This window comes from Humulus lupulus, chromosome X (genome assembly GCF_963169125.1).
Source record: "Humulus lupulus chromosome X, drHumLupu1.1, whole genome shotgun sequence".
Classification (NCBI taxonomy): domain Eukaryota; kingdom Viridiplantae; phylum Streptophyta; class Magnoliopsida; order Rosales; family Cannabaceae; genus Humulus; species Humulus lupulus.
The window spans coordinates 172,851,506-172,923,594 of NC_084802.1; positions in this window are offsets into that span (position 1 = coordinate 172,851,506).

The window sequence follows — 72,089 nt, forward strand, 5'->3', positions numbered from 1 at the left end:
CTTGCAAAAGCATTAACATTAGAGTTCTGCTCGTGGGGTATCTGTTCAACAGTACTGTACTCAAATTCAGACAGCTCTCCCTTCACCTTAGCTAGGTAGGCCTCCATCTTGGTACCTCAAGCTTGATATTCTCCCAACACCTGATTAATCACGATCATAGAATCGCTATAGCATTGGATGACCTTCGCTTTGAGCTCCCTTGCCACTCTCAGCCCAGCTAGTAAGGCCTCATATTCGGCTTCATTGTTGGATGCTTCGAATCTGAACCTCAGAGTTGTATGGAATCGAGGCCCTTCTGGGGAGATTACTATGATCCCAGCTCCTGATCCGATCTCGTTCGATGATCCATCTACGAATATTTTCCACAGCTCCTGCACCAGTTCCTTCAAAACCTCCTCTTGAAATCTGGTGCATTCAGCCCCAAAATCAGCAAGGGCCTGACTTTTGATTGAGGTCTGTGGCACGTATAGAATCTCGAACTAGCTATGTTCAATAGCCCATTTTAACAGACATCCCGATGTTTCAGGTTTTTGTAAACCCGCCTTAAAGGTTGGTTGGCCATGACGTTGATTGAATGGGACTGAAATATGGCCGGAGCTTCCTGGAAGCCAATATCAGATAGAATTCCAGCTTCTCTATCAGCGGGTATCATGATTCAGCTCCGAGAAGTCTCTTGCTTATATAATATACTAGTTTTTGAGCACGGTCTTCTTCTCGGACTAACACAACACTGACTGCATTTTATGTCACAACCAAATAAAGGAACAAAGGTTCTCCAGACATAGGCTTAGATAACATTGGGGGCTCGGCCATGTGCCTTTTTAGGTCGAGTAATGCCTATTCACACTCCTCACTCCATTCAAATTTCTTGTTTTCTCTGAGCAAGTTGTAAAATGGTAGGCACTTGTCAATAGATTTTGAAAAAAAAAACGATTCAAAGCTGCCACCTTTCCAGTCAGGCTTTGAACTTTTTTACATGACCTGGGTGAGGGCATTTCTACCAACAACCTGATTTTCTTGGGATCTGCCTCTATTCCCCTCGTGTTGACTATGAAACCAAGAAATTTTCCTAATGCTACTCTGAACATGCACTTCTGCGGATTCAGCTTCATGTCATACCTCCTTAAGATTTCAAAGCATTCTTTCAGACCGGATACATGGTATTGGCAGTCTTGGATTTGAAAAGCATATCATCGACATACACTTCCATATTTCTCCCGATCTGATTAGTGAACATTTTGTTGACTAATCGTTGATATGTAGCTTCGGCATTCTTTAGCCCGAAGGGCATGACTTTATAACAATATACGTTATTTGGGGTCATGAAGCCTGTATGTTCCTGGTCCGCAGGATTCATCGCGATCTGGTTATATCCAGAATACGCATCCATGAAGGACATAAGCTCGTGACCTGCCGTGGCATCTACCAACTGATCAATCCTTTGCAGTGGAAAGCAATCCTTGGGACAAGCTTTGTTCAGGTCGGAGAAGTTGATGCAGATCCTCCATTTCCCGTTTGGCTTTGGGACCAGCATGGGATTGGCAACCCAGATCGGGTATTTTGCTTCATGAATAAACCTACACTTTAACAGTCGAGCTACTTCTTCCTCAAGAGCTTTAGCTCAGACTATTCCCAAGTATCTCCGTTTTTTGGGATTTTACAGGTATGTTCTTGTCCAAATTTAGAGTGTGCATGATTACACTCGGGCTTATTCCCACCATGTCTTCATTTGACCAGGCGAAAACGCCCAATTTCTCTTGTAAGAAATTGATCAGCTTCTTCTACCTTTTATCATCAAGATTTTTTCCAATCTTAACGACTCTTGAAGCTTCTCAATAGCTTAGAGCTCTGACCTGTCTTCGCCCATTCGTGGGTCAATGTCATCACATGGGGCGACGTCGCTATCCTCTGCTTCTTGAGGTTCTTCCGTCCCACAAGTAACTTCCACTTCTTGGGACTCCTCACCTCCGTCATTTATGACCATAGCTTGCTACTCGAGTTGTGATTTTCCCTTTATAGAAATACTATAACATTCTTTGGTAGCGAGCTGATCACCTCTGTCGGTGCATATTCCCACAGCCGAGGGGAATTTTATTGCTAGGTGGCTGATAGAGGTTATGGCTTCAAATGCCATCAACGCATGTCAGCCCAAAATTGCATTGTATGCGGCTGGACAGTCGATTACCACGAACTCAAGTAACTTGGAGACAATTCGTGAGCCTTCTCCCAATGTTACCACTAATTCGATCATTCCGATGGTTGTTGACCCTTCGCCAGAAAATCCATACAAAGTCATTGAGGTCGCCTTCAATTCTGTGACAGACAACCCCATTTTTACCAAGGAGGGTCTAAAAGGTAAATTCACAGAACGCCCGTTATCTACTAGTGTCCTCCGTATCTCCAGCTGGCAAGCTGAATGGATATGACCAAGGGATCATTATGTAAGAATTGGAAGTGGCTAGCATCATCTACTGTAAAAATGATTGGTTGTTTTTCCAATTGTTGTTGTTTCGATAACCGCTGTTCCGGGATGAACTCCACTGTGTTATGGGATTTCAGTTCGTTAATGTATCTCTTCTGGGCCCCTCTGCTCGTGCCTGCTAGATAAGGTCCTCCCGAAATGGTAGCGATATCTCCTCCTATTATCGGAGGAGGGTCGTCCTGATTTGGTTGAGCTCCGGTTTGATTTACTGGAGCTTCAGGAGCTGACAAAGGGTTTGGTCTAGCGGGATGATTAGGGACCACCCGATTTCAGGCGTACTGGGCCAAAGGACTCGCTCTAATGAGAGTTTCGATCTCATCCTTCATCTGTCGATAGTCATCAGTGTTATGACCAATATCATTATGAAACCAGAAGAACATTGAAGGATCTCTCTTCGCTCATTGATTTTTCAACGATTCTGGCTTTTTCCATGGAAGGTGAGTAGAATTTTCCAGAAAGATGCGCTCCCTAGTATCCGTGAGGTCGGTATAAGTGACGTAAACATGCCTAAATTTCTCCCTAGATTTATTTTTCTTTGTTCTGCTCTTATCGCCCTCACCATTTCCCTTCCTTTTGTTACTCCCCCCTTGGTTATTCTGGGTAACGGTTTGAGCCGTGGCTGCAATGTTCGTTACCGCTCCAACGGGCTAGACAGGGATCTTGCTGGTTTCTGCGACGGAAGCTCGCGCCTCTTCCAGGTTTATCCATCTTTGATCGCATGCCATGAATTTTTCCACACTATCAACTCCTTTTCTCTGTAATTCTTTCCACAAGTCGCCCCCAACAAGGATTCCCATCCTCATTTCCATTAGCTTGGAGCTGTCATCGGCATCCCTAACTCGTGCAACGACATTGGAAAATCTACTTAGATATGCCTTCAACATTTCGCCAGGTTGCTGGTTTACATTGGCTAATGAATCAGCCTTAACCCGAGCTGTCTGGGAAGCTCGGAATGCTTTTTTGAAGTCAGAAGAAAACTTCTTCCACGAACTTATAGAATGCCTCTTGTATTGCTTAAACCACTGCCTGGCTGGCCCAATCAGAATTGAAGGGAAAAAAATGCACCTTAGGTCGAGCTTGACATTTTTGACCATAATCATGGTGTTAAACATCCTGAGGTGGTCTGATAGATCTCCATCTCCATCATAATTTGACAAGTGTGGCATTTTGAAGCCTATCGGATACGTGGCCGCCGCAATATTTGGAGCAAAAGGCTTGAGCTCATCCTCTGAGTCGCAATCGTCTTTATCTTTTCCAGATAAAAGCCTCTTCATTTGCTCTTCCATCAGAGCTAGCCTCTCAAGGGTTTTGTCTCTGGTCCCTAGGTTATCTGGGGGCTGTTCAACACCTCCCATCCTATCGTACACGTTTGATGGGTTATTGTCCCTCCAAGCTCGAGTTTGGTTTGGTGGGGCATTCCCATTATCACGTGCTATGGAAGGACCTCCCTCTTGTCAAGTATAACTAACATCTTCAATCCGAGTTGGATTCCTTCTCTGCGAATTCAGACGATCACACAAATCAAGTTGTGAATCGTATTGAGGACTTTGTGCTGAACTCAGCTTATTTCTCAGATCAACCTCAGACCTACCACTTCGACGACTTTCAGTCCAGTAACTTCCATTTGCGAAGCTTACAACTCGTGGTTGAGGCCGAGGATCTGGATTTTCAACACGCGTCCGTGGGACGTAGGTATGGGCAGACGGGGGAGGGTTTCTCCTACTGTCTCCATAAGCTGGAATGTCCCGCGTAGGACGATGTGGTGTTGGATGTCTAATAGGTGACGGGGTATGCTTTATTGGTGAGGCAATTCTTGTCCCATCGGCCCTTATTGGTCAGGAAATCCTTGTCCCATGAGCCTGCCTTTATTTTGCCCCATTATTTCTAGCTCTCTGCGCCTAACGATCCGATCGTGATGTAGGAGGGTTTATTGGAAAATTTTATCTCTGTGAGCCTATCCCAGCCCCTCCTCGTGGGTTGCCATGGGAATTCCTAGGCGCTTGTGAAGGAGGCACCGAACTTGGGGTTGCAGTTCTAACCGATCGACTGATATGCTTATGACCCCTATGAGGGCCACTGGGATGAGCTTTCTAGCGGTCTTGCCCTGTAGGCACAGAACTTGGGGTAGCAGTTCTGACTGCTCAACTTGGTTTGGATTGGTTATTCTTGTGGGACTTGTGAGCCCCACTTTGCCTCTTTTCGACATTAACGTCGGTTGCGATAGGGGGTAAGCGAGCCAAAACCTCCTCAATTTTCATGTTTGCCTTAGCGATATGGCTTCTTAACTGCATATTTTCCATCTCAATGGCAGTTAAGTAGTCTGGGTATGGATTTGGGGGCAATGACGTCGAACTCCCAGTGTCGCCATGACCAGCCGATTGTTTTCCCAGACGTTGCTGGACTTCAGGGCGATGTTCGTTCGAAACATCGGTATGATGGGACTCCTGCCCACCAGGTTGTTCTATCTCATTGTCGTGCATTGAGCGAGTGAGCACCATGATGAGATTCAACTGGGATTTTGATGAAGCACTAATTTCCCTCTCAATGAAAGCACCAAACTATTGACGCAGTTTTTCGCCAACGGTGTATTAATAAATTATAAGGTAGATTAGTGCTTAGAAATAACCCGTAATGAAAAATGAAATGAATTCACAAGAACACAAAAATCTTTTACGTGGTTCAGTGGTTAAAATCCACCTAGTCCACGAGTCTATATTATTGTTGTTCACTCTCTATTTTGGCAGGGTTTCAGTATTACAGAATCATCGTGCTTTTTCCTGTCCAATATCCCCAATATTTATAGAGAAATTCCACAGACAAGCTTGGGTAACCGCGTGAGTCAATCATGCATATACATATTTATTACATTCAATATAAACAATTCCCATTTATTTTGGGATATGAATTGATAATAGAATAAACAGGTGCCTATTATCTCAGACAATAAATTTGGTAGCCTGGTCATAAATAACTGCATAGTGGGATTCTGAGTCTCCAGGGATCCTTGAGTATGCAATATAACAGGATCACCACGAGCTGGATATACCCTCCAAGCTCGTGCTTCGACAACTGTTTGAATATTCTGAGTTTGTATGACCACTGTGCAAGTCGAGTTGCTTACGTGGATAATAAATAGACATCTTCCTTAGTTATTTTTCCATTTATTTATTTGCCAGATGTACCCGAGTTGAGTGAAAGAACTCGTGCTGAAATCAGGGTACAACAGTATTAAAACCCAAAGTTTGATTGTTTTAAAGTTGTTTAAAATGATTAAAAGGTTATTTAATTCATAATGGATAATTAAAATGGTAATGGCCCAAAGGCTAAAAGAGAAGGTCCAAGATCAAAGGAGTTGCTCTTCATTAGGCCTTAGTTTAATTATTTTTGTGTATTTTTTTTGTAACTTCTAGAAATACCCAAAGCACCCAACCCACATTTATTTATTTGCTTGAACATGATTAAATTTTTTAATACTTTATCATGCCATACATATTACCCACAAAGTACATATTAAACATGCATTTTTTTAGAAACATGCTTAGGATTGATTATATGTTTTTATTTGATAACTCATATAATTAATTTAGTCCTAATTAGTTAAGATTAAAAAGAATTTAAAGTTGTGTATTTTCTAATTTAATCAAATAGTTTTATTAAATTAAATAGTATTCTATTTAAAAAGGCAAAATAAAATTAATATAGGGCACAATTATTTATTTTGCATAATTGGATTAGTATTTATTAGAATATCATTTGGTAAAATTAATTTAATTAGTTTTACAACCAAATTGCAAAATATTGATTTTGAGAAAAACATATTTCTTAAATAGTGAGTGGGAGAGGGAATTATGACAATAAGTCCCATTGTCTCCATTATTGGTTGAACACCGAGAGGCATAGGAAGGGCCTCGTGTCGCCTCCGTTTGCGGCCTCCCTAAGGAAAGACTTTCGAATATGTTTATTTTATCTCAAGGTTGAATTCTCATAAGAGAATAAGATCAGTGATGTATTTCAATTTTGACTGACCCTAAAGCACACTCTTGAGTTAAGTCATTAATCAAAAAACAATGGGTTACAATTGTAACATCCCGTGTTTGGAACACCGTTAGTAGCTGATTGGAGCCGATGAAGAATTTTGTGAAATATTATTTTGATAAATAATATTATGTGAAATTATGTTATTTCATGAATTTTATAGTCGTTGTGCTAATTTGATAAAGAGTTTAGGCCTATACAAAGAAAATTGGTCTTGGATCGAGGGGCAAACCCTAATGACGGAAAAATCTTGGATAAGGTAAAATGAGGAATACTATGGCATAAAAATATTTGGTAACTAGGACTGTATAGTCGAGCCAGTAAATTTAAGAAAAATTGATTGAGGATTTAATTCCAATCTACGGGGTTTAAGAATGGAAATTCTTGTCCGAGCCTCTAAGGGAATTTCGGTCAATTTGAGTAAATTACCAAAATTATGTGTTATGTGACAAAATTTATTTTTGGTCACATTTATTTTATTTTAGCTTGAAGATATTTAAAACTATAGGGTAAATTTTTGGTTAAGTTTGGAGAGTGAAATTACCAAAGAGCCCTTGAGTGCATTAGAAGTGAGTTAAAAGGGGCAAGAGCATTTTAGTCATTTCCAAAGGAGGAGAGAGGGTGTGATGGGCAGCTAAGCTATGCCCTAGTGTACTCAAGTGTATATGACACCTATCCTAGGAAGAGTAAGAGACTACCTCACGCATTGGCTAACCCTCCAATCATTCCTCTTACACACCCAATCATTGTTTTTCTATTTCCTTCTTTTTCCTCAAGAAAACAAAAAGGAAACTCTCTTCATTTCCCTCCCCAAAACTGAGAGGTCTCTCTCTTCCCTCTCCATTGCTGCCATTTTCTATCCAAGGAGCAAGAGCACTCACTCTCCATTGAAGGAAGGAAGAAAACTCAAGAGCACATTAGGCAAGTGTAAGTTTCGAACCTAGTACATCCTTTTCCTTCTATTTTTCTTTCAAACCCGAAACCCTAAGGGGTTTTACTATGAATGCATGTGATTCTAATGGCCAAGCATGACATGGATCTTGTATTCTAGGGTTCAAGAGTGGTGGTTCTAGGAGGATCTCAAGATTTGAAGCTTGTTGGTGATTAGTGAGAACAAAGGTAAGAATTTTAGAGTTTTGGTAATTTTCCACTCATCTCCATCTTCTACCCTAACATTATTTAATAAAAATCTGCATGTGCAACCTTGGAGCTCGGTTTGAGTGTATAGAGCACAAGGAGGAAGTTTCAAAGGCTAAGGGAACCTTATCTCCAAGCTAGAACCATCAAAGGTAGATTTTTGGTTGGTTTTTGAGTTGTTTTTGGTTATTGATGTTAGATCTGGTTGTATAGGTTGTTTTCTTGGTTTTTGAAGTTTATTTTATGTTTTAAGGTTAGATTGGTTGATTTTTTGATTTGCATGCATGCATGTGGCTAGGATTTTGCTAGTTGTGTTTATTTTTGCTAGAATGTGTAGAAATACATGCTGCCAAGTTTTCGTGGTCTGACTTCCAACGGGTTATATCGTACCCTACTATCTCTTTTTGTGGAAATAATTTTTATGGTTTCATAGTTCTAGTTGAGTAATTGAGTTTAGGCTTTGGAAAATAAAATAAAAAGGTGTTTTCAAACCTAAGTTATGAACTTTTTGGCATCTTGATGAAATCTGAAAAATTTATGGACAGCATGCACTGCCTAGATTGTTTTGAACATTGAACATTTTTCACTGAGCCAAAAGCCTTAAAATTTGGTAAAATATTAGTTTAAATGTGTATAAGTGTCACATAAATGTTTTAGTGGAAAATGAAAAATAATTAAAGAGTATGGTTTTTCAAAGTTTTCCCTAATAATCTAAAAATGAAATTTTTGAGCAATAAATACTACCAAGATTGTCTTACATTTTTTAATGGGTTCTCCTATCCTAAAAATTATGAAATTTTAAGATAAACTAAATTAGATATGATTAAAGATCTTGGTAAAAGTTTAAGAAAATAAGGGCTACGGTAAAAGAGAAATAATTTTTCAAAGAACCCTAAAAATCTGATAAAAACTCTTGGGCAGCAGGCAATGCCAAGATTTCTTTAAATGGTTTAATAGATTTTTCCTTCCCAAAAATTATAAAACTTTGTGAGAAAATTAATAAGATAGGTATTAAGGCCCTGATAAAATTTTAGATTATAATAGGACACGGTTTAAGAGTAGTAATTTTTCTAAGTTACCTAAAAATAGGGAAAAATAGTAATTTCGAACCTTAACAAAAAACGAGTTTTGGGAGGTTAGTCTCCTAACCGAAGTTGAATTTTTGACGTGAGCTTTCGCCTAGTTCCCGTCATTAGGATGCATAATACTTAAACAAGATTTTAAAGGGTTGTGGTTAGACAACCTAACATTGAATATGAGCTTAAAAGAGGGATTTTTATCACATTAAAATGAATAGTGAAAAAGTTAGGTTCGAAATTGGATATGAAGTTGTTTTAAACAATAGCAAAAGTTTTGGATATCTAACAATTCCCAAATCAGTTTAAGGTTATTGAGAATTATTTTTTACCATTTTCTAAACACGAGGTCCAATTGCCCTTTCTTTTTGAAAATAACGTAATAGAGATCCTAAGTTATGGATTAAAGATGGTAAAAATGAGAGTTAGGTTTTGTAAAACTGTAAATCGAAAAGTATTATCGTTAACAGATCATAAAATGTAAAAGGTCGAAACATGATATTTTTGGGTAAAGAATGGAAAACGGTAAACTCCGTACTTGAGTAGAAAGTGGGTGGTTTTCTAAGATTAAGAGTCATTTAAAACTCCTTTTATAAGTAACCAAAATATGCGTAATACGATTGAGAGAGTCTTCTAGATATAGAATATTAAAATGCACAGCATGGAGAGCATGTTGCGGTAAGGACGATTTTTCTCAGGAAACCGTAAATTGATTTAAAGCGGAATCTGGTTTTATACACTGTAAAGTTTATAAGAGAAATGTCAGTATAAAGTCTCTAAGAGAACTTTATTGAATGTAGCTATCATAGTATATTAGCTATATGAGTATGCCATAGTTTAATCTGAGTACACTGTATTAATTACAGTAATCGCAAAAAGGGAAAACGAATAGTGGTGTTAAAGATCTAGCTAGGAGCTAAGGACTCCAAGTAAGTTAGCCTTTCTCTTTCTTGGCTACAACATGAATATACTAGTGTGCGCTTGTAGTAGTAGATTACACTAGTTTTGTTTTGGTAGTTAAGACCAGGGTACGCTTAATGCCTACCTTTGCAATGCTTATGCATTCTGCAGCTTAATGGTAAATGAGTTCGGGTTGGATCCAGAACCTTATTATAATATTGTCCGGGTTGGAGCCAGGACATTGTGAAATTATAGTCCGGCTTGGAGAAAGGACATGGTGAAATTTATAGTCCGCGTTGGACCCAAGACATGGTGAAATTATAGCCCGGGTTGGAGCCAGGACATGGTGAGATTATAGTCTGAGTTAGAGCAAGGACATGGTGAAATTATAGTCTGGGTTGGAGCCTGGACATGGTGAGATTATAGTCCAGATTGGAGCCAGGACATGGTAAAACTTTTGTCCGGGTTGGAGCTAAGACATGGTAAAATTTTAGTTCGGGTTGGAGCCAGGACATGGTATGATAAAGTCCGAGTTGGAGCCAGGATATGGTGAAATTATAGTCCAGGTTGGAGCCATGACGTTAAGAGTGAATCCGGGTTGGAGCCAAGATCCTTTGTGTTTGTTTGAATTGATTAAATTGTATAATTATATATCTTGAATGTTCTGGGATTTTCTAAGTGCAGGTTGATATAATATGTATGAACATTGGTTGTTGGGTGCAACTAATGTGCTTGATTTCTATATGGATATTATTAAGAATTGTATGATAGGGTAGGAATTTTATCCAATACCCTAGTGATCATTAGTGATATCTACCTTAGGGCAACCCATTATTGGGTTTAGTATATTTGTGTGCAAGGCTATTCTTACTAAGCGTTTTGTCTTACCTAGTTGTTTCATGTTGTAGGTAAGTACAAAAGCAAAGTTGAGCAGTGAGCACTGGAATCTGCTTGTGGATATGTACATGTGGCCTGACCTGAGGAGGTTTTTTATGGAACACCATTTTGAAAAGAAACGTTGGGAGCGTGTTATTTCTTTTATTGCATTTATTTTTCTTTAACTTTGAAAAAGAGAAGTTGTAATTCCGTTTGGTAAAACTAAAAGTGTGCGCACATGATCTTTTTAAAAGTTTTTTTTTTTGTATATGGATTTTTAGTACAATGAATTAAAGTAAAAATTTAGATTTCCGCATGTTTTGGTCTTGTATGTTTGAGGGTCGTTACAACACTCCGAAGATGTATGTAGGATTTCGAGCACAACTAGTATATCTTGACCAAACTAATGATAATTCATAAGTCAAAAGAGAAAAACGAGTTTTTAAGTTTTCACTTATGGAGTTGAGATCTTGTCTCAAGATTAATTTGTGATTAGTCTGACCTACCCCAATGCTGCTCCATTAATTTTCAAATTAATCTATCGTGGACTAGTAACTATTTTTTCTATTATTTTATGTGTTGCATTCATGCATCATGTTTACTATTCCAAATATAAACTGATATTTATTATATGCATTAATTCATTATATTTTATATATTTAATTTTCAGCAATATGCCCAATCCAAACCCTGTAACTGCTTTACTTGCTAATGAGAACTTGACTGGTGATAACTACATGAAATGGAAATCGAACATGAACATTTTTTTGATATGTGAGAACCACATGTTTGTCCTAAATGAGGAATGTCTTGAGGTTCCTGCGGCCAAAACTACTAGAGAAAAGTATGATAATTAGATCTTATGTAACAATAAGGCCTAATCTTATATGCTTGCTAGTATGAGCGATGTGCTCAGAAAGAAGTTTGAAACTGTTTAAACAACTTATGAGATTTGGGAATCTCTACAAGGCATGTTTGGCCAACAATCTGATAAGTGCAGACATGATGCTACTAGAAGCTTCATGAATATGAAAATGAAGAAAAATGTTTCTATCAGAGAACATGTCCTAGACATGATCAACATAATGCACGATGCAGAAATCCATGGTGCAACCATTGATGAGAGAACTCAAGTAAGTGTGATACTTGAATCTCTCACATCAGCTTTTGTGACATTCACTACCAACTATGTTATGTACAAGTTAGAGTACAACATTGCTCAACTGTTGAATGAGTTGAAAACTTTTGAGTCTCTAAACAAAAGTTCCACTAAGGTTGAGGAGGCAAATGTTGCTGAAACCAAGCCTGCCACTTCAAATGGTAATTCAAAGAAAAGTAAGGGTGGCCAAGGAAAGGACAAGAAAAAGGACAAATAACCAGAGAAGACCAACAAGTCTTCCAAGAAGAATAATTTTGCGAAGAACTCCAAAAAAAGGCACCAAAAGGACCATGCTTTCATTGTGGATTTGATGTTCATTAGAAAAGGAATTGTCCTAAGTAACTGGCTGAACTGAAAGACAAAAACAAGGGTAAATTTGATTTGCTTGTTTTAGAATCTGGTTTAGTGGAAGGTGATTTTTCATCTTGGATAGTTGATTCTGGAGCCACTAATCATGTTTGTTTTTCTTCATAGAGTCTTAGTACTTCGAGGAAGCAGGCCATGGAGAGGTGACCATGAGAGTTGGAAGTGGACAGGAGATCTCGACAACTAAAGTTGGAAAAGCACGCCTAGATTTTGATAATAATAAATTTATTGCGTTGGACAATGTTTATTTTATTCCTGGATTTTCTAGAAATTTGATTTCCTTATATAAATTGCATGACAAGGTGTTAACATTTCCTTTAATAATAATTCGATTATTATTTCGAAATATGATTTTGACATTTGTTTTACAAAGTCTGAAGGTGGACTTTACAAGTTAGAGTCCAATGTCGAGCATGTTTATAATTCTGAATTATTTAAAACTGAAAATCCCGGATCTGTTAAAAGATAAAAGACAGGTTCCGATAGTGAAACATATATGTGGCATTTGAGATTGGGACATATTGGTCTAGACAGAATTAACAGACTAACGAAGGATGACCCTTTAAGAGAACTATCTATTGGTTCTCTCCCAGTCTGTGAATCCTACCTAGAAGGCAAAATGACCAAGAGACATTTGTCTGCTAAAGGTGCAAGAGCCACAGAACCACTTCAACTTGTACATACAACATTTGTGGTCCACTAAATATCCAAGCTAGAGGAGGATATGAATATTTCATCACTTTCATTGACTATTATTCAAGATATGGTTACCTATACTTAATGCAAAGGAAATTCGAAACCTATGATAAGTTTAGGAAATTATGAGCAGAAGCTGAAAAGCAATTAGGTAAATCACTAAAATTACTTTGATCAGATCGAGGTGGTGAGTACTTAGATTATGAATTTGAGGACCATTTGCGTGAGCATGGAATTCAATCCTCACTCACTGCATCTGGAATGCCACGACAAAATGATTTTCAGAAAGGCAGAATAGAACCTTACTTATATGGTTAGATCGATGATTAGTTTCTCATCATTACCTTTGACATTCTGGAGTTATGCAATAAAACATGCTCTATACAAACTCAACGTTGTTCCATCTAAGTCTATTCATAAAACACCATTGGAATTATGGAATGGTACTAAACCTAGTTGACGCCATTTCCATATATGGGGTTGTCCTGCACACGTAGTTAAAGGAAAGACTGGGAAGTTCGAATCACGCACTGAAGTGTGCATGTTTGTAGGATATTCCAAAGAAACAAAAGGTGGTATATTTTATAGTCATAAAGATAACAAAACGTTTGTATCTACAAATGCTACTTTTCTGGAGCATGACTATATAAATAACCACAAACCTTAAAGTAAAGTCATACTTGAGAAAATGGTCTCAAACAAACAAGACCAATCACCAGCAGTAGCAAATGAAAAACAGCCAGAGGATATCGCTAGTTCTAGTCAGAACAATGGAGAGCTTTGTTGTAGTGGGAGGGTTGGTAAACAACCAGTTCACTGTGAACATGAAGTTCAAATGCTTGTTTCTGACACAAAAAAAGATGATCTATTGACATATAGAGATGCAATGGAAGATTTCGACAAAGAAAAATGGCTAAACGCCATAGACCTTGAAATGTAATCGATCTATTCCAATTCTTGCTGGACTCTTGAAGATCCACCTGAAAATGTTAAACAAATTGATTGCAAATGGATATTCAAGAAGAAGAGAGGAGCAGATGGGAAAGTAGGGACTTTCAAAGCAAGGCTAGTGGCAAAAGGCTACACATAGACAGAAGGAGTTGATTATGAAGAAACTTTTTCACCTATGGCCATGCTTAAATCTATCCGCATACTCTTATCCATAGCTGCTTGCATGGATTATGAGATTTGGCAAATGGACGTTAAAACAACTTTTTAGAATGGCTATCTTGACGAAACCATTTACATGTCTCAATCAGAAGGGTTTGAAGTTAAAGGTCACAAGCACAAAGTTTGCAAGCTTCTTAAGTCTATTTATGAACTTAAACAAGCTTCGAGATCTTGGAGTCTTAGATTTGATGAAACAATCAAAACGTTTGGTTTTGAACAAAACGTTGATGAACCTTGTGTTTATAAACAAATCAAAGATAAGATTGTGGTAATCCTCGTTCTTTACGGTGATGATATTCTACTCATTATGAATGACAACATTATCAAAAGTAAAGAAATTGTTAGCTGAGAAATTCCAAATGAAGGATTTAGGAGAAGCTAAATATGTTATGAGAATTCAAATTTGTAGAGATCGAAAGAACAAAGTTTTGGCACTGTCTCAAGCAACTTATATTGATAAAGTGCTAGAACGCTTCGGCATGCAAAAATCTGAGAAAGACACTATGTCTACCCGATTAGGAGTTAAATAGTCTAAAGAACAATGTCCACAAACACATCAAGAAGAGGAGGACATGAGATAGTATCCCTATGCCTAATTTATGCAATATTATGCACTAGACCTGACATAAGTTATGCAGTAGGGATAGTCAGCCGTTATCAATCCAATCATGGATTGAATCATTGGGCAACAGTAAAGAATATTCTCAAGTATCTCAGACATACTAGAGATTACATGCTTGTGTATTCAGGTGGAGACCAGAACCCCACTGAATATATTGATTCTGATTTTCAATCAGACAAAGATAGTTGAAAGTCGACATCTGGATAAATTTTCACACTTGGAGGAGGTCTTATAGTTTGGAGAAGTATTAAATAATCTAGTATTGTAGAGTCCACCATGGAGGCCGAATACGTAGCAGCTTATGAAGCAGCTAAAGAGGATGTGTGGCTCAGGAAGTTCTGTATTGATATGGAAGTTGTTCCAGGCATGGATCAACCACTTGTTTTGAACTGTGATTATAATGGGGCAGTAGCTAATTCAAAGGAACCTAGAAGTTATAAGAGGGGAAAGCACATTGAGAGGAAATATCACTTGATCTGAGAGATAGTATACCGAGGAGATGTTATTGTCTTGAAGATTTCCTCTAAAGATAATCTTGCAGATCCGTTCACAAATACTTTATCCACTAAATCTTTTCAGGGTCATGTAAGAAGCATGGGGTTAAGGGAAATGTCTCATTTGCTTTGGGGCAAGTGGGAGATTATTGGAAATTGTTCCCTTAAAGCAATTGTATTAGACAATGGTGTTAATGAAATAAATGAATGAATTGAATTATTGTATATATGTAGCTTATGTACTATATTATTGTTAATAATATTTAGTAGATATCATAAAATTTCCAAGTTCATCTATGTGGTCTCATGATTGCTAAAATCTGCATGCAAGTATATGTGGTCGTGTCAAGTAATAAATTTTGTAAGAACAAAGATCGTCCCACAGAGACTATTAACCAATTACCAATAATTGCTTTTCACTTTCTATTTTGTGATTAAAATCAAGATGAATAATTCTAAACTACGAACACAATTTAAATAACTGTAAACAGAACAATGAATCAACGAATTAAAAATCAATAATAAAAATCCTAGGAATTAATTTCATCAACTTTTCATTCTATTAATTTTACTAATCAGTTCTAAATCTCTTCCTCCTATTCTAATAGCAGGTTAAAATAAATCGATTCCTATTGATTTTCAAGATATAAGATCTCAGCCTATATGCAGGTTTTCTACATCTCTGTGATAAACTTAAACATACAGAAGACATTAAGCATAGAAACCTAATTACTACACAAGCCATACAGGTACTTTCGTCCAATATACAACCTATGTCCATATAATGATAGCATATTAAATTCTCATCTTTTGAATTTTGAATCAAAATTATTAAATGAAGTAAACAGTGATCAAGTATTTACTTGCATTAGGAAAACATCATATAGATTAGAATCGAGAAAAAGTATCAATGGAACATCATAATAAAATAAATTGAAATTCAAGCGACTACATTAATCCCTAGATAAAGGATTCAGTTCATAGATAACATAATGACAATAAAATTCAAATAATTGTTCATAGAAAATAACCTAAAGAATTAAGATGAAGAAAAAATCTAGAAATTCATAAACTCGAAAAAGAAATCTAAAAACAATAATCACAGAAGTCTATTCTAGATCTAGGGTTTATAAAACTCAAAACTACCCCCTAAATTCGCAGATTAATGTCACTTAAATAGTTTTCCAATGCTCCCAAGTGAAAATACCATTTTGTCCTTCTAAAAGTTGTTTAAGATTTCAAAACCGCTTCGATAGCACTGTAGCGCTAGGTTTTGAGCGATGTAGCGCCATTAACAGAGCCAAATTCCATCAAAAATTGATGTACTAGCACCGTAGCACTAGTATTGCCGCACTGGGGCGCCACTCTTCAGTATTTTCAAGCGCTGTAGTGCTATTTACAGAGACAAATGCCTTGAAGTTGTCTTTCTAGCGTTGTAGCGCCATTATGATAGTGCTGTAGCGCTATTCATAGAAACATTACTTAGACTTCTTGCTCCCAAATGACTTGATTTTCTCCAAAATAACTCCATTTTCTTCCACTTTCACTTTATTCCACTATTTTCCCCATCTTAGCATCAAAAACCTGAAACATGAACAAACAAGCATAATTCTGCAATAAAATAGCCTTAAACTAATGAAAACCTTCCTAAAAACTAGACCATAAACGAACCTAAAACTCGTTTATCAAACTCCCCCAAACTAATCCTTTACTCACCCTCGTGTAAAGAATCTAACTAGACTTAAACCTAAAAAAACCAAGTTGACATAACCAAACAATTCCAACACTCAAGATTACTATGCACATATAATTCTCAGGAAAACAATCATGCTATTTAAAATATTAATCTAGATTTTCAGTCAAAATACTTCACCCCTTCACTGCAATTTATTAACACCAAAGATCATTTACTCATAACTCGTAAATAAAACCATTGATCCACTTTATGCACATCAAATTCTCACCAACTAACCACAAAACCAAGTTATTTACATATGCCTGCACTACTTACCATTCTCCATTAATATAAACAAATGTACAAATAAGAATCAATAGGAATTTACAAAGGTTGTAATAGAAGGCTTAGGTACAGGTAGATAAAGACACATTTTAAGCTTAATCATACCACAGGCATTCAAACTAAACAAACTTGCCAACAATTTCAAACCACTCATCCCTTGTTACCTTTTTTTTTCTTCTTTCTTTTCAACGATTGAGAAAACTATGCAAAACAAACTCATTCTTATTTTTCTTTCTTATATTACACTCTCCCAAACTTTGATTTTTCAATAGATAATTGTTTGGAAGTGTAATCATTTTGCACTTTCTTTTTCTTTTCTTTCTTTAACTTTTCTCAATCACAAGGAATTTTTTGAATAACACATGATACATTACATCCCATTACACATTCACTCTCCTCACATAATAGTTTTCATGCTCATGGTATGGGTCAAAAGAGTAAATGGTAATCCAATCCACAGCTAGGCTCAAAAGAATGTGTTAACAAGAAAAAAATTATAAGGCTCAAAAGGGTTGACTAAGGATAAAATTTAATAGGGTTAGCTTGAAAGGCACAACTAGTCCAAAACTTTCCTATATCCTTTTCCTAAATGTGCGTTGTTTCAAATTTCATCTCAAATAGTAAGCAAACAGGTTCTAGAATTTCTTCAATCTTTTTCAATCCACAATCTAAATTCGACATGCATAAAATAACTCAATTATAAAATTTGCAATTTATGAGCAATAGATCTCTAAATCACAGATTACAGTGAAAAAACAAAGTAATCTAACCAAGCACACAGATTTTGTTTCAGAAGCACATCAACTTTACCTTTGGATTATACAACAACACAATCAATCACATCAGAATAACAATTATCATCAAGTTAGTTTACACTCTAAAACCTGAGTCAATACGAACTAACTAGCAAACCAAACTGAAAAACACATCAAATACCATAAAACTAAAAATAAATCCCTCCCCCAAACTTAAAATTGAACATTTTCTGCAATGTTGAAGTACATAAAGAATGAGAAAAGATACTTACCTGAACAGCCACGTCAGTATGGCGGTTGTGGACGCTGGGACGAAGGTCCCTCAAACAGTGGAGATGGCGGCTGCTGCTGTGGCGCTATCTCTTCGAAAAAAATGACCCCAGCCTCTTCTTGTCACACTTGGCGTGTGGCACTATAGCACTATAACCACCTAAACTTCAATTTTTTTTTCTCTTTTTTCACGGGATACGAGTTACAACACAATTTTTCTAGAATAAAACTAAAAACAACTCAAACAAAATCTCTAAAAACATTATTCCAAACAAAAAACCAAAAACAAATAACCTAAAATTAAAGATAAGCATAGGATGCCTCTTACGAGAGCTGTCTTTAACGTCATTTAGCCAGACGCTTGTTTTCTTTCATATTTTAACTTGGATCAAGTCCACCCCTCACATCCTTGAGAACCATAGTTTCATGAGTTGGCCCTCGTTTCTTGTGATTAGAAATTATCGGAACTTTTCCTCGCTCATATAACATTCGAATCATTTCATTAAAGTATTTTTTAACTAGTTACACCCCTTTCTCATTCCGGGTTTAACTATGGAGCTTTTCTTAGAGACTTCCAATGTGTTCCCTTCTTGGTTTACCACTTCAACTCTGCAACAAGTTGGAATTTCAATTGCTGGAAAAACTTTAAATATAACTTCCTCTTTTTGCACTCATAACTTTAACTCACATTCTTGTACATCAATTAAAAGCCCTACCAGTCGCCAAGTATGGCCTTCCAAGTATTATTGGAATATTTTCATCTTCCTCCATATCTAAAATAATAAAGTCCACAGGAAAGATGAATTTATCCACTTTCACCAATACATCCTCAATCACTCCACGAGGATGATTAACTGATCTATCTGCCATCTGCAAAGATACCGTAGTTGGTTGAGCTTCTCCTAAATTCAACTTCTGAAAGATTGATAGAGGCATTAAATTCACACTGGCCCCTAAATCACATAAAGCCTTTGTTTCCACTAAACCCCCTATAGAACATGGGATAATGAAACTACCAGAATCTTTATGCTTTGGAGGTAGTTTGTTCTGAAGTATTGCACTGCACTCTTTAGTTAAGACAAAATTTCTTTCATAAACTTCACATAACTTTGCATTTTTTCTAAAGCCTATGCAAAAGGGATCATTCAAGGCTCTAGAAGGCACTGTAGGACGAGAAGGCTCGTACCCGACCTCGAGACATGTCTTGCAACAGAGCTGTCGAGACTCCAAATGATTGAGGAGACTTGCTCAGGGTTAGTAGAAGAAGCCACGGGGTGCTCCTAGGCTACTGAGAAGGCTGTCCATAAGGGTATAGAGGACCTTAAGGTTTCACGAGAGGAGACCCACTTTGCCCGCGAGGAGGCGGCCAAGCATGTAGGGGAGGTGTTGCACCATGCTGAGGATGTGACCCCGGCCCAAGGAGACCTAACCAAGCTCGAGCGAAAGTTGCGCAAGCCGTTTTGATGGCTCGAACTGCTGCTACGGAGTCTGGGGGCTTGAAACTTAAATTCCAAGAGCTGGAAAAGGAGCTCGATTTGTTGGAAGAGGACACCCTCTATGTGGCATGGCAAAGCAATAGGGAGATGGACTTGGCCTTCACGAATGACCTCAACATCAGGATGTTGTTTGAGGAGCGCTTTCAGGCAGATGAGGCACCAGCTGCTCAGGCCTAGGATGCAGCTGAGGGGGTTGTGCTCCCAAGGTCGATCTTGTAATAGACATTGTCGCAGAGATTCCCCCGAGCGAGTACACCCTTGTGGTTTTGTTTCATTTCTTTTTTAAATAGGCTTGTGTGCCATTGCTTTATTTGGGGTATAAACAAGTTAATGCTCGAGGACCCGAGCACAGTTGCACTATTTGTCTGCCTTCATTGATTTGTCACTCAACCCATTTTTAACGTTTAATAATTGTGCAATTTTGTCTTAAATTCGGTAAAGTTTTAATTTTAACTCAACGTAATCTGATGTCACGAGAATTTTATACCTTAACCATTCCACCACGTGTGGGCCTTAGTCTTCGAGACTTAGATCTTAATTGCCCTAGTCAGTCCAACTAGGGACTTGTGTTTGAGTCTTGGTGGCTCGAGTCTCATCGACTCACCTAGTATTTTGACGCTTTTAAGCACTCAGTGTTGCTTCACAGATTCACAGTCCTCGAAAGTAAATTTAGTGCGCTGCCAAGTGGCAGCACTCGACGTGTCCTTTCGTCCATGAACCCCAATAACTCAAGTCATAGGACATCAAATATACTAACGGTTCAAAGATTGAGTTTTTCTCTCCCCAGGCACATAGTCCTCGTGAGGTTGCACTAGGTCATTTTCATGGCTTTGCCCCCTGAGTATGAGTTACTCAAGTTTTGGAAATTGGAATCTCGCTGCTACTCCTCAGACTCTAAGTCATCGGGACATGGATTGAGATATCTGCCCCTTTAGGGCAGGCCTTGTGATCAAGGTTTTGCCAACTTTAAGGTTTGCGCCTGAGCACAGGAGGCTTGGGGCTTGAGAACTGGTTACTGCTCCTCAGACATGCAGTCCTCAGAAGATAAATCAATTTCCCTTATTAATTGGGTTTTTCCAACACTAGGTTTTACTAGTTTTGCTAGGTCATTCTATTCTAGTAAGTCGAGATTCTAGGCCTACTCCGCTCACGACAAGCTTAGTCTCCTAGGTCATGCTCTGCGAGTAACTTGATAGTTGCGCCCGAGTACGGGTGATTCAGGGTTTGAGAACTGGTTATTTCTCCTCGGGCGCACAGTCCTCAAGAGAAAACTCAAGTTCAGGTGAGGTTTGTGCCTGAGTACAGGTGACTCAGGGTACCGATTACTCTTCGAGAGATGAGAACTTGTTATTGCTCCTCGGGCACATAGTTCTCGCAAGATAACCCAGGTTTACCCCTAAATCTTATGGTTTTCCAACGCTAGGTTGTTCCACTCTCGCAAGTCGTGACACTAGGCTTACTCCACTCATGACAAACTTATTTTCCTATGTCATGTTCTGCAAGCGATTAAATTAAAATTTAAGCCAGCGAGCGGGTGCTCTATGAGTAGTAAACTAAAATTTAACAAACTAAAAAAAAGTATAAGCACACAATCTAAATTTTATCTGCCATGTTTTGTGTCCACGGTATCCATTAATTGTGCTAGGAAGCTACCAAATGACTACAAAATAAAAAAAATATATACTGCTCATACTACTGATAATACTAGCGAAGATGCTCAGAATTCCAAGCGTGGCGCACTAACTCCCCATTTAATCGGCCCAGTTTGTATGTCCCTGGACATACGATGCTCTCGACTTGTTATGGACCTTCCCAGTTAGAGCCCAACACTCCAACACCAGGGTCTCAGGTGGCTAAGAAAACTCTTTGCAACACTAGGTCTCTGACCCCAAATTTCATATCCTTAACTTTATAGTTTAAATACCTGGCCACCTTTTGATGGTAGGATGCTTCAAGTAGCTGTGAAGCTTCTTGGAGCTCCTCCACAAGGTTCAGTGACTCTCGGAGTAAAGCGTGGTTTGTGGTCAGATCATCTTTATCTCGTCGGTGCGTCGATATTGCTACCTCAAATGGGAGCATGGCTTCATACTCGTAGGCCATGGAGAATGGAAAATGGCCAGTAGAGGACCTAGTAGTGGTGCGATAGCTCTACAATGCCTTAGGAAACTCCTCGGGCCAGACGCCTTTCGCCTGCTCAAGCCTCTTCTTCAAAGTGGCTTTAAGCGTCTCATTGACCGCTTCTACTTGTATGTTTGCTTGCGGATGGACCGCAAAGGAGAAAATCTTCATAACTCTATGCCTATGACAAAAATCTGTGAACAGTTCGCTGTCAAATTGCAGGCCATTTTAAAAAAAATATCTTCCTCGGGAGCCCGTAGCAGCAAATGATGTTTTTAATGACGAAGTCTAGTGCCTTTATGGAAGTGATTGTAGTGAGAGGTTCGTCCTTGACCCACTTCATGAAGTAGTCGAATGCCACAATAGTGTACTTCACTCTTCCCTTCCTTGTGGGCAACGACCCGATAAGGTCAATGCCCCAAACTGCGAAGGGCTAGGGACTTGTCATCTGCGTGAGCTTAATCGGAGGAGCTCAAGGTATATTGGTGTAGCATTGGAACTTGTATCACTTCTTGAAGTAGTCCATCGCATCACCATTCATTGTAGGCCAAAAGTATCCTTTTCTCATGATTTTCTTAGCGAGGCTCTGCCCCCTAGCGTGGACCTCGCAAAAGCCTTCATGCACTTCTCAAAGGATGAGGCGGGCCTCTTGCTTTGACACACATCAGAGAAGGGGCAATGAATATCCTTGCATGTATAGCTTATTGTCCATGATCACATACCGAGGCACTTGGTAAAGCAGCTTCTAAGCGGCTTTCTTGTCTAGCAGTAACTATCAGGAGACAAGGTACATCATGATAGGCCCCATCCAACTGTCCTGAGGCTAGACCACTTCTATCTCCTCGGGAACTAAGACTCTTGTAGCGCCTAAATAGTCTATTGGGACCATATTGATCAACTCAGGATTCTTAGTGGTAGCAAGCTTGGCTAGGGCATCATCATTTGAATTATATTCCCTTGGCACCTATCAGATGGAAAATTTCTTGAAGTTGTGTAGCATTTCCTAGGCCTTAGCCATATAAGCAACCATTCCCCCGAGCCTGATACTCTCCAAGGACCCTATTTACCACGAGCTGAGAATCACTGAAAATCTTGAGGCCCTCAACTTTAAGTTCCAGGGCCACTCAAAGTCTAGCAACTAGTGCCTCATACTCAGCTTCGTTGTTTGAGGCATCAAATCTAAACCTCAAAGCACTCAGCTTCGTTGTTCGAGGGATACCAAGATAAGGACTGCTCCTGCCCCATTGTCGTTGGAGGACCCATCCACATACAGTTTCCATGTGGGCCCGTCCACTGAAGCTTCCCTGGGTCACTCTTGCGCTCTAGTGCACTTGTAAATAAAATCTACCAATGCCTGCCCTTTGATGGCAGTTATCGGGTGGTAAGTAATGTCAAACTAGCTTAGCTCAACCACCCACTTAAGGAGTCACCATGATAACTCCTACTTCTGGAGGACTTGCTGCATGGGCTGGTTGGTGAGGACCCTGATAGGATGTGCCTGGAAGTAGGGCCGAAACTTCCGAGAAGCTGCCATAAGGTAGAATGTTAGGTTCTCTATGAGTAGATTTCTGAACTCTGCTCTGAGGAGTCTTTTACTCACGTAGTAGACGAGATGTTAGACCTAACCTTCTTCACGTACTAGGGCTACACTAATGGCCTTCTTGGAGACAACCATGTAAAGGAGCAAGGGCTCTCCTTCTATGGGCTTGGATAAAATTGGAGGATTAGCCATGTGCGTCTTTAGCTGCTGGAATGCATGCCCATGTTCTTTTGTCCACTCGAACCTTTGACCTCCTCGGAGGGTGTTGAAGAAAGGAATGCACTTATCAGTCGCCCTCGAGACAAAACGGCTCAAGGATGCTATCCTTCCCGTCAGGCTTTGCACATCCTTATGTTTTCTAGGGGATGGCATTTCTATTAGGACTCTGATCTTCTCGGGGTTTGCCTCTATTCCCCAAGCATTGACTATAAAGCCTAGGAACTTCCTAGAGGCAACTCCAATGGTGCACTTCTGGGGATTCAACTTCATCCCAAATTGGCGGAGGACTGAGAATTATTCTGCCAGATCTTTCACATGGTCGGAGGTTGTCCTAAACTTCACCAGCATGTCTTCCACGTATACTTCCATGTTCCTACCAAGCTGGTTTTTAACATCTGATTAACTATTCTTTGATATGTGGCACCAGCATTCTTGAGACCAAAGGGCATCACTTTATTACAGTAAACACCTTTCTCTATTCATAAACTGTTGTGCTCTTGGTCAGTGACATGCATCAAAATCTGGTTGTACCCTGAGTATGCATCCATAAAGGACAAGAGCTCGTACCTGGAGGAGGCGTCGACCACAAGGCCGGAGAAGTCTATACATTTCCTTCAAGTGCCATTTGGCTTAGGCACCAAGACCGGGTCTGACAACAATTTCGGGTATTGGGCTTCTCAGATGAAACAATTGGTGAAAAGCTTGTTGACTTTTTCTTTTAAGGCCTCCGTCTGAATTGGATCAATTTTCCTTTGCTTCTGATGTATTGGGGCAATGTTAGGATCAATATTCAAGGTATCACATAACATTTTTGGGTCGATGCCCATCATGTCAAAGTGCGACCAGGCGAAGCTATCCCGATTCTCCTTGAGAAAACTCCCCAGGGATTTTCAGACTTCCGCCTTAAGATTTATTCCAACCTTGGTTTTCCTGTCAGGAATGTAGGCATCAATGGTGGCCTCCTCAGCCTCCTCCATGGGCTCGATAGCCCTTTCTTCCTGAACTCTGGGGTCCAACTCATTGGACTCCCTTTCCTCTTGAATAGTATGGACCTCCATCACCTCGGGAGGACGTTGCTAGGGGGATGCTGCCCCCTCAATCACCATCACTGGATGCTTGAGGGACACATTGTATCACTGGCAGACACCCCAGAATGATGTTATAAGTAGAGGAGGAGTCTATGACCAAAAATGTTCAGTACCTGAAGGCCTAGCGTTCCACTTCTCCAAGTGTCATTAGTAGCTTGATCAGAATGAGACCTTTCCTCGAGAACCCATAAAGGGTGGAGGTACAAGGGGATAGGTCACTAGCAGTCAACCCAATCTTCTCGAAGGCTTACCTAAACAGGATGTTCATAGAGCTCTTTTTTTCCACCAGGATTCGAGCCACCATCTTGTTGGAGATTTGACTCTCGACCACTAAAGGATCGTGGTGGGGAAAATGCACCCTCTGAGCATCATTCTCGGTGAATGTGATCACTTGATCCGTCATCCTAGGCATTTGCGTTGGCAATTAGTCTAGTACCAGCACTTTGTCATCATGGTTTAGGTTCCGCAAATAACGATTCTGCGAGCCCCTCGATGTACCCCTCAAGTGGGGTCCTTTGGAGATAGTCCCTACTCTCCCGTTCACTGGCGGAGGCCCATGCTCTACCTGCTGCTGCCAGGTCATGGGCACATGGCCCGAGGCATGAGGAACCACCAGTTGGAGCCTGGGATGGGCACGCGCAGGACCGAGGCAATAGAAAGCAATCCTATTGCTGGAGCCTAGGCTAGGTGCATGTTGACCCTAACATATTGGTGGAGGTGCCCTAGTTTGATGAGACTTTCAATCTCATGTCTAAGTTGCCTACACTCGTTGGAGTGGTTCCCCATAACATTGTGGAACCAGCAAAACTTAGTGGAATCTCTTCTCTCACGATCCCTCTGCATAGGTTGCGGTTTCCAGTAGTGGACTTGCTGCTCAGTGACCAGGAAAATATTCTCCCGAGTATCCACTAGGTTCGTGTACTCAAAGTATTGTGGAGTGTACTTCTTGTTGGGAGCTGCTTCAATTCTCTTGGGCTTCTTGCCCTTGCATTTCCCCCCAAGCTAGCTCTCGTTGGGGGCCTCGCTAGGTGTCACAAACTAGGTCGGAGCCGCAGTTCCAACACTGAATGCAGGTTGAAAAAGAATTGTATCCAGTAAGAGCGGCTCCATAGCTTGTCAGGGATGCACTAAAACCAGCATTTGGCATGTTCTGAAGCCAGCTAGTTCAATAATGGGGCTGAACTGTGGAGTTCTCATAACACTCATTTGGGCTGGAGTGTATGGCCACGGAGTTTGGGAACAACAGAGTGGGGAATGGGACAAGTCCTCCGAATTCCCCAATCTGGGCATCCTCTCACTTGATGTGCTCTTGGACTAGACATAACAAGTTGGCAACCATGTGTCATCTTCTTCACTGGAGGTCATCCCATAATGGGGAACCTGCTCGGATGCAAACTTGTAAGGCCATCAGTTGTTGGCCATCATCGACCCTTTTCGTCCGGGCTGTTTCTTCCTTAAAACGTTTGATGTAGGCTTTCAAGCGATCCCTGCTTTATGTTGGCCAAAGCATTGACCTCAAAATTCACTTTCTGAGCAGCTATGAATTGACTTCGGAAAGAGGAGTAGAGTTGGCTAAGAGTGAATGGATCCTAGTTTGTGCTTCTTGAACCATTCATATGTTGATCTCATCAAGGTCAACAGGAAGACTGCGTCCTCAGAGAAATGGTGGACCGACATCAATATATTAAACTTTGAGATATGGTGAGTAGGATCTGTGCCTCACTGTACGAATCGAAGTTTGGAATTTTGAAGCCTCAAGGTAGTGGGGCTTCCACAATATGGGGAGCACAAGGCTCTCCATCTTCATCCTCCGAGTCGGAGTCATGACCTTGTCTTTGGGCCATCTTAAGAATTATCCTTTTTAAACTCTCCAATCCAGTATGGAGAGGGTCACAATTTTGGTTGTCACTCTATGTCGGGTGTTCTCTCCTCCAAACATTAAGGTCATCTACGAAGTCTGGTTATTGTTGTCTCCCAGGATTTTCCTCGGGAGCTGTCCTGCCCCTACGAGCGTTTGAGTCATCTCTCAAGTCAGGTTGTGCTTGGTGGAGACCACCATTTTTGGGGTATCCTACTTCTGTTTGCCTATCAGAGTCAACGTATTCGTTATTGACTTAGACAGGGAATCCTTGTCCTCGATTGGTAGAGACATTTCTCCTGTTGGTCCCTTGGCCACGATTTTTATGAGGTTGGCAAGGTGCCGGTGGGACACCACCTCCAAGCCTAATGCAATTTGTCGCAGCGCGCCTGGGAAGAACACTCTGTGCTCTGCGGGCACAAGAAGCCTGGCGGTCTCCCCGGGCTCCACGCCCTTGGTTGTCATTGGCCTGTCTCGAGGCCTGAATGGGCTCAGAAACCTAACGAATTCTCTTCCGCCCCTATGTGGGATCTTCATCAAGCTTGCCTTTCCCATAAAGTTATGGTGCAGGCGGGCCTCTAGCTCCAGCTGGGTGCGTAGAGGGCACGCCAAGTGGCGAATCTTGTGCCATGTCAGTGCTTCAATAGGTAGCACTCCAGCTAAGTGCGCAGGTGGCACGCCAGCTGGCTGCCTAGGTGGTAGCTCACCATGAGGGTCCATTCGAAGCCCTTGGGCAGCCAAATTAGCCTTCATGGCATTAACCATCTCCTTTAGGGCGGCGATATTCCCCTCATGGACATCGATTTTCTGCTGCTGGGTGGCGACTTGATCTCTAAGAGCCACCACCTCTGGAGGTTCCTCTGTGTCCATGTGCTAAGGGTAATCATCCTCATAAAGCTCGCCATCTTTGTTGTTGTGGTCAGTTTTTTCATCGTAATCCTTTTGGGCCACCTATGGGTATTCGGGCGGAGGTGGCCGGCTAGGTCCTCCTCCCTCAACTCCGGTGGGAGGAGCAACGTCATCTAGAGCGTTTCTTCTTGTGGTCACCATGACTGAATCTTCAAAGCTTTCTTCATAGCTCTCAATGAAAGCACCAAAATATTGACTACCTTTTTCACTATCAACTAACTAAACAAGAACTTAAGGAAATGCAGATGGAATACATAGATTTTACGTGGTTCAGGTTATAAAAGAAAACCCTAGTCCACGAGACTTTAGTATTAGTGTTCTTGAAGCTTTAGATAGGAAACTTCAATGGAGGTTTTTTCAGGCAGCATATATATTTCTATTAGTGCAAAAGTGGGATCAAAAGTCCAAAATCCAAAAGTCCTTTACAATGGACGTCTTAGCCCTATTTATAGTGGTTGGGGAAAATTAACTATCTTAATGGTGATTTATTACAAATATTCACAATCATTTGGGAATTTAATGCTAATTTACACCTTCAGATGCCTTAATTACGGTGGTGGGCCCAAGTGTATTGCACGGGGCTCAATTCGTGGTTGCAGCCCATTACCCTATAGGAGACACACCCCCTAACACTGCCAAAACGCAATTGCACGTTTCCCATGTCAGGCAGCGCATTGCGACATGCCAATTGTGAGTGTACAGGCTCGACACCATTACTCGAGGCACACAAAGATTTCAGATCACCACTTGTGATACAAAGCTGCTGTGACTAACACCTGGCGTTCCCTCCAGGTCCCGAGTAGAAACTCCTAGGCCTGAAGGACTAACTAATCAAGAAGACGGGAGGACCATAACGGATGTCCTCAGAACGTGACCTAACTTGAAGACATCAATGTCTGGGAATGAATACTAACACGTCAGGAGGAATCTACGCTCCTAGGAGCTCTAGGCGAGCTCTACAAGACTTCATTAGCTCTTTAGGAGCCTATGTTAGGAACAGTTCCTTGTGCGTAGCAGAAATTGCGGTAATGGTAGTACTGTATACAACAACAAAATTTCATATAAACAACTTTATATGAGGATCCTTTAATTTGCAATATGTTAATCAATATATAATATGTATATGGAAAAATAATACGAAATGATTTTCCTCTTGTAGCCTATCAAGAATCCTTGAATCTTTTTGTATATATTTCGATATTCCTATCATCGCTAGAGTACTCACACCTAGTTCTTCCAAGATGTTCTTTACACCTCAAGATGTGGGTGGGCACATAGAGAACAAGAATCAATTTTGTGAAACAAAAGTATTCTCAACACATGAGACTTTTGATTATAGGCTAGAGAGAAAGGTTTTTCTTTTAGTGAAAAAGATGATGGTTTTTCTTCTCTATAAAAACTTGTTGTTTCTATTTTCTATCATATAGAATATATAGATATTATTATAATAATAATAAAAAATAAAAAATAATCATCTTTAATAATAATAATAATGTTAAAAGACAAAGTCTTGCATTCCATTTTCAAACCCCTTTTAAAATATTTTATTAATTAATTAAAAATAAAATAAAAAACTAATAAATGATCACATCAGTAGTGCTACATGCATAGAGCAGTCCAAGCCCTATGCGTGTGGCACAATCCCTGAAAATGGGATTATATTTTTTTTATGTGTTTTTATTTTAATTGATTAATAATTAGAAATTAAAATAAGGTATCATCTTTTTAAGGAAAATATAACAACTTAAATTTCAAAATTCAAAATTCAAAATTTGAATTTCCATTATCATCTTATTATTAATTAAATAAATATCATAATCAAAACCAATTTTGACTATCCATATTTATCTATTCACACTTAAATAAAATAATTGTTTAAAATCAATTTCTTGTATTTCTACACAATTTTGAAAATTGCACAAATGCAATAATAAATTGTGAAACTTCAATTATCACATAATTACGCATTTATCCTGAAGAATAAATATTCTCTCAAATAGCCATTCACAGTTTGACCTTTGTATCAACTCTTGCATTGATTAGTGTTGATAGAGCCGCCCCAAGGACCTATGAAACAATAATTCCAAGCTCCAATAAATAAAAGATAATTAACCAAAACTCTTTGATTCAATAATCATATTTATTAATCTCATGATTATTCCACTATAAATATGAGACTGAACTCTTGAGAATTAAATAAATATATTTACTTTGAACTTTATTGTAACATAAGTGTCAATTGATATAATCATTACATACAAATTAATCATCTATTGATGATTCATAATTAAGTAGGAATAAAATTCCCGTTTTACCCCTTTTAATTATATCTTGATTCCTAGTGTACCATTGCCTTTACTAGTAAAGGTTAATTCATAATCTGATTATGAATTTGACGTCAATAACCTTTTCAGTTCCAAAAGTCAACCCAATAGGGAACCATCATTCAATCTATAAGAAGGTATAGATTCATGTCTGTTAAGCTATGTCCCCAGCCATATGCATCATTGAGTCCCCAAAATAATATTTCTAAGCCGGATCATTCTGACAAACTATAATTTGTATATGATCATCAGTTGATGTGTTTTATAATACTACGAAATGGTATTTAAACAAGTATTATTAAATCACATATGATCTAGTTCTACATACTCTCAGCATGCAAAGTACCTCCACTAAAGTGTCCTACTACACTAGTAACCCAGAGCAAGTCACATGTATTCATAATACTAGTGGACCGTACTAGCAGTAATTAATCTAAAGATTCCATAAATTTATTTTACTGCGAACTATTTAAGTTCATTATCTCAATCTCGATCCTCTCATACAAATATGAGATTGAGACCACATAGATGAACTTGAGAATTTTTGAATATTTACATAATATTATTAACATTAATATAGTACATAAGAAACATGTAACAACCCAAAATCACTAATGTGGCTTAAGGGCCTTGATTAGTGTGCTGGGAGGGCATAATAGGTTTATGTGTGAATTTATTAAGTTTAATGCATGATTTTATGATAAGCATGCTTGTATGGTTATATGAATGTAAATGTGATTATATGCTATAATTGTGAGAACCACATTATTATGTGGGTAAATCTGCAGCATGCGATTTGAGGCGATCCTAGGGAGCTAGTTAGCGAGAAAGTCACAACGGGGCTTAATACTTGACATGGGGTAAGTCAAGGGATATCTCAGGTATTGGATGGTTATTTAGGTTATCGAGTTATGGAAATAAATAATTGGAGATATATTTGAGGTTAGGAAGCCTAGGTGGGAATACTGGGGAATTTTACCATTTTGCCCTTGGGGACGTTTCCGCCACCCCGAGCCTCGGGATTGACTTAACTATCTAAGGGTAGACTAAGTAAAACACAGAACTTGGTAGAATCATAAAGAACCGACCTTCCTTCCTCTTCCCTTTCTCTCTCTAAGAAAAACCACAAGAAACTTAAGGAAAACTCAACTAGAATTCAGCGGATTGAGCTGAAGTCTTGGAGGATTATTCTAGTGATCAGCTAAGGAGTTTAACCAGAATTAAGGTAAGCTAAAAGCTTTATGCATGGTGGTTAAATTTTGTGTTTATGGCTGGGTTTTAGGGTGTTTATGGATTTTGACATTGAAGGACAGAATTGAAGCTTGGAGTCTAGGAGTTAGCTCAGAAACCTTTTAGAGAGCTAGTTCATCAAATAAGGTAAGCTCGAATTTGTGGTTTAAAGGTTGAATTCTAGTGTTTCCTTGACTGGTTTTGATGTTTTTAAGCTTTTGAGTTTTAGAAATTGAAGTGGGATTTTGGTAAGTTTCTAGGCTAAGTTTCAGCTGGGTTGTGTTGCTGGAATCATGTTAGAAGCTTTGTGATAATTGAGTTGTGGAATTGGGATAGTTTTGGAGGGTTTTGAGTGAGGTTTGAGAGTCAAAATTGGAGCTTTTTCTAGATTCGAAGGGGTCGGGCCGCGGCATAGTTCTTGGTGAGCCGCGGCCCTCTAAAACTGATGGATGTGGGAGATGGAGGGCGGGCCGCGGCATGGTCTATGTAGGGCCGCGGCCCGTGTCTGGTTCTAAGCCTAGATGGGCTCTGTTTGGGGGCCATGCCACGGCATGGGAGGCTTGAGCCGCGACCCTTAAGGGAATTAGGGTTTTTGGATTTTAAGCATGGGAATTTAACCTAGGGTGCTCAGGATCGAATCTACTACTGTGTTTGGTGGAATTTGATGTTCCAGAGACTAGAACCTTATCTAGAAGCCCTTTTACAATTATTAATGGTATCCCTTATCTTGGTTGTGACTAGGTATAAGCTAGGGGCTCGGGAAGCGGATCGTTCTCAAGAGGCGTCTCGCGTAACCAGTACACTTGGGAACTAAAGGTAAGAAAAATGCACCCGGTTGTGAATTGATAATGGGACTAAGGGTTCCCTGCTTTGTATGCTTTATAAAGGATAGTATTATGCCATGTAAATAGTAAACGAGTGGCCTAAGAGTGCTGAAGATTACATTAGCGCACAGGGTGCGGCTCGGCCACTGGTAGCTGAGGACAGCTTATTATGCACTGAGCTCGGTTTAAGCGGGCTGGAGTCAGTGGGGTAAACAGAGGGTGCGACCTAAGGTGTCGGCCCTGATTATCATGTGATTTAATTATTATTATTGATTGGTGGATTTGTCATGCTGAATTGCTGAGTATTGATTGGCTGAATCTTGGTTGTATCTATGTGCTATGTGATTAATGTGATATGTTAAGTGTATGATCATGCTTAATGGATTATTCAATTGTTATCATTGTTTGTTATATAATGTGATGTTTTCTTGCTGGGCCTTGGCTCACGGGTGCTTCATAGTGCAGGTAAAGGCAAGGGCAAACTTGATCAGCCCTGATTCGGAGAGCTCTGAGAGCAAAATGTACATGATCAGCTGCTCAGCCACCACGGTTGAGGGGGAGATAGGAACATGAGAACCATATATGATTGTTTTGCCCTTAGAGTGGCTAGTGGTTGTTTGTACTCTGGAAATTTTGTAAACTGCCTTTTAAATGCTGTTCCTTTTTGGGATCCCATGTGTAAAAATGTTTAGTTGTATGAAATGTATCTTTTGAGACCAAAATCCTTTAACCCTAGCACATTAATGGTTTCAGTGACACATTTTTAATTAAATGACTTGATTAGCAAGTCCTGCACCTTTATAAATACACAGTGTAGCGGTCTTGGCTATCCAGGGCATTACACTACATATATACAATAATTCAATTCATTCATTTATTTCATTAAAACCATTGTCAACTACAATTGCTTTGAGGCCACAATTCCCAATAGCCTAAACACTTCTCTAATAACTACCACGTGTCCAATGATAAAATCAAAAACAACAGTGTTCATTCAGGGTCGCCTCTGGAAAATTCTTGGCCTACATCGTCAATTCTAGGGGGATTGAAGCAAATCCAGGCAAGATCAAGACCCTCGTCGATTTGGAGTCCCCTAAAAGGACCAAAGATGTGAAAAGTCTAACCGGGAGAATCACTAATGTCAGTCGCTTCATCTCAAACTCCTCAGACAAGTACATTACATTCTTCAATCTCCTCAAGGGAAGTAAAAAATTCGAGTGAAAGGAGGAGCGTAAGCAAGCATTTTAGGCAATAAAGCAACACCTGGCGCGACCGCTAGTTCTTTCTAAACTTGTCAATGGTGAGGACTTATACCTATATTTGGTGATCTTAGACCATGCCATGAGCGCATTGTTAGTTCGAGAAATGGAAAAAGTGTAACACCCAATCTATTACTTTAGTAAGTGACTGATAGGCATTGAGACACGGTATACCGAAATGGAAAATTTTGCTTATTGCTAGGTCTTGGCATCCTATAAGTTTTGACCGTATTTCTAAGCCCACATTGTTAAGGTTTTGACCGATCAACCTTTGAGGAAAATTCTACATCAACTTGATTCTTCAGGTCGCCTACAAAAATGAGCCATCAAGCTTGGGCAATTCAAGATCGCATATCAGGCGAGAATGGAGATAAAGGGGCAGGCACTTGTTGACTTCATTGTGGAATGCAATTGGCGACCAAAAATAGCCGATGAAGACTGGCGACCAAGAGATGACTATTGGAAAGTGTATGTAATGACCCAAATTTACTAATAAGGCTTAAGGGCCTTGATTAGTGTGTCAGAAGGGCATAACTGGATTATATGTGATTTAAATGAATAAAAGCATGTTATATGCTTATTTGGATATATGTGATACATGACTATGTGTATTAGTATGCATGTAGGCCCTGATTAGGTTATAAGGGCATATTCATAATTTTGGCCCGTTGAGGGCATAAATGTAAATATGTGTGATAAATTGTTGAGACCACATTATTATGTGGATATATTTGTAATTTGTGACTCGAGGCGATCCTAGTGAGCGGTCTAGCGGAAAAGTCACGGTGGAAATTTATACCCGGCTCGGGGCGAGCTTAGGGGTATTTCTGGAAATTTAAGAAGTATATTAGAGATTATTTTATATTGAGGAATATAATTGGTGGCTAGTTAGGTGTTGGGAAGTAAGCGGTAAATATTAGAGACGCTCGAGGAATTAGCGGGAATTAGGAGCAAGTGACCAAAATGCCCCTAGATTGATTTAAAGGCTAGGGATTTATGGGAGGGAAAATTGGTCATTTTGTTTAAACCAAAGATAAGTCTTGTTTTTGGCTTTATTGCTTTAGTGGAATGTGTAGAAAACCTTAGAAGTCTGAAGGAAGGAAAGGGACGAAAGGAAAAGAAAAGGAAAGAAGGAAAAGCAGAGGTCCTACTTTCTCTCTATCAGTTTAGGACTTCGTCCCCATTTCTTGAAGGAATTTGGAGCTAAACTTCAGAGAAAGCCTAGGCTATAGCACAACACTAGGCTCCTTGATTTGGCTTGAGGAATTGGCAAAGGTTATTCATCCATTTGAGGTAAGGTTTTGGGGTTGTTATTCAGTTTCTGGTTTTTGGTGTTGAAATGGATTTTTGAGCTGAGTTTTTATTGGAATTCTAGGGAATTAAGGCTGAGGTTTTGAGGAGTGAAAGCTAAGGTGGTGTGGAGGATAGCCTAAGGTCGAATTTCCCCATTAAAGGTAAGAAACTCTGGACTTGGTCACTTGAATTATGAAGTTTTTGGTGTTCTGTTAAGTTTTTGAGTTTTAAGATCAATCATGGCTTTTTCTAGGTTTAATGATGCATGTGGTTGAGTTTTGTATGGTTGGGTCATATGGGGTGAGATATAGATGTTGGTAGGCTTGCTTTGGAGTCTGGTTGAGGTTTGGAAGGATTTTGGAGGGTTTTGGCTTGAGGAAGTTCGATGGAAGAAAGTTTGAAGTTTGGATGAGCTGTGACTAGCGTTGTAGCGCTAGTCATTGGGCGCTACAGCGCTAGGTCCTAATGTTTCAGAGCTTTTTGGCTCTGCTTGTAGCGCTATAACACCCTCTTTATGGCGTTGCAGCGCTACCCTGTTTCCAAAAGGGGTTTTTTGGTTATTTCTTAGGGTTTTCGCCCGGGGGCTCGGGGTTTGATTCCACCACCCCGTTTGGTGGAATTAGGGCTTCCCGAGGGCTCGGGATTGGTCCCGAGGCTAGGTTCTGGAATTTAAGTATGGTGTTGATTCTAATTTATGGTCGTGACTAGGTGTACGCTAGGGCTCGGAAGGGATCGTGCTTGAGGGTTGTCATCATCGATCAAAGCTACCAAAATTCAAAGGTAAGAAAACTGCACCTGGTTATGTGATTGTATTGGGACTACGAGCTCCCTATATCTATATGATGTCATAGATGGTATTATGCCATGGGACATGTGATAAGTGGCCTAAGAGTGCCGGAATCAATATTTGTGCACAGGGCGCGGCTTGACCACTGGTAGCTGAGGACAGCTTGATATTCACTAAGCTCGGCTTAAGCGGGCCGGAGTCAGTGGGATAAATAGAGGGTGCGACCTAAGGGCGTTGACCCTGGTTATCATATGTGAATTGATTATTGATGTGAAATGATGAACTTGGTATGCTGAATACTTGATTATTGTTAATACTTGGGTTGTTGAGTATATGATTATACTGTATAAGTTATCTGATTGTTTGTCTGATGATTCTGCTCTGTTATTGTGTTTTCTTGCTGGGCCTTGGCTCACGGGTGCTACGTGGTGCAAGTAAAGGCAAGGGTAAAGTGGACCAGTCCTGAGTGGGAGAGCTTTGAGGCTGAATGTACATAGTCAGCTGATCGGCCGCCACGGCCGAGGAGTGGCACAGGACGGGAAAAGCCTAAATGTTTGTTTTGCCCTTAGAGTGGCTAGTAGTTGTACCTATAACCTGGTTTTTTTGTAAACTGTCTTTTAAACGCTATCTCTTTTGGGATCCCATGTACTAAAATGTTAATTGTATGAAATGCAACTTTTGTGACCAAAATCTTTTAACCCTAGTTCAATTGTAGTTCTAGTAACACGTTTCTAACTAAATGACTTGATTAGCAAGTCTTGCACTTTTATAAATACACAGTCTAGCGGTCTTGGCTATCCAGGGCGTTACAGTGTATGTGGACGGTGCCTCAATCAAACACAACGTCGGAGCGGGCCTAATTCTAAAAACCCTGGAAGGCCATCATATCCATTTCACACTAAGATTTGGTTTCACTGCAACAAACAACGAAGCGGAATGAATATGAAGCATTACTAGGGGGTTACGCATGGCTAAGGAGTTAAAAGCTAAGTGTCTAAAGATAAGGAGTGAGTCCCAATTGGTGGTCAATCAGATACTTGGAAAGTACTAGGCATGAGGGATACGAATGACTGCTTATCTAGCAAAGGCCAAAGACATGCTCGCACAGTTCGATCGTTACACCAATGAACAAGTCCCCAGGGAGAAAAACTCAAACATTGATGCATGAGTAAAGTTGGCGAGTGTAGAAGATGCAAAAACCCTTAATGTCATTTCAAATGAATTTCTGGCAGCACCAAGTCTCAACCCCCTTACGAATGGTGACCACTCAACACATGAGATCAAGAGAGGTTTGGAGAAGACAGAGGCTCCAAGAGAGAAACATTATGTAGTTTTTCAGGTTTTCTTAAAAGTGATCAAATTGTATCGTTCTTTTTTTCTCATTATATAATTTAAACTTTATAAACCTAAAATTAATCTAAGAAACTTAGGCACAGTCAAAACTTATTAGGTTTTTAAAATTTAAAATGTTTAATAAATATTTTAATCAAATTAAAATAGTTATTTAATAAATAAATATTTCAAATTCATAACAATTAAAATTTGAATTGAACAAGCTTGGTTGTGACATGTGTCACACGCTAGTGCAAGCACAGTGCTGGGTGTGTGGCACACATGTGCCTCCCCAATTTATCTCATTTTACTTATTCAATTAATTAGACAATATATTTATGCATTAAAATAATATAATATTTTACAAATGCATAATTATCAGTTAATTTAAAATTAAATCTATCTTATAATTTAAATAATTTGTTATCATATAATAAATTAATATTTTTCTCTCTCACTATTAATTAACCAAAAGTTAATTAATACACATATTATATAGTTTTCAAATAAAACATATTAATTTATTTAATTAATTAATTATGCATAATTATCACATAACTATTACTTAGGCCTGGAAAATTAATTCATTGACAATTAAGTCATTTTCTCCTTTAAATTTGTTAATTATATCCACACATTTGACAATGTGGTATAGAGGTGACTTGGGGACCGTGGACCTATAGTACTAAGCTCCAATAAACCAGATTATTAATTAAACTCTTTAAATAAATAATCTTATGTATTAATTCCATTATTGCTCCACTATAAATATGGAATTGCACTCTCAGTAATTATAGAATTATATTTACAGAATCATCTCGATTTGTCCATTAATACAATCACTTCGTGTTGGTCTATCCTCCAATTGATTAATTCGCAAGTTAGAGCTGGTTAAAATTACCATTTTACCCTTTTAATTAACTCTTGTTCCTTAAGTACCATAAACTCACTAGTGAACAGTTAATTTATAATCATATTATAAATTTTAGCTCAATGATTATATAGTTCCAAAATTAACCCTTAAGAGAACCAATATTTGATCTATTAGGAAAGCTTGGATTCCAGTCTTGTAAGATCATGTTCCCAGGCATTCATACTATTGAATGTCCAAAATAAAAGTCACTAGACTCATTATACTAAGAGACCTTAACGAGTGAATGAAAAGACCCAACAGACATAAATAGGAGTTCATGACTACTCAGGATTTAGATGATCTACATGACATCCTTTTGATATGAATTAAATCTTTATGGAAAGTGGTGTAACGTCCCTAAGTTTCTATTAAGGCTGAGTGCCTTGATTACTGTGCCAGGAGGGCATAATCGGATTTATTTATGGAATTAATTGAATATATGTGTGATTATGTAGTATAAATAATTTATATGGTAATGTTAATAGTTATGCATGTTTATGTGTGTCAAATATGCATGTGGGCATGAATTTGTAAATTTTGGCATATTTATAATTTTTTTACCCGCTGAGGGTATATTTGTATTATGTGTGTGTTAAGAATGACACCCCAGTGTTATGGGGATACATTTGAGATGTCTGGCCCGAGGCGATCCAAGTGAAAGAGTAAAGGGAAAAGTCACAACCAGGTCAAATACCCGTCTCAAGGAGAGCCTAAGTTTATTTTGGGAAACTTAGTGCATAGTCAAGATTTATCGGGTAAAGGGTAGTTACATGGTGATTATTTGGGTATGTCGGGATTAATTGGGAATTTATGGGACAATTTCAGGAATTAGCGAGAAACGTGGAAAATGAAGGTGACGCCCTTGGGGGAGTTAAAGAGTAAGATTTGACCTAGGGGAAACTTGGTCATTTTGGTGCCAAGAGATAGACTTGGTTTTTGGCTATAGGCTTTAGTAGAATCTGGGGAAAGCAAAGGCAGAAGAAAAGCACTTTCTCCCACTCTCTCCCTCTCGTGCATCTCTCTCTCTCTCTCTCTCTCTCTCTCTCTCTCTTTAAACCTTGGGAAGCTTTTCACACTTTGAAGAATTGGCTTAGGAATTGAAGAGGGTGGAGGCGAGGATTACCTGGGGTTCAGTTCAGAGGTCAAATTACTACTGAGGTTATTTTCTTTGTGAATTTCTGTGATTAAGTTAGGTTTTAGTTCTAGCTTGGGTTAAGGATTTGATTTGGATTTTTGGTTGTTTGTGTTGTTTAGGGTGTGTTTTTTGGGGTCCTAGACTCAATTCTGGCTATAGTGTATGTTTAAATTGACTTCTTGTGATTTTAGCTTGAAGAAAACACAAGAGAAGTGCTGGAAAATCTGGGTTCACGGGTCGCGCCGCAGCCCGCATGAACTCAGAAGCCTAAGGGGGTTCGTTGGACCGCCTTAGTGCTGCAGCGCTGGAAAGGGCACACCGCGATGCATGTACAGGGAAATGCCTTGGAATGATCTTTGACTTGTAGAGCGTCGCGACTCAAATAGAGAACATTGGCCAATTAAGGGTTTTAAGCTCGAGAACTCAAACCTAAAGGCTCGGGAAAGATTCTACTACCCTGTTTAATAGAATTCGAGATCACGACGGCTAGAAATATACCTTGAAATTCTTGAATATTCTAAGTGATTAATGTTTATTCGATATTGCTTGTGACTAGGTTATACCACTAGAGCTCAGGGATATGGGTTGTGCTCGCGATTTCCATACGCCATCTAGTCGGGACTCAAGGTAAGTAAACTGTCTGTGCCCGTAGAGCAGGGCATGGCCCGATTATCTGTGTTTGTATTGTGCTTAGTGTTATGTGTAAATGATTGTAACTATTTTGTCATATATATGTTTATGACTGAGCGGCAAGGGTTGGGAGCGGCAAGGGCCAGGATCGCCATTAAGCATCTTGAATGCAGGCTGCCATGGCATGGCCATCAAAGCATGTTGTATTGTGAAGTTTTCTTGCTGGGATTTGACTCACGGGTGCTCTATGGTGCAGGTAAGGGCAAGGAAAAGGTTGATCAACCATGAGTTGGAGGGCATGGAGCGGTGCTTGCATGTTTGGCCTACATGACTGCCATTGTTGGGGTACTTTTGAGGAGCACAGTAAAATATCTGATTTTGTCACTTAGGTCGACTGTATAGTGACTTTTGAATTGTAAATATGTCTTAAAAAAATACTTTGGGATCCCAATGTAACTCTTTTACGATCTTAATGAAAGTACAAATCTTTTATATGAAAGTTTTATTAAATGAGTTTTTTTTCAATTTAATTACACTTTTGGGTCTAACACCTCGATTAGCGAGTCAAACACACACTTGAAAACCACATGGGAATGGCTCTAAGGTAGTAGGGCGTTACAACTTGGTATCATAGTGTGCCAAGATTTATGGTTCCTGGAGATTGACCGAACATGTACGCTTGTTGCCAAAGACAAGCTCGACTTAGGGTTGGTCAGTATTAAGTGAAATATTTGTCTAATTTCTTATCTGAACTATCCTACTTGCCTGATTAATATATATAGAGAGCATGATGTGTGTATAATGCTAGGGAATGGCCCTTTTTATTGTTATATGATTATGATATGTGTATATTGTAATGGTTTGCTATTTGTGATTGATCAGTTCAACCTGAGGGGGGGAATAGATGAGAGCTACTATATGAAAGATTCCAGAAGCATTATCCTCCAGTTTTCGAGGGAGGCCTGCAACCGTTCAGAGTTGACTAGTGGATGGGCACGGCTAGCTCCATCCTTGACTAAGTGGGAGTGATAGGCAATGATAGAGTGGCTTGTGCCACGTATATGCTGCAGGAGGGTGCCCGAACGTGGTGGGAAGTTGTATCCCAGACCCGGAATGTTGTCATGATGGGTTGGGAAGAATTCAGACAACTCCTCAATGAAAGGTAGTATTGTGACACTGTTTGAATTGCGAAGACTAATGAGTTTATGAACTTGGTTCAGGGTAGTAATACAGTTACCAATTATGTCAAAGAATTTAATGGGTTGGCCAATTCGCTTTTGTTTGTGTACCAATAGATGTGGCCCGGAGGGATGATTCATTCGAGAACTGAACTCTGGGGTAGCCCAGAAATTTAGGATCGCTCAAGTACATGAGATTTCTACCTACGCTCAAGCAATAGGGAGGACCCTTACTATAGAGGACGCAGGAGATGAGATACGAGGTGAGAGTGTCGTAGGGAAGGGAGCTCAGGAAATGGTTCCCCATTTGTGGGATCAGGTAAGGGCGGAGGCCCTAGTAACCAGAAAAGAAAGATCCCTAATAGTTCTACTATCCCTGGTCTTTATAGGAGGGGTTATAGTATACAGGGTGGCCGCCAGGGCGGTAACGATGTTTGGATAAGTTATCCAGTATGTGCCAGGTGCAGGAGCCGCCATCTGGGAGAATTCTGAGCGAAGACATGTTTTCTATGTGGAATGGTTGGGCACTCCAAGAAGGATTGCCCGAGATTAAAGAAGGGAGAACCAAGAAGTGTGGATAGCTCGAATCCGGCTCAAGAGTCCATCTTGATGCAGTTGGAACCCGAGGCTAGTCCTTCGTAGGCGAAAGGTTGGCTTTCTAGTTCTCGTTCTTTTATATTGTGCTGATTGAGTCTGGTGCTACGTATGTCTTAGTGGAGACGTAGATATGTAGTATATACTATATGATTATTACGCTATGGGGCTTGAGATTTTAGTGTCTTCCTGGGGAAAAATGGTAATTTCCAGGAGATGGGTTAGATTATTATTGATAGAAAGTTAGAAGTAATAATTAATTGAACTGATTAGATGTGGATTTTGATATGATCCCGAGTTTGGATTAGTTGCCAAGTAAGGGAGAACAATGGACTATAAGGAAAAGATGAGGACTTCTGAGTTTAAAAGGGGAAGGGCCCAGTTGTGTTCACGTGATGCCTAGCTATGGTGAGAGTTACCACCAAGATTATATCAGTTAGACCATAGGGAAGACTGGATCAGCCAATGAGGTTTCAGATGGGTGTACAAGGATTCGCTGGGATCGTTGTCGCATCAAGGAATGGAGTGTGCTTCAGGATTAAGGCAGGGATATAATAGGTATCAGAGAAATCATGAAGAATGACGCTATCCGAGCAGAAAGAATAAAAGGTTCAGTCGAAGAAGTCATTCAACTTGAGGGTTGATTAGACGGAACATCTCACTATGGGACATGTAAACACCATTTGTTAAGAAGAAGGCCAAGTTTGTGAGAACGTGTACCGCATATGGATAGCCACGTAAAGTAATTGTTAAGAATAGGTACCCATTGACAAGAATGAAGGATATATTTGGCGATTGCAAGGTTGGACAATGCTCTCATGAGTTGACCCTCGATGTAGTTATTACTAGCTGAAGATCAAGGAAAGAAACATTTCAAGAATTACCATTCGCACCAAGTATGATGTGATGGATTCTCAGTGAAGGCTCTTGAACTAACCAATGCTTCAATGGCCCACGTGAATTCAACAAGTAGAGAGTACATGAAGGATGTGGACAAGTCATATTTGGATCGATTAAGAATGTTTTGGACTACTTCCGGTTAAAAATAGAATACGAGTAATACTTGTGTTGGTACTACTAAGGCTGAGGAAGCACAGGTAAGGTTCCGGAAGGAATAAGTTCTGATTTCTCCAGATAATATTCAAGGTCACATTATGGGAAGTGATGGGATTATGTATGATTTTGTAAAAATAGAAGCCCTAAGGAAATTGCTAAAGGAACGCCTTAGGGGTTAGAAGCACGGTGAGACTGGAAAAACACGTCGACTTTCACTTGAAGCGTCTTCAAGAACTGCCATACCCTTGGATGAAGTAATGTAAGGACCTAAAGTATGTCTGAATGGATAGTTGTGTGTCAGATTTTCAGAAGTTGAAATAAAGGTTGATGAGCATGCTATGGTATTAGAATATGGATGTGATGGACTAATACAGAAGGACGGTACGGTGGACATTGTCCTTGCTTAAAACGAGGAGTTAATAGTGCGGTGTGTCAAAGACTAGGGTGTGTCTTGTGTAGACTGGAAATGTAATGGTTCATGTTTCACGATGGGTAAAGGAATAAGAACATAAATGTCCTACACGAGACTTTGAGTTGACAGTAATACCAGATAGCCATGGTTAGGGTGAGGCGATGAGACTTATGGAAAAGAAGTGCGTGCACTAGTATGAAAGTTAAAGCATTTTTTCACCCATAGGGGGTTGAAATGAGACAAAGGCACTTATGGAAACTAGTGAAGGACTCATAGTGAGATCCTTTATTGCTCAAAGAAAACTAATGTGGAGGCTAATACCTTGAGTTAGAAAGGTTTGTGCTAGTTGTATGATTTGCAATGGACTACGGTAAAGTCATGTGAGGTGACGACTAGGATTAGTATATAAATCGTAATTGATAATCGACAGACCTACCTCTATGAAAAATGAAATACAGACGGGCGATCTTGTAGGAATGGCTAAGAATCCTACCATTTTAGCATGGATAGGTTATGATATGAGGATCAGATGAGTGATCTGATGGATGCTGGCATTGAGATAGAGATTCTGGATGAGTCTTATACTACCCCTTATGATTGTTGTATCCAGGAAGTTTGAATGGGCGTTAAGACCTAAAATTTGTATACCGAGAGGTGCACTGCCTAATCTTTTAGCAAGTAAGGGATGATAATCAGAAGCCAGAAAGGGCTATTGTGATTCTAGGGTATCCTGGAGTTAGTATGGAGGGATGTAGTTATGGACCGTAGGGGTGGATTACCTCAGATTGCAGGTAAGATAAGTGGGTGCGAAAAGTTGTGACTCGACATATTAAGATAGCACACTTTTGTTTGTGTGATCGAATTATCATAGGGATAAGTATATGCGAAAGGAGATCGTACATCTCCATGGGACACCGAACTCGACTGTGTTGGATTGAGACCCTTTAGTTCCCATGTTCTGAAAAGGGTCGTAGAGGGCAATGGGTATAAGATTGAGATTTGAAATTATTGGCTACCTTTAGACAAATTAACAACCTGAAGAAGCAACTCAAACTCTAAGTATTTTACTTCGAATATGTAAATTTTTCTGGACATTGATGCAAGTACGATCCCTGGATTGGTTTATCATGATGATGAATACCGGTTGAGGGGCAAAGTGACTCTGGATAAAATATTATGAGATAGGAAATGAGATTACTTATTTCTGGGAAATGAAACGAGGGAGAAGAAGTATTCTGGATCAGAATCGGTTCAAAGGACCAATGATGTTATTAAGGATTGTTTAAGCAAGAGTATTTTCTTTATTGAAAGGACATAAGATCTCACAAATTTAATTATGAGAACGTGGAGTTCCAGGATTGGAGACCATGTACTTCTCCAAGTGTTATGGACTAAAAAGATAAGATAGCTTGGGAAAGAAATAGGAGATTAGACTCTAAATCAGTTAGAGTTTTGAGATCCTAATAAGGATTAGGCTAGAGGCCTACATATTAGCCTTACCCCCAACATGGGTAGAGGCTCATAAAATCTTACTGGTGCTGATCCTAAGAAAATAGGTGTCGAGTACTACCCATGTTTGGGGGAAGAGACCCTGGAATTGTAGTGGGACTTATTATGTAAGGAAAAGCCAATGGAAATCCTGGATAGAAGAGATAAAGTCTTACGGAAGAAGACTACCACTCAAGTGAGGGTGTTACAAGAAAATAGCAAGGCAAATAACTTGACTCCAAAGTTAGAGTTAGATGTACGAGATTAGTATCCCAAGATGTTTGAATAAATTTTGAGGACGAAATTCTGAAAAGGAGGGGATGGTTGTAACTTCCTGAATTTGCTATTAAGGTTGAGCGCCTTGATTATTGTGTCACGAGGGCATAATCGAATTTATATGTGTAACTAATTGAATGTATGTGTGATTATGTGGTATACATGATTTATATGGTAATGTGAATAGTTATGCATGTTTATGTGTGTTAAATATGCATGTGGGCCTGTTTTAGTAAATTGGGGCATATTTGTAAGTTTTGACTCGTTGAGGGTATATTTGTATTATGTTTGTGTTATAAGTGACACCCCAATGTTATGGGGATACATATGATATGTGTGGACAGAGGTGATCTGAGTGAGCGAGTAGCGAAAAAAGTCACAACAGGGTCAAATACCCGGCTCAGGGAGAGCCAAGGGGTATTTTGGGAAACTTAGTGCGTAGTCAGAATTTATCGGGTAACGGGTAGTTACTTGGTGATTATTTGGGTATGTCGGGATTAATTTGGAATTTATAGGACAATTTGAGGAATTAGCGGGAAACGTGGCAAATGACGGTAACGCCCTTGGGGGCGTTAAAGAGCAAGATTTGACCTAGGAGACCTTTGGTCATTTTGGTTCCAAGAGAAAGACTTGGTTTTGGGCGCTATACTTTAGTAGAATCTGGGGAAAGCAAAGGCAGAAGGAAAACACTCTCTCGCACTCTCTCTTTCTCGTGCATCTTTCTCTCTCTCTCTCTCTCTTTAAACCTTGGGAAGCTTTTGACACTTTGAAGAATTGGCTTAGGAATTGAAGAGGCTAGGATTGCCCAAGGTTCAGTTTAGAGGTCGAATTACTACTGAGGTGATTTTCTTTGTGAATTTCTGTGATTAAGTTGGGTTTTGGCTGAGTTTAGTTCTAGCTTGGGTTTTGAATTGGGTTAAGGATTTGATTTGGATTTTGGGTTGTTTGTGTTGTTTAGGGTGTGTTATTGAGGATCGTAGACTCAATTCTGGCTATAGTGTATGTTTAAATTGATTTCTGGTGATTTTAGGTCGGGGAAAACGCAAGATAAGTGCTAGAAAATCTAGGTTCGCGGGGTCACACCACGGCCCGCATGAACTCAGAAGCCTAAGGGGGTTCGCTGAACCGCCTTTCCGCTGCGGCGCTAGGAAGGGCATGTCGTGGCACGTGTCCAGGGAAATGCCTAGGAATGCTCTCTGAATTGTAGAGGGTTGCAACGCCTCTAAGGAGCGTCGCGACTCAAATAAAGAACATTGGCCAATTAAGGGTTTGAAGCTCATGAACTCAAATCTAAAGGCTCGAGAAAGATTCTACTACCCTGTTTAGTAGAATTCGAGATCACGACGGCTAGAAATATACCTTGAAACTCTTGAATAGTCTAAGTGATTGATGATTATCCGATATTGCTTGTGACTAGGTTATACCACTAGAGCTCAGGGATATGGATCGTGCTAGGGATTTCCATACGCTATCTAGTCGGGACTCAAGGTAAGAAAATTGTTTGTGCCCGTAGAGCAGGCATGGCCCGATTATCTGTGTTTGTGTTGTGCTTAGTGTTATGTGTAAATGTTTGTAACTATTACGTCATATATATGTTTGTGACTGAGCGGCAAGGGCTGAGATCGGCATTAAGCATGCTTAATGCAGGCTGCCATGGCATGGCCATCTAAGGGTGTCGTGCTCACCTGCTCGGGTAAGACCATGAACTTGGTGCCTGGTAATACACCCTGACCAACTTAGGCCGTTGTTGTATATTTTAATGGAAACTTGTGGCTTGACTATTGTGTTTGATTAGTAACTCATTTATTGAAATAAATTATTATATGTTGTATTGTGAAGTTTTCTTGCTAGGCTTTGACTCGCGGGTGCTCTATGGTGCAGGTAAGGGCAAGGAATAGGTCGATCAACCATGAATTGGAGGGCATGGAGTAGTGCTTACATCTTTGGTCTACCTGGCTGCGACGGTTGGGGTACTTTTGAGGAGCACAGTAAAATGTCTGATTTTGTAACTTAGGTCGACTGTACAGTGACTTTTGAATTGTAAATGTGTCTTAAACAATATTTTGGGATCCCAATGTAATTCTTTTACGATCTTAATGAAAGTACATATCTTTTATTTGAAAGTTTTATTAAATGAGTCTTTGTTTCAATTTAATTACACTTTTGGGTCTAAAACCTCGATTAGCGAGTCAAATACACATTTTAAAACCACATGGTAACAGCTCTAGGGTAGTAGGGTTACAAGCGGTATGTTTATAAAGAAATTAATTCATGTCGGTCCAGTCATATATAATCTAATTATACAAGGTACTTTTACTAAGATGTCTGTCCACTTCCGCAATCCGGAACTAGATCACATGCATTATCATAATAATACTTAGCAAATTGTTCTAGCAACCATTAATCAAAGATTTCATACTTTAATATGTTGCTAACAATTTTATTTATTATCTATGATCTTAATCCTCCCATACTCTGACAATATCATACTCTCATAATGAATATGGAATTACATGATATTTATAATTATTCAACAATAATTAAAACATTCAATTATAAATGAAAATGTACTTTTATTTAATTTCGATAAAAAAATATCTTATTACATGCTTTTAGCACACCAAACTTAACAAAAATATGGTTTGTCATTAAGGACTCCCGAGGAAGATAGTCTCCGACAACGGCCTCCAATTCGATAGTGACATGATCATTGATTTCTGTGAGAGGCATGGAGTCATCAAGAGCTTCTCCTCCATGGCTCATTCGCAGGTGAACATACAAGTGAAAGCTGTCAACAAGACACTTAAAGCCACTCTAAAGAAAAGGCTTTAACAAGAGAAAGACGCCTGGCCCAATGAGCTACGCAGATTACTGTGGAATTATCGCACCACTACTCGAACCTCCACTGGCTACTCACCCTTCTCCATGGCCTACGGGTACGAGGCCATGCTCCCATTTGAGGCATCCATCTCTACTCACCAATGCAATACTTACGATCCGACGACCAATCATGCATTACTTCAGGAGTCACTTGACCTTGTCGAAGAGCTCTGAGAAAAGGTCCAACTCCGAGTATCTTCTTACCAACAAAAGGTTGCCATATATTTTAACTCCAAAGTGAAAGATAAAAAGTCTGAGGTTGGAAAATTAGTTTTGCAACGAGTATTTCTGGCAACGAGAGACCCAGGCGCAAGAGTATTGGGAAGGTTCATACCAAATCGAGAGCACAATTAGTCAAAGGATGTACGAGTTGGCTCGATTAAATGGGGAGTTGATTCCTCATGCCTGAAATGTCGAGCACTTGTGCCGGTATTACAAGCAAAAGTACTAGCACTAGTGTATGTATTTTTTATTTTCAAGAAAATGTATTCAGTGTTGGTATTAATTTGAATAAATCACGGACGCAGCGGAATATGAGGTGGGGGGATTTTAAAGATCAATACATATATCCATGCATTATATCAACACACAAAGAGAAAAAGAGATTATGTCTTGTAGCCTATCAAGATTCATTGAATCTTTTTGTATAATCAAACGATCTTCCTATCCAGCGAAGACTCACACCTTAGTCTTCCAAGTCGTTCATCAAATACACAAGGACATGTGTGGACATGTAGGATTCACATGTCTAATTATTTAGGCTCTCTAGACGTTCGTTGTTCTCAACACATGAGATCTAGAGAGTTTGGAGAAGAGAGAATGCTATAGAGAGTTCTAGAATTTTTCATTCTTAGAAAAATTTCTATCGATTCTTTTTAGACTTATAAAGATAATAAAACTATTTTATTTTATTTTTAATTTAATTACTTCATACTGATCAATTATCCTTTTACTTTAATCAAATTAAAACAATAATTCAATAAATAAATAATATTTGAAATATAAAATTCAAATCTCAGTGACACACGGCACATGTGTGTGGCGCCACTCACTATGCAAGCACAGTGAGTGGCGTGTGCCACTGTGTGTCTCCCTATTTTCTCTTTTTTTTTATTTAATTAATTTTAAGATGATATATTTATTCCAAAAAATAAATATCAATTAATTAAAAATTAATCTTATCTTAAATCTATCAATTTGAATAATTATCTTATACTAAGACTCCTTAATATTAATCCAAACACTGATTAACATTAATTTCAACTAATATAAAGTTTTTCAAATAAAAATTAATAATTTAAATAATTAATTAAATGCACATAATTATCACTTAGCCTCGAAAAATTAATTCATTTGCAATTTAGTCATTTTCTCCATTAATCTTGCATGTGACATCTTTACCCTTGACAATGTAGGACTGAGGCGACTTGGAGACTATGGACCTATTATACCAAGCTCCAATAAACTAGACTATTAATTATACTCTTTAATTAAATAATATTATTTATTATTTCCATTATTACTCCACTATAAATATGGAATTTCACTCTTAGTAATTATAGAATTATATTTACAGAGTTTTCTCTTGTAGCCCATTAATATAAGCAATATATATAGTTTTGTCCTCCATTTATTGGTTTACTAATTAGATCTGATCAAGAATTACCGTTTTGCCCTTCTAATTACATCTTGTTTCTTAAGTACCATTAATTCACCAGTGAATAAAAAATTTATAATCATATTATAGATTTGAGCTCAATAACTATTCATTCCCAGAATTAACCCTTAAGAGAACCAATATTCAATCTGTTAGGAAAGCATGAATTCAATTATTGTAAAATCATGTACCCAGCCATTCATGATATTGAATCTCCAAAACAAAAGTCGCTAGCCTCATTATATTAAGAGACCATAACGAATGAATCAATAGATCCAATAAACATGAACAAGAGTTCATGATAACTCAGGATTTAGACTGATCTACAAATGATCATCTATTAAGATATGAATTAAATCTTTATGGGAAATGGCAGGTTTATAAAGAAATTAATTTACATCGGTCTTGTCATATATAATCACTATTATATAAAGTACATTTACCAAGATGTCTATCCTCATCAGTAATTCGAATCTAAATTACTTGCATCCCATATACTTAGTAAACTATATATGTAACCATTCATTAAAGATTTTGTACTTTAATATGTTGTTGACTATTTTATTCATTATATATGATCCTAATTCTCTCGTACGCATACAAGATCATATTCTCATAAATGAATATGGAATTTTATAATATTTATATATAAACTATTCAAACAATAATTTTAATAATCAAATATAGTTGAATTATACTTTTATTTAAATCAATAAAAATGTCTTTTCACATGCTTTTAGGGCACCAACCCTAACATTTAGCCTACAGCCACATTAGTGAAAATTGTGTACACAATGAGGATAGGAAATTCAGGAAAATGCTTGTACTTTATTGCTATTTTTTATTATTTGTTCTCTCTGGGACACACTCGCTCGCAAACCCAAACAAGTGAATGCAGACCAAGGTCTCCTATCACTTGGGGGGCATAAGCAAGGGAATTACGTCATCCTATCAGAGTATATATGCTTGTGAAGTCGGACCTAGGGAACTCAATAAGAGGAACTTGCAAGGGGTATTTTAGAGTAAACATTTGTCAAAAGACATGTGAGAAACTTTTAGACCTAGGTAACTCAATAAGAGGAACCTACAAGGGGGACCTCAAAGTAAGCCTATATGTCGCGAGACTCGTGAGAAGTCTCACAAACTCTCTAAGTGAATTTAAATAGCGCATTGTAAAGTTGAGTTCAAGAAAGCTCGGGTACTAGGCTTGGTACCCAAGAACTGTGCAAGTGAGCACCCTTGAATGTGACTCACTGTAACGACTCAAAATCACTAATAAGGCTTAAGGGCCTTGATTAGTGTGCCAGGAGGGCACGATTGGTTTATGTGTGAATTAAGTAGTTTAATGCATGATTTTGTGATAAGCATGCTTGTATGATTATATGAACATATATGAAATGCATGTCTACGAGTATTAGTATGCATATAGGCCCCGTTTAGCATAAAGGGGTATATTTGTAATTTTCGCCCGTTGAGGGTGTAAATGTGATTATATGTTATAATTGTGAGGACCACATTATTATGTGGGTATATCTGCAACATGCGACTTGAGGCGATCCTAGGGAGCTAGTTAGCGGGAAAGTCACAGCGAGACCCAATACTAGGCTCGGGGCGAGTCAATGTGTATTTTGGGTGTTGGATGATTGTCTGGGTTATTGGGTTATGGAAATAAATAATTTGAGATATATTTAAGGTTAGGAAGCCTAGGTGAGAATACTGGGGAATTTTACCATTTTGCCCTCGGGGACGTTTTTGGTACCCCGAGCCTCGGGATTGATTTAGTCAACTAAGGATAGACTAAGTAAAATTAAGAAAACAGTAGAATAAGGCCCAAGCCGACCCTTTTTCTTTCTCTCATCTTATTCCCATCATTTATATTATTCTCTCAAAGAAGCTAGTGGAACCAAAGGCAAAGCTTGATTGGAACTCAGAAAATTGAGCTGGGACTTTGGAGATTAGTTCAGGGTTAGCAAGAGGATCTAATCAAGGATTGAGGTAAGTTTTGAGTTACATCTTTCGCTATTTATTCTGTAGTTGTGGCTGAATTCTAAGAGTTCTTGGGTTTTGAATTTAAGGTTGAATTAAGGCAGAAGACTTGGGGGATTAGCTCAGAAATTTCCTGGAGGATTGGTTCTTCAGTAAAGGTAAGCTTGCAATGATAGTCTAGTGTTTGAATTCTATGTTTTTTGGGCTGGTTTTGGTGTTCTTGAGCTTATGGGTTTCAGAAATTAAAGTATAATTTTAGTGAGCTTTTAAGTTAGGTTTCTGCTGGGTTTTGCTGCCGGAAGCATGTTAGAAAGTTTGTGATAATTGAATTGTGTTATTGGGGTGGTTTAGGGTAGATTTGAGTGAGGTTTGAGTGTTAAAAATGGTGGTTTTTCTGGGTTCGAAGGGCTGGGCCGCGGCCTTGTTCTTGGTGTGTCGCGGCCCTATGGAGCAAAGAAGAGCCAAGAGGGCACGGAGGCAGAGGCGGGCCGCGACACCTCAAGGGAGCGCCGCGACGCGTGTGTGGTTTTCCAAGAAGACCGAGCCTCTGATTTTGAGGCAGGTCGCGGCATGAGTTCATAGGGTTGCGGCCCTTAAGGGGATTTTTGGCATTTTGGAGTTTTTAAGCACGGGAACCTAACCTAGAGTGCTTGGGATTGATTCCACTACCGTGTTTGGTGGAATTCGATGTCCCGAAGGTTAGAACCTTATCCGGAAACCTTTATACAATTATTAATGGAATCCCTTATCTTGGTCGTGACTAGGTGTAAGCTAAGGCTCGGGAAACGGATCATGCTCAAGGGGCATCTCTTGTAATCAGAGTACTTGGGAATTAAAGGTAAGAAAACTGCACCCGGTTGTGAATTTACAATGGGACTAAGGGTTCCCTGTTTTGTATGCATTAGGAAGGGTGGTATTATGCCATGTGAATAATAAACAAACGGCCTAAGAGTGCCGGAGTTTACATTGGCGCATAAGGCGCGGCTCAGCCACTGGTAGCTGAGGACAACTTAATATTCACTGAGCTCGGTTTAAGCGGACCAGAGTCAGTGGGATAAATAGAGGGTGCAACCTAAGGGTGTCGACCCTGATTAGCGTGTGATATGTTTATCATTGTTGATTGATGAATTTGTCATGCTGAATAGCTGTATAGTGGTTTGTAGATTCTCTGGTTATGTCTATGGACTATGTGATTAATGTGGGATGTTGGTGTATGAACATGCTTAATGAGTTATTCAATTATTATCATTGTTTGTGCTATAATGTTATATTTTCTTGTTGGGCCTAGGCTCACGGGTGCTACGTGGTGCCGGTAAAGGCAAGGGTAAGCTTGATCAGCCCTGACTTAGAGAACTCTAGAGGTGGAATGTACATGACTAGCTGCTCAGCCGCCACGGTTGAGGGTGGGACAGGAATAGGAGAACCATAAATATCTGTTTTGCCCTTAGAGTGGCTAGTGGTTTTTTGTACTCTGGAAATTTTGTAAACCGACTTTCAAATGTTATTTATTTTGGGATCCCATGTACTCAACGTTTAATTATATGAAATGTATCTTTTATGACCAAAACATTTTTAACCCTAGTTCATTAATGGTTTTAGTGACACGTTTTCAACTAAATGACTTGATTAGCAAGTCCTGCACTATTATAAATACACAGTGTAACGGTCTTGGCTATCCAGGGTGTTATAACTTGGTATCAGAGCGTCCTAGGTTTAAGGGTTCCTGAAGACCGGCTGGACATGTACATTCGCTGCTAGAGACAAGCTCAATTCAGGGTTTGGTAAATGTGTATATGTGCTTATATGCTTAAGTGATTGGAAAGAATTATGATTGTTGTTATCTATTGGATTAATAGGAAGCATGAGATACTGATAGGGCCTTGCCCTTGACTGCTGTGTGATAATATTGAGGCGTGCTTATTAGCATTTGTTGACCCAGATTTTGGTCAACTGACACGGAGTCAGAATATGCTTGATATGAATGAATGTGTAGAGAAGAACGTAATGACAAAAAATAACAACACGATGTTTTTATAGTGGTTCGGCCCCAGGATCTGGTAATAACCTACGTCCACTTAGATTGTTATTGATATAAGAATCAAAGGAGTGATCAAAGAACAAGGGTTCAATGAGTTTCACTAACCTCTGAAGAACAATACAATATCACTAGGAGAATTACTCTAGTCTCAAATGATTCAAAAGCCAAAATTCCCTTCCTTGAGCTATCTTTTGCTATTTATAGGCTCAAGGGGGATTACAAAAGATTGTTACAGATATTCTTTCCTGAATAATCGGATACTCAGGAGATTGTGTGAGTTAAATTCGGGATTTACAAAGATCCTCTCAGTAATGTTGCTTTGTATGCGGAACCATCGACCAGACTGGTCGCAGGTAAAGCTGGGCTGCTTACTGCTTCTAATGCGTCTTCTGGTCGATACCCTAGCAGAGCTCTTCCAGGTGTCAGCCACGTGTCCAGGGATCACTTGCCACGTCATCAATGCTAATTTTTTGGATAACAGCATTGATGTGCATGTAAATGAATATCTGAATGATTAACTGCATATTGTGTATATATGGGTGAATACATGGATGAATGCCTATACCTTGATTATTTGTGATTGATTATGTTTCATTGGCGGATTTTGGAAAAGCTTTTACCCTGTCATCATGGTCTGATTGTCGAGTCGTTGATTGCAGATTAACTTGGATAGCTATGCATCCAAGGAAATCTACGCGACTAGCTGGCACTAGGTTTGGGACCGGAGGTGATGACCAGGGCAATTTCCTCCGCCAGTCCCTGAGAATTGGTAGTAGATTATGGCAGAGATGCAAGCGCGGCTTCAGAGCCAAGACAAACAAATTCGCCTTCTACGACAGCAGGCTCCATCAGGGAGTGCTACACCTATTGTGCCACCTGTAGTGGCACCAGTCATGCAACCAGTAAAAGTTGGGAACAGGTGGGAGCCATTGTATGAGCGGTTCTGAAAGCAGCATCCCCCGACTTTTGAGGGAGGACCTGATCCACTGAAGGTCGAACAATGGACGACCATGATTACTAATATCTTGGATTTCATGAGGATAGAAGGTTATGACAGAGTGTCCTGTGAGAGGATGCCCGCATCTGGTGGGAAGTGGCATCACAGACCAGGGACGTCACTACTTTGAGTTGGGATGGATTCAAGGATTTGTTTAGCCAGAAATACTACAATGTTGCCATCAGGGCAGCGAAGGTTAATGAGTTTGTAGGATTGGTGCAGGGCAACATGACAGTTAATTAGTACACCTTAAAGTTTGATAAACTTGCAAAATTTGCACCAGATCTTGTGCCTACAGATGCAGCTAGGCAAGACAGGTTTATTCGAGAGCTTAATGCTATGATAGCCCAGGATGTGAGGATTACAATAGTACCTGGGGGGACAACTTATGCTCAAGTTGTTGAGAAGGCTCTTACCGCTGAGGAAGCGGAGAACAAGATTTGGAAGGAAAGTGCAGTGAGGCGTGAGGGTCGCAGAGTGGTGCCTCCGTATTCTGGGTCAGGTAGGGGCGGAGGCCCCAGTGATGTGAAGAGGAAGACTCCTAACACTTCGATCACTGCTGGTCCCGATAGAAGGGGTCGGGGTGCTCAGGGTGGCCGTCAAGGTGGCGGTGAGGCATGGAGGAGTTATCCGGAGTGCCCGAGGTGCAGAAGACGCCATCAGGGCGAGTGTCGGGCCAAGGCCTGCTATGTGTGCGGAGCAGTGGGGCACCTCAAGAAGGATTGCCCAACAGTGAAGAAAGGGGAAGCAGGAAAGGTGGACAGCTTGACTCCAGCTCGAGTGTTCACTTTGACACAGGCAGAGGCCGAGGCTAATCCCTCGGTGGTGACAGGTCAGCTTTCTAGCGCTGGCTCTCCTTTTACTGTATTGATTGACTTTGGTGCTACACATTCGTTTGTTTCTAGTAGACCCTATTTTGCCGCTTAGGTCGGCAAGTTGTAACTCTTTTATTGTAATTAACCTTTTAAATGTATTTTGGCAGCCCATGTATACAGTAAACATTTTAGTGAAACGTTTGTATCTTTGACCAAAAATTTTAACCCTAAACCATTAATCACGTTTAGTTACACGATTATGGCCAAATGACTCTTTTTAGCGAGTTTAGCACTATTTAAAATACACAGTGTAGCAGTCCCTGAGTAGTAGGGTGTTACACTAAACTCTCAAATACACTTCGCTGGATAAAGTTCACGCTCGTTCAAGCTGAAATCAACAGGCCTAGCACCTAAAAGATCAACGGGCATAGCAGCCAGAAGATCAATAGGCCTAGCACCCTGAGGGTCATCAGGCTTAGCACCCAAGCTCTAAAAGGTCGTCGGGCCTAGCACCTATGTCTCATATACCAACCAAGACTTAGCATTTTCCAGAAGGTTTCAATCGTGCATCGTCAACCACGATCCAGAGAAACAACAAGAAGACCCACGATCTCACAATCATGGGAAGGTGAACACGTATCTCCACTCCCACTTATCGTGTACCAAACCATGATCCCCTATCTTCCTGATCATGTAACAGCCCCTGGATACTATAAATAAAGGACCCAATGCTTCAATGAAGGGGGACGATTCTGGGACGGATATTTTTTGGAAAAGAAACTCTGGGAAAATCTATGACGAGTGAACTCTTCAATTCATCTTGTGATTCAATACTAAAGATTAGGTTATTATTATTTATCAAAACATGGCTGAACTACTATAAATTTATGTGTGTTTGTTTAGATATTTGTACTTTGTTGTGTATTTATATTTATCTCGTTCAAAAGATGTCATATACCATACATATGACCGTTGGCCAATTTCACGGGTCAACAGTTATATATATATATATATATGAGTTAGATAGATAACTAAGTAATACCAATTTTGTGTGGAGTTTTGATCTAAAAGTAGGTATATTTGAATAGGTTCCAAAGTTCTTCAATAGAATATGCTAAAATCGTCAATAGTTTCTGGCTTTGAATGAATTGTCATGATTTTCTTTTGGGTTGCTTGGTAATTTACTTCAGACTGAAATATCTTGTGATACAAACTGGGTTTTCTCGTAGCCAAATACTTTAATTGGAATACGCTCTATGTTATGTAGTTTGATGAATTTGTGCATTGCATATTATTGATTTTGTAATGTATATAAGTTTTTAGTTATTTGCTATGTCTTTTTCTTCTTATTTGTAAATTTATGTCTAGCTCTTAGTTAAATTCGAATTATTAATAATATTCTTCTTTTATGTTTGATTATTTTCACTAAATTGTTTAATTTTTATTTATTGAATTGTAGACAATTCAATTAAAGACAAGGAGCAGAGGAGAAGAGTCCAAAGTAATAATTGTGTCTATTTGATATTATATGGATGACTAAAATTAATGTAATATTTTAATATTTATTTTGTTTACAGCTTCATAAGCCATTAATTTTGAGAGTTTTTTTTTTAGGTTTTAACTTGATATATTTTTTTTTTCAAATTTTTTTATTACGTTGAAGAATATAATTTATTAATTTTTAAAATTAAATTTAATATGAATTTTAAAATTTTGAAGTTTACAAAGTATGTTCAACCCAACCAAACCCAATCCGAACAATACTATAGACAGTAGGATTGAGTTGTAGAATAAATTTTTTTAAATAAATTATGATTTCTTTAGACCTATATAGTTGAGTTAGCTCATTAGAATGCAGCCAACCCAAACTATGTGCACCCCTTATTAACTTTGTAAGTTGTTTGAAGTATAATTATGATATAATATTATGCGATGCTAAAATGCATTTATAATAATGAATGAATTAATTATGTAATAAATTACTGCATTACAAATAGATCAAAACAGAACTACATTTACATTTGAAGGGAAGAACATTCGTCCCAGCAAGGGAAGAAGGGTCCACACACGTGTAATAGGGTAGAAGAGTCAGAGATGGGAAAAGGGTCCCGCCATTTTGAGGGGTCAAAACTCAAATATATAAAAATCAACCACAACCACTCTTTTTTTCAGTTTCATTTTCACACCTCAAAATCCTAGTCATGACAACTCTATTATGCTATTCTAATTTTCAAACTCGTATCTCTTCATATCTATATCAGGGACCATCCTTGTAAAATAAAAATTGGATGACTTCAAATTATCACAGCAGAAACTTGATAAAAGTCAAAAGTTTGAAAGGTTTTTTTTTCTTTTTCTTTTTCTATGCAAAATAAACAATTGAAACAAAAGAAAATTCAGACCACATCGTCAACAAGTTTACCTTTTTATTTTATGCAAAAAAAAAAAAAAAAGCTACTGTGATTAATTTTGGAGGTATTTACGTGTGAATTTGACCCTGAAGTAACGGTTGCCTTGAATTGGTTGCCCATGAGGTGAGAGAAATTAGGCATCGAATGCACTTATTTTATTCTATGCAAATGGTAATTGGAAAGTAGAAATAAAGTTTTTGTGTAATTTCTTCTCACGTGTTAAATAGTTTTTTTTTATATAATAAAATTCAAATGTGAAATCTCGTTTTAACATGTTTTAAAGAAAAATATTGAAAATAAAAGTAAATGACTTTTTTCGATGCACTTTCACAAAACGAATGTTAATACGAATTTGTTTGAGAAATCTTCTTCGTTCATCTTACTTATTAAAATAATAAAAATTTGCCAAACAAGCCAATTGCAAAAAATACACTTGATCATGTTGTATTTTTATCATCGATTACAAGTATATCATATATAGTTATTCACTTTAAAAATACAAGATATATTTTTGAAAAGGCAATAAATGGCTAAAGTTCTCAAGTGTTCAACAAACTATTTTTTTTAATACTGTCACTTATAAAATGAGTTTGATAAAGTTTATCATAAAAGTAATTTACGAATATTAAATGGCAAAAATAAACAATGTTTTATAATATAAATCATAAAAAAAATTATCAACAAAATAAAGATGTTTATTTTTTAAAATATAATTTTTTTAATTTTACTTTTTTTCAAATATTTTTACATCAAATAATATAACTAATAATCAAGTACATATAAAATAGGATGTCCCAAATTCTAATCTCCTTTTCTACAATGTCAACAAAAAAAGTACGTATAAAATAATAAATATGTTGTCAAACAATTTTTCATCAGTATTTTGAAACTGGCATAAAATAAAACAACTTGTAAATAATATATCTGATAAAAAAAAACTTGTAATAATATAAAAGTCGATTAATCCTGTTGACGCGGTTCTTCGCCAACAGGTAATTAAGAAAATAAGAGGAAAGGATTAGTGCTTTTTCATGAACCGAAATAGATGAATGATCTTCTTATGGACTGGTGACACGAAATACGTTTTTTTAGGTGGTTCAAAAGTTAAAATCATTCTACTCCACTAGTCAATATTATTGCTATATGTCTGGTATTCTTTTACAGGGTATTTCTTTATACAATAGAATCCAACCCTTTGCAACTCCCAGGGTCTCCATATTTATAGGAGAGGGCACCTGGGGGTTGGTCAAGGGGGTCATCCCGTGACCTTCTTATCTATCATATCACTTCTGTGACATCCATGATTAATTCCTAAAACCTGACACATGAAGTGTGGTCTAATCAATAGGTAAGGGGGATAATGGGCCGCACGGCCCAACCCAGTCGTGGGTGCCTGAATACGCACGTTCATGCTGCGTGTCCGAGAAGTCAGGGATATATCAGACACGTGATGTCTGATATATGCACGTTTACCTTGCGTGGTTGACTTTACAAAAGGTCATAGCTTCCAACTCTAGCTCATGGCACGAGCTGGATGCCTCCTCGGCCTGCGGCCTTCACAGACCTGACTCGGTCCTTGAGTAGTCTTGGTGAACCTTTTGGATACCCGAGCTAACGAGGTAGGACCTGATGACAGCAGCTCCGGTCATGGGGGATCCACGTGGCTGATATGATTTAGGCCGCATCTCAGCTCGCTAATAGCCCGTTGGAAAATCAGGGCGCACAAATCCAAATTTCAATTAATTTAGAAACAGATTTTCAAGTTTTAATACAAGTCTTTAGCTATATATATTTAGCAATAGCTTGAAAATGGTAGTCATTGATTGAGAAGACTATATAAAAGATACTTAACTTCGATCAATTTATACTTTTTCAATAAAAAATATATGCTTGAAGGGTTTTATTTTTTACCAATTTCAAGAGGTGGGTAGAAATTAAATAATCTCATTTTTTTAATAATAAAAATGAAATAGCCTAATTCACTTAATTGTTTTTTTTTTTTTTGGATTGTAATTCACTTAGTTGATGTTTGGTTTGAGGTATTGCAGTAGAATGAATAAAAATGAATCAATTTTCATTTAATTCATTTGTTTGGTTACATTTTAGAGTATTGGAATGGTTTTTACATAATTTTAGTAGAATGACTATTCAATTTGAAGATAGGAAGAAGAATCATTTCAATACAAAATTGAAAAAAAATTAATAATTTTTTTATCAAATTTTTTTATTTTTATTCCTTTTCACTCATATTCATTTTATCATTCTAATTCCTATTCATTAATTTCTATTCTCTCCCATCAAACATTAGCTAAGGTAATAATTTCACTTCTTTAGTATTCGGTAATAAACTATATATAATATATTGTTATTTTTTATTAAACGACTTTAATACTTATTTGATCAATTTTGTCCATAAAAATTTGAGCAAATGAAAACATGTAGCAACTAGCAATGAATAATTGCTTTTTGTGTTTTGCTTTTTCCTTTTAAAATAATTGTTTCGGTTGCGACTTGCAAAACAGAACGTGCACTTTACGGCAATTTGGAATAATAAGTGAAAGAATGTAGACAACCTCATATTTAAGTAGCTTAGTGGGTCATGGGATTTGCAATTATTTTTGCCCTATTTAGTGGATTTTCAAGAAATACATTATCATTTAACCTATAATTTGTTTGAATTTCTTTCTTTCTTTGCACACACATCTTGTCTGCTATTTTTTTTTTTTGGCAATAATCTTGTCTGCTATTTTAGTAATACTAAATTACCTATGTCAAAAACAAAAATGACATAAAAACATTTCGTAAATTTTGGAAAGATTATTATGTTTAAGTGATATCATGACTCACCGAAATAGAGGATCGTGACTAATTGAAGCGTTTGACCGCAATTATTTATAAATCCAAATCCATTTGAAAAATATCATAATCATTAATTATTTACATCTATATCTTTTTTTTCTTATAAACAAAGTTTAGACAGGCACTTGTTATTTTCCCAAATTGAAATTTTATGTTATATCCATAATAATTTGGTGAAATTTTTTAATATGCCAACATAAGTTACTTTTTCAAATATATGACAATTTTAATTTTTTTAGACAAAAATACCTAACATTCAAACACATATTTTCTCTCTCAATCTGAACTCTCTCTCTCTCTCTCTCTAACATCTCTTATTCTCTCACTCTCTCACTCACTCTCTCTCATTCTAATCTTGTAAATCTCGAAAAAATATCAAAATTTTTTTAAAAAAATCATCTGAAATAGACATTTGAATGAAGAAAATATGAGCATTCAAAGTTTTCGTCAAATTTCAGTGCAGAGCATCGAAATTGCATCGAAAAAGCATCTATTATCCCAAAAATTGGCATAATCTGACGTGGCACTAAACTTAGACACACGGAGTAAGTTGGTCGGTGTATACCTGCATGATATACGACAAGTTATTGCTTGGCATACTATCACTAGAGGCTCAGCTGGTCGGAGTACACTTGACAAATGAATAATAGTCACTGCTCAGTATGCTTGCCAGGAGAGTGGCTAGTCGGTATGACAGACAAATAAACCTGGTCAGCTAAAAGCAGTTACACTCACCGTCAACAATCCGCAGGAATTGTCCAACCACCCGCAAAGAGCGCCTAACAGCCCTGAAAACTTAGTCAAGCCTCCCAACAAATAGGATTGTAACTACCTGCGAGAATAATGGGATATTTCTACCATCAGTTACGCCGTGTGCAGCCCCTGGGCCAACAGAGCATTATAAATACAAACCCTTCACCACAATGGAGGGGGTTCAGAAAAATAGCCTACCGACCAACATTAGGAACATACCGAGTAGTTTGGCCCAGTACTTAGCAGTGACTCTGCCATATTGTATTGTATTTTACACATAGAAATTCACATGTAAACCCTTGCGATCTTGTGTAAGCCTTCGAGATTAATACAAATCTAAGAGGGCGTAGGTCATTACCAATCTTTGGGGCCAAACCTCTATAAATCCTGGTGTTCTCTATTATTTATTGCTCATTATTGCTAGGTTCTTGGCTCATTTATAATTCATTGATTGTTTAATTGAAAGTTTTCTAATTAATTATTTGATTCCGCGTTAGTTGGCTAAAAATCAAGTCAACATTTTTGGTACTTTCATTGAGAGCCTAAGACAATCACATTTGGATTCTATTGCTGCAAGGATGGTAGTCTCAACCAGAAGGTCGAGCCAAGGGTCTCCAGAGTCAGAGGCTGAAGTCTCTAACCAAGTCCCGTCAATAAGCAATTTCAATGGGTAGCGAAGTGATTTGCCGCCTAGGAATCCATCTAGTGTTGGGGGGCAAACCGCTGGGCCCACCGCAACAAGACGAGGAGCTGCTGCTTCTGCTGGAATCACTCAGGCAGGAACGTCAGGTGGAACTGCTGCGCGGGGTACCGACCAACAGGGACCCAAAGCTGGAGAGCCTAGACGGTATGAGCCCTACATAGATATTGAAGGACTTGACCCTGAAATTGATCAGATAAGGGAATTCATTGGGCAGATGCAAGATCAGCATGCCTCCATGAACCAGGGATGAGCCACTGCGCAGGAGGCCCTTAATGAAGCTTTCGAAAAGCAAAGGAGAGATTTTCAAGAATGGATGGATCGGCATGCCCAGGAGTTGCAAGCCCGTCTGGAAGACATGGAACACCGGACACGAGAGGCGGCTGAGTCCATCTGCAATTATATGCAACAGCAGCAAACCCAAGGTATGGGAACTGCAGCTGGAACTACTGCCCAAAACCAACAACGCCCTCCCGCTTTTGGTTTCGGTCAAGGTGTCATGCATGGGCCAAAGGCTCAACCTCGGAATGGAAACCAAGGGTCGACCAGGAGTCACAGATCTAGTCGGGGTGCCCAAGCGAACAATAATAGGCGACCCTTACCAGTAGATGAGCAGGTCCTACCAAGGCGTGGCATGGGACAAGACCAAGCAGGAAATTTTCGGCCAAGATCTCAGGGTAGCAGCCGTGACAGGAATCCTGGTGCTGCAGGACGAGATGGCAATCCTTAAGCTCCAGCACCAAATAGGAATGGTCAACCCCATAACTACCAACAACAACCTGGTCGATACAGACAACATCAAGAGTACCGACCAAGGTCCCGAAGAGATGAGTCGGAGGTCAGTAGAGTACACATGCCCCATTATGCTGACGGGTATGACCACGATGAAGCAGCAAACCAAGTATCAACCTACTAGAACCAATCTTTCTTATAGACAACACTCCATCGTGGATGACCTCGATTGCAGCTTATCTATAACATGACATCCTGCCCAATAGTTGCAATGAATCCTGAAAATTAACGAGGAAAGATGCTCGGTATATAATCATGGACGGAGTTATGTACAGAAGGGGATTCTCCATGCCATTACTCAGGTGTGTCAATCAAAATGAATCAAGACGGCTGTTGGAGGAAGTACATGAGGGTTTTTGTGGGAACCATGCAGGGGCAAAGTCTGTCTAAGAAGATTTTAAGGCAAGGCAACTTTTGTCCAACTATGAACGAGGATGCCTTTGCATATGTTCGAAGATGTGACAAGTGTCAAAGATTTACCAAGATACCCCGAGCAGCACCAAACGAACTTACTCAAATGCAGAGCCCGTGGCCCTTCGCTATTTGGGGGATTGATCTCATCGGTCGGTTACCGAAAGGAAAGGGAGGAGTACAATATGCAGTCGTGGCGGTTGACTACTTTACCAAATGGACGGAAGTCGAGCCTCTGGAAACCATCACTTCCAAAAAGTATTAGATTTTGTGGTGAAAATATAGTCTGTAGACTTGCTTTACCCCAAAAGATAGTGTCCGACAACGACACCCAGTTTGACAGTCAGCTTTTTACGGATTTCTGTGCCAAGCATGACATCACAAAAATTTTCTTAGCAGTCTTGAACCCTCAAGAAAATAGGCAAGTCAAACCAGTTAACAAGACTCTCAAAGACACCCCGAAGAAGCATTTAGAACTAGTCTGAGAAATTGCCTAAGGTACTCTGGTCATACGGGACTACCAAGTGAACAGCTACTGATGATACCCCATTTGCACTCACGTATGGGTATGATGCAATGTTTCCAGTTGAGATGACTCCACCATCTCACCGGCGTACAACATATGACCAAGATTGTAATCACCATATGCTGGCCGAGTCCTTAGACCAGATTGAAGAAAAATGTGAAAAGTCCAACATACGCCTGGCTGCCCACCAGCAAAAAGTTGCCCGGTACTTCAATTCTAGAGTTAAGGAACGAAAGTTTGACATGGGAGATCTAGTCCTGCGAAGAATATTCCCAGAAACTTGTGACCCCTCAGCAGGAGTGCTAGGGCCAAGCTAGGAAGGCCCCTACCAGGTTACAAAAATAGTACCGCCCAACACGTACAAGCTAGCACGGTATGACCAAGATCTCTAGTTAGTATTTGTCCCCCGTTACTGGAATGGGGAACACCTGAGGAAGTACTACCAATAACGATCACTTTTAAGTGATCGTTGACTGGCCGGAACAAGAATGAACTGCCCATACCACCGACCAGCACAATTTAGCTATATTAATTATGCACAGGCACAATTTGCCCATTTATTGTAATAATTAATATTTATGAATGTAAGCTACACAGTAGCGACGCAGCTTGTATGGTTAACTTTTAATCAATAAGACACGACTTTTGTCCATTGTTACGAGCCTTATTTTTATAATGACTATCTTGCTAATTAGTGATTTATTTCACGGATTGTCAGCAGTGTATGAAACCTTTCGAGGCTTTGGCGAACCCAAGTACCCCCGAATAGATTATTATGAACAACTCTGGTTAGTTAGCAAGTGACCCAGAGGATAACTGTAATGCCCCAAAATCCCTAATGCGGTTTAATGATTGGATTAGTAGGTCGGGAGGGTCATAATTGTTTTATTATGCCATTAAATTATTATATGCATGTGTTATGTGAATTATATTATAATATGATGTTAAATGCATGCATGTGGTTCCACATTTCATCGCACGGGTATTTTGGTAATTTGGCCCGTTGAGGGCGTAATTGTATGTTTGTATGCATGTCGGTGATCTATTGTTGAGGTCACATTATAATGTAGATTTGTTCGAGCCATTCGGCATGAGACGATCTTGAGTGCAAATTAGTAGTTTAGTCATAACGGGATTAAGTTTGGAGCTCGGGGTGAGTCTTGGGGTGATTTTAATTATTAGAGCGTTGCCGGGAATAAAAGGGTAACGAGATATGAATTATTGGTATTATAGAATATCGAGAATAGCGGGAATTGGAGGGTGTTAATTATGATTAACGAAATAGGTGGGAAAGGACGATTTTACCCTTGGGAGTCTTTAGAAACCTTTAAGTGACCTAGGGGCAAAAAGGTCATTTCACCCTTATGTTATATTTAATCCATTGAAGGTTGGAAAAACAAAGTATCAAAAGTTATCTCTCGTACCTATTTTCTTCTCCTTTTTCTTTGTGATTTTGGGGTTGTTCTTGAGGATTCAAGCTAGGGAAGTGGATCTTAAGGGCTTGGGATTGTGTTGCACTATTGAAGAGGGTCCTAATCTGAGCTTGAGGTAAGTTTCTAGCCATTAAAACTCTAGATTTTCTCTGTTTTTGCTATAGTTTTCAGCTTGGTTTTCTTGATTGGTAGAGGGAAATTGATGGGAGTTTTTGGCCAGGGTTCTTGGGGTTGTGATGCCTAGGGCATGTGGGGATGGTTTTTGGGTTCATTTGGGAATTAAAATGAAGTTGGGAAGCTTTTGGTTCAGGTTAGAAATGGTGGATTCGAAGGGAGAAGGTTCAGGGAATTTTCTGGTTGGGTGTAGCGCTACAACGCCCACTAGGGGGCTCTACAGCACTACTCAGGGGTGTCTTTTCTGTCTTGAGCACTAGGGCACTAGTAGGGTAGCGCTGGGGCACTACCCTATTCCATCAGATTCCTGTTTTGGACGTTTTTAAGGGTTTTTGGCTCAGGGTTTCAATCCTTAAGGCTCAAGATCGAATCTACTCATCGTTTGGGTACAATTCGGGGTCCCGGGAGTGAGGTTTAGGTCAAGACCCTATTATTATTGATTTTCATTAATGGAGGTTATAATTGGTTATGATTAGGTAACTGCTAAGGAATCAAAAGGTCGATCGTTCTCAAGGGTCGTTCTTTTACTATTTCTCGCTCGAACCGGAGGTAAGAAAATTGCACCCTATATATATGACATGCATGCTTATTATTGAGGCATGTTGAGTGTTTAAATGTCGACATCGATTGCATATTAAATGCTTAGCAGATCTTGCTTACTTGTGAATGGCACTGACTTACTAGTCAGAATCGGCAATGGTGTCAAATCCGTCTATGAAGCTGTGACTTGCTAGTCAAGTTCATCAACGGTACTGAGCACTGGTCGTGTGTTACTAACCTAAGATTCAGGAGCGGCATAAGCGTCATGAATGCAGAGCCGATGAAAGATTAGATCTAATCGACATCTGCATTGAATGAATCACTATGAGCATTAATGCCGGACCGACCCTAAGTTTGACGAAAACTAAAAGCGCTTGCCTAGTTCTATGACTAGTTACTCAGAGCCAGGGCCAGAAGACCAGGTGACCCTATCGTCATATGGCTAAGGGTACGGAACCCACAGTTGTGACTCTATGGTCACTCCCTTGGTTTACATTGGTGGCTTGCTGATCAGTCTCTTATCATGTATAAGCGAGTGATTTGGTCACTTATTTGTTAAGGGAAACAGAACCCACCTTAGTGACTTCTACAACTATCACTCTTCTATTAGGACTTAAAGTCCTGGATGATCATTATGATCATTGTTTGATATTATAATCTTATAGTATTGAGTTTTCTTGCTGGGCTTTGGCTCATGGGTGCTATGTGGTGCAAGAAAAGGGAAAGAAAAGTTCACCCAACCTTGAGTGGAGAGCTTAGGTGGTGATGTGTACATTGCGTCCGCTTGGCCACCACGGCCAAGGAGTTTCTCAGAGGGACTAGGGGTTAACCCTATTTTTGCCGCTTAGGTCAACGGGTTGTAAATTTTACAATGTAATGACCATTTTGTACTGTAAATAACTTGTAAATGTTTTTATGGGCCCATGAACAATTTTATGTTTTAAATAATATATATCATTTTCTTTTGATTGGTTTTACATCTTATCCTATTAATAACACCTAGAAGCACGTTTTCAACGAAAGAACTCGATTAGCGAGTTAAGCACAGTTCAAAGTTCACAGTAACTATCTTGGGGTAACCAGGGCGTTACAATAACCCAAGAGTTATGAATCCCACTCGGTCACTTGGGGGCACCATAGTCATACATGGACAAGCAGAGAGAAAAGCGCGTAATCAAAAGGACTTAGAAACATTAATTTTTATTAATGTGCTTGCGCGTTGCTCAGTATGTACCGAACTACAAAAAGAACCATAAAAAAATTTATGTAGATAGGATTGAACAATTTTTGTTTACAACTCATTCAAAAAAATTGAACAGCTCTGATTCACAGAGTCGCACAGCTCCAAAAACAGTATATGTCGAGTAGCTAAATATATATATATATATAAAAGTATGAGGGGATATATAGCTAGGACGAGAAGCATTTTGTAAAAAAGGTAAAATATTGCTCGAGATTAAAGGCTGCTCGGCTCAACTATGTTGTTTTGACCAAAGTAAAAGATTGCTCGAGATTCAAAGTTGCTCGGCTCAGCCATTTTTTGTTAATTATTATTTTATAATATAATGTAATATTATATTATTTTATAATATAATGTTTTAAATTAAATAAATGTGACAAAGAGTGTCACATATTGTAACATATAATAGAGAGTTACAAATATTTAGATATATGTGAATATCCAAATATGTAAAATATTTAGTGTTACAAATTCAGTCACAAATTTGTAACTTCCAAATATTGCCCATTATTGTGTATATTTGTTGTTACACAATATTGAGATGAATTTCTTAAAGCCATATGTGAAATGGTTGTTAGAGATATGATTTTAACTCCAATAATATGTTTTGGGGGTTACAAAATCAATTGGGAGTGTATTGGAACTGTTTGGAAAAACAACACATTTTTGTGTGTTGAAATTGGTCAGTGGTCGTGGCCACAAGATGTTGGTGGCCACAGCCTGGGGAACAGAGGACAATGGTCGCAACCACTGATGTTCCTGGCCGCAGCCACAGGTGATTTACTGACCAACTACTTTCAGTTTTTTCCAACCTTTTTGAACGGCTCCAAAAACCCAAATAACTCCAAAATCTCAATTTTAATTCTATAAACATCCAATTAATCATTGGTAACAGCCATGGGGGTTGGTGGAATTTGAAATTCAAAGTGTGTCTCTAAACTCTATAAATAGGAGCATATTGCTCACTTGTAAGACACAATTTTTCTATCCATTAGAGCATTTGGCTAGAAAACACCTATAGGCTTGATTATTCGAGAATGCATTTCCAAAATCTGTGAGAGATCCCTTAGTGCTTGAGTTAGGGGGAAATAAGATTTTGGACAAATGTTTCAAACCTTATTCAAGTTGGTGATCCCCAACACTCTTCACTTTGGTTGTGTGAGTGAGAGTTTCTTGGTTTTTCTTCTTGTTCTTACTTTTTCTTCTATTTCTTTTCTTCTCATTATTCTTGTTCTATTTACTTGTATTTTTTTTTAGAGTTGTAATCCTTTTATTTCTTTTGTTTCAAACACTTTTAATTTATTTGTATCATTTTGCTTAGAGTTGTATTTCTTCATTCTCTTCTTATAATTTTTCTATTGTCTATTTGTATTTTCAGTTATAGAGTTGTAACACTACTTAATCAATAATTATTTATTTGTAATATTTTGTCTAAAGTTGTAATTTTCTTACCAATTTCCATTGAGGCAAATTACATTTTCCTAACATTCAAAATCTTTCCCTTTGTTTGTTTCAATGGAAGGAAAGACTATCAAGATTATGAATCAAGACCTAGTGAGGTTGGATAGGTTTGATGGGTCCAATTTGACTAGATGGAAAGACAAGGTGAGATTCCTTTTGACCACTCTCAAGATCGCCTACATTCTAAAGTCCATTCTAGAACCTCTCCCAACGCCATCCGACAAGGACACTCCCGAGGAGGTGGAGAAAAGAAGGAAGAGGGAGGAGGACAATCTCCTTTGTAGGGGTCATATCCTCAATGCCCTTTCCGAAAGGCTCTATGACCTCTACACCGAAACCAAATCGGCAAAGGAGATATGGGATGCACTTAAGACAAAATTCAAGGCGGAAGAGGAAGGTACCAAAAAGCTTTTGATATCTCAATATTTTGATTTCAAGTTTTTTGGTGATAAACCTATTCTTCCTCAAATACATGAATTGAAAATAATTGTTAACAAATTGAAAGTTTTGAAGATTGAGCTTCCCAAGGCCTTTCAAGTTGGTGCTATAGTGGCTAAATTACCACCAACTTGGAAGAGCTATAGGAAAAGATTCCTTCATAAAAATGAGGATTATTATTTGGAGGAAATCCAAAAGCATATTCGAATTGAGGAGGAATCGATATGTAGAGATAAACTTGCGGTGGGGTCTAACGGATAGACTTCCAAAGCAAATACAGTGTCACAACCAAAACATCCCAAAAACAAAGGGAAAGGCAAGAAGGGTAATGAGACATCCTTGGGTCCAAGAACCAACCCAAACAAGTTTAAGGGCGAGAAAGGACCTTGCTTTATGTGTGGGAAAAAGGGTCACTATGCTAGAGAGTGTAGGCATAGAAAAGACCAACAAGGACCTAAGGTAAATGCAACTCAAGAGGAAATCATAGTTGCTACTCTTAGTGAGGTGAATGCAGTCCAAGGCAAGGTGAGTGGTGGTATGATACATGTGACACCGTCCATGTCACCTATGGAAAATCATTGTTCAAGAACTTTGAATCGTCAATTGGCAACCATGAGATTCAAATAGGCAATGAGGGAAAATCCAAGGTACTTGGCAACGGTACCATTGAAGTCTTTTTCACCTCCAGCAAGAAAGTAACATTAGTGAATGTACTTTATGTTCCCAAAATGAGTAAAAACTTGGTAAGTGGTGATTTGCTTGGAAAGCTCGGCATTAAAGCCGTTTTTGCGTATGATAAACTTATTCTTACCAAATCAAATGTATTTTTGGGAAAAGGGTACTCTTGTGAGGGTATGGTTAAGTTATGCACCAATGATGTAATTTTCAATGTTATCAATAAAAAGGTTAATTCCGCCTATATAATTGAGTATGATTCTTTATTTTTGTGGCATCTTAGACTATCTCACATAGGTTTTTCAACCATGGAAAGAGTAGTAAAATGTGGTATGATTGCATGCAATATTAAAAACTATGGTAAATGTGAAACATGTGTTATGGAAAAAATGATTAAGAAACAATTTCCTAGTGTAGAAAAATCATCTAATTTACTAGATTTAATCCATAGTGATCTTTGTGAATTAAATGGTTTTTTAACTAGAGGTGGTAAAAGGAATTTTCTTACTTTTATAGATGATTTTAGTAGATATACCTATGTGTTTCTTTTAAAGCATAAAGATGAAACTTTTGATGCTTTTAAAGTATATAAATTAGAAGTTGAAAATCAATTTAATAAAAAGATTAAGGTGCTAAGAAGTGATAGAGGAGGAGAGCACTTCTCTAATGAATTCAATACATTTTGTGAAGAAAATGGTATAATTCATGAGTGCACCGCACCTTATACACCACAACACAATGGTGTTGCCGAAAGGAAAATATGACTTATCTAGAGATGATAAATTCTATGTTGGTGTTTTATAAGTTGAACTTCAACTTATGGGGTGAAGCATTGTTAACTGCTTGTCACATTCTTAATCGAATACCGATGAAGAAAAATGAGATATTTCCATATGAGTTATGGAAAGGAAACATAAGGTACTTCAAAGTGTGGGGTGTCTTGCATATTGCAAGAAAAACGAACATAATAGAATAAAGTTAGGCTCAAGAGCCATAAAGTTTGCTTTTGTTGGTTATGCCAACAATAGTAAAGCTTATAGGATATTAGACTTAGAGTCTAATATTATGATTGAATCTAGAGAAGTTGAATTTTTTGAGAACATGTTATGTAACAACAATTCTCAAGCTTCAACATCTCTAAAGGAGAATTTGTTATATTAGAACAATTCTCAAGCTTCTACATCCAAAATTGATTCTCAAGAGGAGAATTCTCAAAAGAATGTAAAACAACCGTTTGAACTTAGAATAAGTCAAAGGCTTAAAAATGAGAAAAGTCTAGTAGTGGATGAGATAGATTCTCAACGAATTTTATTCTACATGGTAGAAGGAAATAAAGAGGAAGTCATTAGGAAAATTCCTATTGTACTTCTCATTGAGGATGATCCTAAGACTTATAGAGAAGTCATGCAATCAAGAGATAGTGCATTTTGGAAAGAATCCATCAATGATGAGATTGATTCCATTCTTTCCAACAACACTTGGGAATTGGTAGATCTCCCACCGGGGTCTAAGCCAATTGGGTGTAAGTGGGTATTTAGGACAAAATACCACACTGACGACACTATCCAAACCTTTAAAGCTAGATTAGTAGCTAAAGGGTTTAGGAAAAAAGAGGCTATCGATTATTTCGATACCGATGCGCCTATTGTAAGAACAACATCTATAAGAATTTTGTTCGCTTTAGCTTCTATACACAACTTGTATGTTCATCAAACGGATGTCAAAACGGCATTCCTTAATGGTGACCTCAATGAGGAGGTCTATATGGAACAACCCGAAGGGTTTGTCCTACCAAAATATGAACATAAAGTATGTAGACTTGTAAAATCCTTATATGGATTGAAACAAGCTCCTAAGCAATGGCATGAGAAATTTGATTAAGCCATCATGTCTAATGGGTTTAGACATAACAATGAAGACAAGTGTTTGTATTCCAAAACTTGTAAGGGATATGTGATCATTGTTTGCTTATATGTGGATGACATGCTTATTCTAAGTGATAGCATGAAAGGGATAGAAGAAACGAAGATGTTTCTATCATCAACTTTCAAGATGAAAGATCTTGGAGAAGTTGACACCATACTTGGTGTTGACCTAGATTTTGGCCAACTGACACGGAGTCAGAATATGCTTGATGTGAATGAATGCGTTGAAAAGAATCGAATGACAAAAATAATAAGAACACAATGATTTTATAGTGGTTCGGCCCCAGGATCTGGTAATGACCTACGTCCACTTAGATTGTTATTGATGTGAGAGTCAAAGGAGTGATCAAAGAACTAGGGTTCAATGAGTTTCACTAACCTCTGAAGAACAATACAATATTTCCAGTAGGATTACTCTCGTCTCAAATGATTCAAAAGCCAAAAGTCCCTTCCTTGAGCTATCTTTCTCTATTTATAGGCTCAAGGGGGATTACATGAGATTGTTACAGATATTCTCTTCTGAATAATCGGATATTCAGGAGATTGTGTGAGTTAAATTCGGGATTTACAAAGAGCTTTATTGGAACATCATGCTGTATGCGGAACCATCGACCAGACTGGTCGCAGGAAAGACTGGGCCGCCTGCCGCCTATAATGTGCCTTCTGGTCAATACACTAGTAGAGTCCCTCCAGATGTCAGCCACGTGTCCAGGGATCACTTGCCACGTCATCAATGCCATTTTTTTGGATAACATTTGCCCCCCAAGTTTATTTATTACGAGCAATAAATAAACTTTTGAATGAACAACCCTTCGGTGACCCCTCCATACGTGTCAGAACCCTTCGTGTATTCTTGGAAAAAGCAACCTACTCTTGTCTAATCATGACTTTTCGGTTCCCCAGTAATAATTCGACGGCTATCTCGCTTCCCCATACTTCGAAAAAGTGGAAACTGATGATTACACCTTTTTAATGCCACAGACAAACTTATATAACATCTCTGAAGTTCTTCTTTTTCTCTTCTTACGCACGCCATTACTCGTTCCAGAAACCCTAAAACCAGAGCTTTTGTCTTCTCCCAGAGACCGTTCTTCTGCACTCTCAAGATTCAGCCCGAGAGCTCCTCGATTTCCGAAGACTCTTTATCATTCTCCACGATCTTCTTTCTGGTAAGTCTTCAAATCTTTATGTTTTGTATTTTTGAAATGCATGCTCCTGTATGTTGACTGTTGAGTTTATCTTCTGGGTTGAGATGTTTGTCAATAGGATGTCTTGTGGGTGAAAAAAGTTATGAGTTAGTTTGATAGTTGGGATCGTACTTTTAAGACGTAAAATCGAAGTAAAAATTCGATTTTTAGGCC